This window comes from Caloenas nicobarica, chromosome 1, assembly GCF_036013445.1.
Source record: "Caloenas nicobarica isolate bCalNic1 chromosome 1, bCalNic1.hap1, whole genome shotgun sequence".
Classification (NCBI taxonomy): domain Eukaryota; kingdom Metazoa; phylum Chordata; class Aves; order Columbiformes; family Columbidae; genus Caloenas; species Caloenas nicobarica.
This window is the reverse complement of record NC_088245.1, coordinates 115,871,778-115,922,668: the sequence shown is the minus strand read 5'-3', so window position 1 is coordinate 115,922,668 and position 50,891 is coordinate 115,871,778. Positions and strand designations below refer to the sequence as shown.

The 50,891-nt window shown below is 38.8% G+C and overlaps 1 protein-coding gene across 4 annotated transcripts; it reads left to right on the top strand.

The window, feature by feature from the left end:
- Positions 1-3,481: 3,481 nt before the first annotated feature.
- RPGR (retinitis pigmentosa GTPase regulator) lies at positions 3,482-47,068 on the top strand. 4 transcript variants are annotated; one of them, XM_065652710.1, is made up of 14 exons: positions 3,482-3,636; positions 6,074-6,199; positions 12,529-12,621; positions 15,185-15,247; positions 16,818-16,976; positions 18,505-18,654; positions 30,002-30,160; positions 37,386-37,541; positions 38,087-38,211; positions 39,334-39,516; positions 40,407-40,572; positions 41,913-42,019; positions 43,475-43,540; positions 44,559-47,068. In XM_065652710.1, the coding sequence occupies exons 1-14, from the start codon at positions 3,561-3,563 to the stop codon at positions 46,944-46,946; spliced, it is 4,017 nt and encodes a 1,338-aa protein (XP_065508782.1). In that variant the 5' UTR covers positions 3,482-3,560; the 3' UTR covers positions 46,947-47,068. The 4 variants fall into 4 exon arrangements, with proteins under 4 accessions (XP_065508782.1, XP_065508792.1, XP_065508808.1 ...); XM_065652720.1 differs by lacking the exon at positions 15,185-15,247; XM_065652736.1 differs by lacking the exons at positions 3,482-3,636; positions 6,074-6,199 and adding an exon at positions 7,541-7,931.
- The last annotated feature ends 3,823 nt before the right edge of the window (positions 47,069-50,891 follow it).

Here is a 50,891-nt window from a genome sequence, read left to right as displayed (position 1 = left end):
CACCAGCGGGGCAGCTCCCCTGGGGAGGGGAGCAGGACGGTGTGGGCTCCCCAGCCCCAGCAGGGCCTGGGCAGGGACTGATGGCCCCACACTGAGCCAAAATGAGGGGCCTGGGCCCATGGGTGTGGGGCTGGGCAGGGCCACACAGCTTATTCACGCCCTCAGGGCTCTGACAAGAACAGAGAAGGAAGGGCTACCTTAAAAATATATATTTTCCTGAGCCTTTTTTGGACCAAGTTTCCTATGGTAGCACTAAACAGCCACCAGTGAGGCCTAGGAAACTAAACATTGCAGCCTGCATACCTCCTTATGTTAAATTGCTTCCTGTATCATCTGATGTTGGTCAATTGCTATAGTGATTTCATTTAAATTTCTACCCTCAAATATAATCGTCAGATAGTATTTTATGCCACCTGCACTGTAGGTGGTTCTGAAATATGACCATTACTTTTTTATTTCCTCCTCTGTGTCAGGAGAGGCGTACTTGTGTAAATCAAGGTGATAGCATATCTGTCAGAAAACGCTATATGTTGAAATTGCAATGTGATGATCATATAACTAAAACACGTAGGAAAAAGGTTTGGTTTCCTCAGAAAGAGAGATAGACTGCCATGAAAAAGTCGTGGAGGGCGATAGCTCTTGGTGAGACTTGTTCAAGACCTCTTGGTCCAAAACAACCCTGAGATGTTTGGAAAACATAGCCGTTGCCAGGGGAAATGTCAGGCAGAAGCAAAACCCAACAGAAATGAATGGGAAGGGAATGAAAGAGCCAGAAAAGCTGCACATAGAGAAGAAAGCCAGCCCATTGTTTCCCTCTCGGTTGCCCTTCTCTGGCAAATGACTCCCATGGCTTTCAAGTCCTGCCCCTGAGGACTCAGCATGTGTCACTAGTGGTACTCAGGAGAAAAGATGGCGGAGGAAGGAAAGGTGGTCAAGGTGCCAAGGCCCCAATCTCATCCTGCAGTCCCCCAGGGAGAGGACAGTGCCAGTGCCCCTTTATCAGGTCTCCTCTGTACAGGGACTGCCCGAACCCAGCTCCCATATGGACTGAGTCCCTCATAAGCTCCTGTGAGTGCGCAGCAGCACCAGGTGTGAGAGAAGAGTCAGACCAGTGTTGGCATGGCTGTTGGTACGACAAACTTCTCATACTTTCGGGATGCCAGCAGCATCTTTCAGTGCAGAGCCCTAGAGCCACCCCCCGTTCCTGCTAGCTGCCCCCAGGCTGCCAGGGCTCAGTGCGCCACCATGTCACAACAGCATAAAATGCTTCAATGTTGAAATCAGGATTGAATTGGTTTGGCATATTTCCATATTCCAGGGCTTGGTACTGAAAATGGAGTAATAGCAGTACAGGGGCTGAGACACACTGGCGAGGAGAAAATAATGTAGGGTAAGAGAAAAATAGATTAGGATAAAGGAATGGTATTGATATAGTTGTCTAATGTGAACATAGGCCTCTTTCCTGTCTGAGCTGGCAGGAGGCTGACGCTTGACACCTCCTTTCTTGAGGGGAAGCAGAAGTCAGAGTAGGTAAAGGAAAGAAAAGCATTTAAACAGCAGTGGCCGTGGCATAGTACAGCAAGAGTGCCCATGCTGCTTCCTTTCAGCCTGAAAGAAACACTTTGGGAGGTCAACATCCTTCCACAGCTCAACGATTCCCCAGCCTCCTGCCCCAAGGCAGGACCTGATCTTGGTGCCTCTTTTTTTCAGATCGGGACTTCAGCAGCTGAGGCACCTCCAGGCGGAGCAGCTCCCAACCTGCTGCACCCCACCATGCCCACAGCTGCATCTTCCTGCGACATGTGTCTGCTTGGACAACTGGGACAATGCGGCATAACTGGACCTCTGCCAGCACAACTTCTGCTTTGTTTGCCTGCAGTGGTCATCCAAAGCCAAGATCAAACGCCCACTCTCTAAATAGCCTCTCCCATCCATCTTGAGCTCAGTGGTGGGCAATGAAGACTTCCAGAAGCTCAGCATCTGGCCACTTGCAGATTCTGCTGCTGGTAACTCTGTCCTTTCCCCATCATTCCTCATTCAAAGGCCTCCTTACCAGGTCAGCCATCCTACCAGCAGAAATACATTTGTCCCACTTTGTGAGATGGCTCCAATCTCACCCAACCAGATGTTGATCCTCAAATAGGATCCCACAGTTGTAGAAACGAAAACTCTGCTGTGGATGCCTTTTTCCCATGAACCGTCCTGATTGTTTCATAACCCATTTATACTCTTGGCAACCACAGCACCTGGTTACTACAACCTCAGGCATCACTTTGTGGAACAATGTTTGTTCAGTTCTATTTTGAACAGCTTCTGCTGGATATCCCCTTGCTCCAGGCTTAGGAGAAGTAGTTAGGGCAGAAAGCATCAGAGGGATATTGGGGTTCAAAGAGACTAAATCCCTGCCACACGAAGGGGCAAAAATCACAAACACCTTCTGCTCCCTCTCAAAAATGTGGCCATCCTTCTTTGTGTGTACTTACACAGATACCTCAGCTTACACACCAACAACTGTATTCATTAAACTCTGCATAAAACAAGGCTTAAATTGGTTGTCCAGGCTGTCAGCTGCACCCTCTGTTGCAGCAAGTACATCATCCTGAAGGCAAGATCTTTTACTTTCAGTGAGGGATGACCTGGCATATCTGAAATGCACAGGTACACCAGAAAAATAGAAATCCACAACCAACCACAGGTGGTTTTTTTGGGAGGAGGGGGAAGGAAAAGCTCCAGTGGGAGTTTGGCACTGCATATTAAATATGGTTAAAAGGCTACAAGACCCTGGACATATTCCAGTGGGGTCTGCACAGCTGCCGTCACCTACGTGTCCCCGGCTGGGTGGATGATTGAACGTCTTCTCATGCACCCAAGCATAAGACTTTACATGGACACTGCGTGAAGGAGAGGCTATCAGAGAAAACTTGTCTTTTAGGACAGCAGAACCCCATTGGTGACAGAATAAATATTCTGAGCTCTGTTCTGCCAGCTGAGGCAGGGCAGCCCCTCCAACCACTCAGCAAGGCAGGCAGACGGATCAGGAGCCTGGCCCGGCTAAGCAGGCACCTCCAGGCAGAGCACCGGTGCTGAGACGGCTGCTCCGGGAGCTGGAGGCACGGACGGGCTACAGAGGAGGGGACAGGGAGGATACTCAGGCATGTGGAGACAGGGCAAGGAACGCAAAGCTCTGCAGGAGTCTCGACTCACAAGGGGTTCCCAAGGGAGGTGACTCCTCCCTCCCTCCCCGGCCCGTGAGCCCTCCCGGCGCCCCGTGGCCGCCCAGCGCTCCCCGTGCGCGCCGCAGCACGCACCAACCGCCGCGGCCGCGGGCCGACGCCAACATGGCGCGGCGGGAGGAGGAGGCGCCCGCTGACCGCCCCGCCGCCCGCCCCACCTCCGGCCGGCAGGGGGCGCTCCCTCCCGCGCCGCCGGCCACCTCCCCGGCCGGGCCCGCTGCCGGCGGCGGCGCAGCCGGCGGGAGCGGGGCCGCGCTGCGCTGCTCTCTATGGCCGTTGCCCGTGGCAGGGCCTGTGTTTACTTCCGGCCGCCCGGCGCCGCCGTGCATGGGGCGCGGGGGCGGCCGCCCGCCGCCAGCTGCCATGGCCGACCCCCCAGAGGAGGACGAGCTGCCGGTGCCCGGTGAGTGGTGCCGGCTCCTCACAAGGGGGCGGGGTTGCGCGTCCGGGCGGGGGGAACCTCGGCCGCCTGTGGCGGTCCCTGCCCGCTTCTCCCACCGCGGTGACGCTGGGCGCCACTACCGGCGCCCCAACGGCCGCCTCCCTGCCCCGGCGCGCGGGCGCGGCCTCTGGTCGCGCCGCTCTGCGCTTGGCGGCCGCCCCCGGCTCCCCCCGGGCTGCCGGTGCGGCTGCCCCGCGGCGCCGGGCTGCGGGCCGCCCGCTCGGCCCGTGTCTTCCGGCGTCTGGGGAGAAACACGTCCGCTGACGTCAGATACTGGACGGGGGGAACCGCGCTGTCGTCACCGGCGTGGTGTGGTGCTGCGGTGTTGAGCAGGCGGTTTTTCTCAGTTAATAAATGAGGTTTGGTCCGTGGTTTGACCTACAGTAATTTTTAAACATTTGCTCGGTGCTGAGACAGCAAAAGCCTCATTTATGTTCTGTGAGATTTAATTTTATAGAATCATAGAACAGAATCATAGAAACCATTTTATTTGGAAGAGCCCCTGAGGATCATCGAGTCCAACCATTGCCTAACTCTAGCATTAAACCACGGCCCTAAGAACCTCATTTAAACGCCTTTTAAACACCTGCAGGGATGGTGACTCCACCGCTTCCCTGGCCAGCCGGTTCTAATGCCTGACAACCCTTTCTGTGAAGAAATTTTTCCTAATATCCAATCTGAACCTCCCCTGGCGCAACCTGAGGCCATTTCCTCTTGTCCTGTCACTTATGAATTGGCAGGATTTACTTCTCAAACTGACATCTTCAGTTTCAGTTGTGAAGTGAATGAAATACAAACGACGTTTGTGAATCAAATTATCTGCTTTTTGTATACACTGACTAATAATATATCTATATTTTCATGCTAACACTTCCAAAAGGAAAATAAATGAACCAGAGCTCTGCTTTGGCACAAGTGCTAAAGAGATCACTTAAGCATCTTCAAATACACAGCATGGCTGTCTGGCCGGAAGTTAAAACTCAAAGAATTTTCAGATTCCTTTTAGGATGTCTATGGTTGTAGATGTGTCTACAAAAGATGAGGAAGAACTCAACCCTTTCTTTAAAAGGTGTGAATTTGTCAGCACAAGGCTTGTTTTTAGTAAAAGTGAAACATATCTAGAGAGGTCGTAAATACAATTTTATACGTCTGCTGAACCCGATGCATAAAATAACGTGTCATTTGCAAATATGGGAAACTTTAGCATTAAAGAATAATTTCAAAATTAATATCAAATTTACAGTTTAAGAGAGAGCTTTGGGGTTGGGAGCTGGGGTGCAGACTATTGAGATTGTTTTCACTGAAAGCAAATACATGAAGGTGTTCCAATGTTATTATTAAACTATGTAATTTTACAGATGCAATCAACTGTTACTATATTTGTGTTGTCGTAGCTTACAATGTAACAAAAAGTCTGCAAGGAAAAGGTTTGCTTTTCTCTTTGCTTTCTTTACCAAAAAAAAATTATTCTATGCTGAAGGCTTAAGGTTTTACATTTTAAAGTAGGATGTCTAATTGTGCTTTGCCACATCATGTGCATGTCTCGTGGCAAATTAATTTGTACGTTCATTTATTTTCCTGTAAAATTAATATTATTTGTGTCAAGCGACATGCTTGACCAAAAGGTGAATGTATAGTTAACATTCTATGTTTTAAAATAACATTGCTGACCCCTTTGAAAGTGGTAAGAATTGAGAAAAACAGACAGATTACAAGGGCAGAAGAGCTGTCTGGACTTTATTTTGGGGTGGTTTTGTTTGGGTTTTTTACATCATAGTCTTATGATCAAAGACAGTTGTGCCAACCCATGTTTTGAAGGCTGGGAGTTTTGATTTTAGGGGGCCATTTTTAGAGCACATGTATCTTTTCAAATGGGTGAGGAAGAGTGGTTGGTTTGGAGGCTGTCAGCTCTTTACAGCGTGTGTGTCTGTCTCTAATCCAATTTGGAAAACCTTTTTGAATTCAATATAAATGTGAGATCTCTTTGTCTCCACTTGATTTCAGGATGAGCTTTTTGGTTTACTTTCTGCGGGCAGTTATTTTAAGTTCTTTATTCTTTCTTTTACACACCAAGCAGTTTTTCTTAGAGGGCAGTGATAAAGTACACTAGTGTACTCCAAAATGAATTATTGTGTCCTCAGAACACAATATGCCAGCAAAAATACCTGTTCTATTAGGAAATTCATGCAGGCCAAGAAAATTTGGGAAGACTAAAATGTGAGCCTAAAATGAAGTAGTCTTGGTGAAACAGAATAGAAGAAAATGCTTCAGCTTTTTTTTTTTTAGACAAAAAGATACGAAACTTAAGTGGTCAATTGAATTAATAGGAAATGACTATTTCAAAATGTATGAGGCAAAATTTGTTTTCACTGAAAAGAACATTGTTTTTGCATTTTAGAATCAGGTGCTGTTTTCACATTCGGAAAAAGCAGATTTGCAGAAGATATTCCTAGCAAGTTCTGGTTCAAAAATGACAAGCCCGTACTGATATCGTGTGGAGATGAACATACTGCTATTGTTACAGGTCAGTAGCGGAAATGGAGTGTCTGATAAAAGGTCATATTTTGGACAGCTTGGAAAGTTAAAATTCTTATTTGAATCCTGAGATAATATATCAAATGAGGTTGTGGAGAGGAGAGAGAACTGTTCTGTGGGAACTATCAGGTGCCTTTGAAGTTAGTGTGAGGTCTCTGAAGGTTTTCACAAGATACACCCAAGAACTGTCATGAGGGAATCTCTGAAATGAAGATTTGAATGACTATTAACTATCAACTGAAAATAACTCTTGAAAGAGCAACTCAAAAAAACTTCAGAAAATCCTGCTAAAATCAGAAATAAATTACAAAAACATTCAAAGAAGCTCAGATGCAATACAATGAGCAGTATTAATGTTTACTTTCATTTCTTTGAAATGACGGAAACAATACCATTGAAGAATTTGTTCAATTTATTTTATGTGGAAGAGACTACTCTTTTGTTGACGAGCAAGTGTGTCAGTTGTATTGACATTCAACTGCTGATAGGTAATAAGATTTTGTTATGAAATTTATATGCATATTTCCAGGACTTTTTTAATTGGAATATATTTATTCTTCATCAGTGGCCAGCTGGTCATTACTCATTAAATAATTTCTTGAGGGTTTCTTGCTATGGCCCCAGGCAGAGTTAAGATGCTGGATTTTTCTAATGAATTCTCCCAGGCATGATAAAAAAAGAGTACAGAATTCATGGACTGCAGAACATCTTGAAATGGAATTATACAATTAATTTTTCAAGCCTAACTTCTTAGAAGATGAATTATCCATGAATATTTTATTTTGAACAAAACTTGACACTTTTTCTTGGATTAAACCAGTTCTATGAAATTGCCTGTTGCATAAAATTAATCAGAGTGTAACCTGGGGCACTGTGAAGTTTTCCTTTTGATTTTTTTTTCATATATCCTTTCATATGCCCACGCCCAGTTTGAAATAACACTAATATAAATCTCAGTTTAGACTGATCAGTTTAAATTGCCTCCTTGAGTTCTCCCAGTCTGTGCCAGCACTGTTGCCCTAATAAGCAACAGTCCCCTAATTCCTGCGTCACTGTAATAGTGGCCACTTAGACAAAGCTTTTGAAGAAGTCAACTGGCCTAGGTTTGCCTGCAACAGCATTTCCCTACGGTCTCCCCTTCTCCCTGCCATTTTCATGTATGCAGCATGTTAGAAAAATGTCTCAGTAGCTGGCCTTTGCTGTTGGTAGTGTGCAGACATGTCACTAGGGAAACTTCTAGACAATCAGATCTTTATTTGCTCAGAGCTTTTGGGGAAAAGGAACTGTAGAAGCATGATTACAAAATTTCTGTGGTACCAAAGGTTTTTTTGGGACATTGTGAAGAAGAGGCAAAAGTGAGGATAAAATGCTGATCAACGATGAGCAAAGGTAGAGAAACTACAAGAGTCTTACCAAAAAAGTGAAGAAACAGAAAGCCTTTGTCCCTTATTTGTTCTTCACGCCTGTGCATGCCCATGTGCACCTCGCATTTCTGCTGTTAGATGGAGCTGGATGATTCAGTGGAATTACAGCCCTTGGTGAATGACATTGAACTGCAGTAACACCCAGAATAAAAGCTCCAGAAGTGCATGCCGATAATGAGTTTACTGAGAAGGGTACAGCCTTTGTGGGAAACCAAGAGTGTCTTGAAATCCGTTTCATCCTGACCTGGAAGAGATAAAAGACAAACATCACTAAGGAAGAAAAAGTATCTCAAGCAGGTGTGTGTTCATGCATGCTTCATTTTACTTTCAGTCTTCATTTACAGATCACAAAACTCCCCTCTCTTTTTTTTCCCCACCCCCTGGAAGAGGTAGTGTGACCTATGTAGGAGACAGTGGGAATATGAGGTAGATTCAAATCTAATAGAAATATATCTGTTTTTACAGTGACATGTCTCAACAGTCATAAGTAAAGCAATCACCCAGACTGATACAATACATTCCTTAAAGCTGGTTTTAGCCAGGAGAGACAGCTTCATCTAGCACTGAATCTTGACTGAGTGCATATGAAGAAAATGTACAGGAACTAATATTTAGCATTCAAACAAAATATTCAGAAATTTTCAAATACTTCTTTTATCTAATCCAGCATCTATATTCCCGTATGACTTTTTAAAAGAAAAGTGTAACGTAAATCTAAAACACTGTTCTTTAAATTTCTAGTTCAGGAGATAGAGTCCAAAATTTTATTTACATACTGTATGTTGGAATAGAAAGGACAAGTGTTACTTGCTGACTTTGAGTTGGCTTGCTGAGCTAGTTGGAGAAACATTTCCTTCTCCAGTTTTAGAGTTTGGGATTGAAATTTATGTTTCTTTATTCATTTGCTCTCTGCCTTTGGTACAATCTGAATTTAAATGTTCAGGCAGGAATTTTTAAGCAGTTGTCTTTAGTTCCTCAATGCAGTCATGAGCAGTATATCTTCCAGCATCACTTGTAATATGATTAATAATGTTTTTTGCCCCATTTCTATATTTTTCGGCCCAAGGATACTGACAATTCACTCCCTGCATCTTCTTTAACTGCAGACTTAGGAAAGCAATTTATTCATCCTTTTGGGAGCAGATGTGAACTAAGTGATGTTACACACATTTTTAAGAATCTCCTCCCAATACCTTTCTATTGATTTTCTTTTCTACAAGCTCTTAGAGTTAACAGCAGTGTTAATGTTTGCTTATCTTGACTGGAGTATCCTAAGCAGCTTGCCCACGTTTGATCAAAGGACTAATCCTGTTCACAAGGCAGAAAATGGCGATGATGGAAGACACATTTTGTGAATTCAGAGCTCTGAAGAGAATTGAAGCCCCCAGTGCAAGAGGGTAGAAGGAAAGAAAGAAGTACCAAATGTAAAAGTAGGAGTGAAAAGAGGTGCATATGGAACCACAACAAGATAGTATACTCATAATTTTGAGTTTTGTAAGGCATTAAACATTAAACAACTTACACCAAAGAGACCTTGGAATCTCTCCAGGTTTGGACACCAGATTCCTTATATTCTCTCTGCCTACCAGCAGCCCATTGGAACATGGCACATCTTTTGCATCAGCTGCAGGGGGAGAATGAGAAAGATTAGAACATGTTTGTGTTGGTCTTTGATACAGGTAGGAGCAAGCAACATACTGCGCTGTTTTTCTTTGTGTGATGCTAAATGTCTGAAGCGTGACTATTCTTATTGCTCAATAAAGCTTTTATTTTGAGAATATTGTGACTTGCCTAACAAAACTGATGTAATTCCCATTTTCATGAGATGTATTTGAATTGTATATGAATTTTAAATGAAGTACTAAGAGTTTATTTACAAAATAGCACAAATGAAAAAAAAACCAACAAAAAAAATGGTGCCTGCCAAATGGTACTCTGTCCAATATATTACTTTTTATGTTTTCTTCAGATATATCTTCTCAAAAGAATCTTGTAATAAATACTCGAAGACTGTACATTGTCTCCCCATTTTATTTCCCTCCCGTGCTAATAAAACTTAGAAAGCAAGAGGAAGAATACATAAAACATACCTTTAAACATAGGTGATAGGAATACTTGCCTTTCCTCTATTATCATGAAGCATGTTGAGGATTTCAGCTGGTATTTTCCAGCTGCTGAATGGATACCTTTAGTGGCGCTTCATGATCCAGGGGAGCGCATGACAAATGGGGTTCCTGGGAACCACAGTTGTAATAGCAGCTACTCAGATGAGAAATGTACTGGTTAGAAGACACTATTCCTGAAGTCTTTCACAAAACCTCTGTTCCTGAAGATGTAAGCATCTTGTGGTTTCCCTAATGGCCCTCAATTAATGTTGGTGAATCATCTGTTGGTGATCAGCAATGCATACATACTTTGGAGAAATACTCCAGTCTTGCATCAGGATGAAGGTGGAGACTGGTGGTGGAAGAAGGATTTCATCACCACAACTGTCTGGCTAGTCCCTTTCTTTATATCCTGTTGTCTCCATTCTGCTGCCCAGAGTCATAATCTTACTGTGCTGGACCTGTCATCTACCAGCCAGTCCAGATGGCCCCAGTCTCTCTATGTCAGCACCAAAGCGGAAGCAAAAAACCAAGAGCAATCTGAGTTTGCAAAGTTTTGAAATATGATTCTTGCCTGTTTGTCTGCCGTTGAATTAGTTCTCACTTCAGTGCACCTGTGGTGATGACTGGAGATATCTTAGTATGCAATTATGAAAATAGGGCCTCTTGCATGCAAAATTCTGTCTTGTTTCCCGGCCAGCTTAGATTGCATCATGTCTGTTCCAAAACCTGATTTGCTGTACAGACCCAGAAAAGTTGATTCATTACAGGCATTTGTTTAGGTTCCTCTGTAGTGCCTATTAGTTTTCTTTTGCTGTCTGAGTTACCTGCTTCCCAGTTTTTTTATTTTCTGTTACACCACTAAGTGTTGAAAGCCTGAAATTATAAAAGGCTGTTACTCAGTTGTAATAATGTAAAAAAATCATCTATTAAACTCCCTGATTTACAAAGCAATGCCTGAGAATTTAAAGACTGGTGTAAGAAGCAGCAGATTATGGGATGAAAAGCATGACCTGTTGGAATTTTGAATGGATAAAAGAGAATATGCTTAAATTGAATTACAGAAGCTTGGCATCTTATTACCACAGGAGTACTACTGTCTTATAAAGGTAGTTAAAAAGTATAAACCAAGGATACAAGGAAGCATATACCGATATAGGATGCCATTTGCTAAGAAAAATTCTTTCTGTTAAGATGTGTTTTCCTCTCAGTGACAGACAGCTCTACATGGGTTTTGACGTGATTTCATTATCAAAATTGGGATGGTGATATAAATGCTATTAGTAAAATACCATGGGCATAGACTTGACCACAGACTTTCTTCCCTTCCAGTTTTCTTGGAAAGACATAATATTGAAATTTAGCCCCATGCTCCAAAAATTGTCAAATCTAACTATTTGATTGGGACTTTAGATACTAGTTATTTTTAGTTGGTGGTGGTAATTTTGTTTGTTTGTTTTTTAAACTATGTGGTTATAGTTAAGAAATTTTTTTTTTTAACAGAGTAAGTTTTTTTGTTATATTTTAAACATTTCAGTGTCATATTTCAGAGTCTCTGTAAGTCACATTCAGAACCTTCACTGGGAATTTACACTAGTGAAGTACAAATAGGTGTAATATTTTGGTATTATGTGGAATTGCTGTTATGTGTTGCGATCATGTGATAATTGTTGATGGCTTGGGTGACAAAGTTTATTTATGTGACAGCCTTGTGATGGAGTCTAACTCAAAAAGCTCTGCAGACCTTCATCAAAAGCAAACAAACTCATTTTAGCAGTTGTAAAAGGGTTTTCTTTTGACAAATCAGTTTCTATTGTTTTGCAAAGATTTCTGTTGGAACACGGGTTTTATCTTTGGGTGTGAAATGAAAAATGAAATTCAATATAAAGAAATGAAATTAATTGAGTTCATTTTAAGGTATTGTCGGTATTCAGTTTTGGCTGGCTAATTTGCACGCGTGATGACAGAAGTTTCATCTGTTCATATACCATCGTCTTAAAAAAAACACTGTTTATTTGGAATTAAAACATTTCATCGATTGTAGTGGTCAAACCTGCATGTTTAGTGACCCATAATACCTGTTTCTGAAATACGATTCTAGCATTGCTCCTGTTGAAGATTTGCAATCTAATGTTTGCATTTAGGTTTACAAAACTCCCTGGCCGCATGGTGTTTTTGCGTAAAGACACCTTCCTTATATGCAGAATAACAAATTAATACAATTTGTGAACGCATTTGAAAATTTATCAGAAACTATGTTCTGTAGAAGTGTGAATTTGTAAATCATTTTAAGACATTTAGCAGTAAAAGAAGTAGCCTCCCCCCCCCCAACAGTAAAATAATCTGAATATTACAAATGTGTGTTTGTATCAATTATATACCTGCATTATTCATTCCTGTCTTTGAGGTAAAAGATGTGGGTACTCAGTTAAATGTGTTGTTATTTTATAAGTGGGCCTATAGATACCATGGTTTCTGAACTGCAAAGTCTGTCCAAGAGCACATTTTATTTTCTGAAGAGCACTTTATTTGTGCTGTAATTAAAGGAGAGGATGCTTGTTCTGCTTTTTGTCCCTTCTTCTGGCTGGAGGTTTCTTGCTTAAACAATGCAATTGCTACTTTTATACTGAAAAAACATGAGGACGTTAATTATTGTTTACACTTTAGTGTTGAATTGCCTAATCTTAAACCTTACATTAAAACAGAAGTAATAAATAACATAGTGTGTGAATGACCATCTTGTCTTGTATGAGGTATTCAAACTGTTCTGACTGTGCATTTTTTTTCAGGGAATGGTAAACTATACATGTTCGGCAGTAACAACTGGGGCCAATTAGGACTAGGATCAAAGAACACTGTCAGCAAACCAACATGTGTTAAAGGTTTGTTTAATTTTTCTTTTTTTTTTTTTTGTCTTTTTGAAAGGACACCCTTGTGAAAAGGTACTTTATAAGATGCAGTTCCGAAAGAACTGATTCCACCTTCCTTACTCATCACATGTAGCATATTACTGCACAAGCTCATAAAGGTGGCTTGAAAGGATCCCTGATAGATTTTCCATCAGTTCCAGATTCTGGGTCCTTTTGCATCTGAAGATTACTTCAGATATAGAGTCCCGTCTTTTTTGAGGGCTCTCATTTTGTGTAATATTTGCCTTTTCTGACAAACCACATAATCATTGTGACTGCAAAGACATTAATCAGATGCTTGGTCTTTGCAGTGTTGTTTATGCGTTAGAAATCAGTGTTCCAATAGCATTTTGTAACGTTTGTATCACCTTCATCTTAGCACCTTTATAAAAGAACAAATCTATCAGGAACTTTCTACGAGTACTGCTGTGTTTTTAGCAAGTATAACATGTGCCCAAGGGGGCATAAATGTTAATGTATTTGTATGAAGCAGTAAAATAAATGCCCGTATTCTTTCATGCATTGCAAAATATGTTTTCATGGTACTGTTATGTTCTTGATCTTTCCTAGCTGGTTTTATCTTGTCAAACAAAACTAAGTCAATACCTTTTTCCCTATCTCCTTACTTATGTCAAGTCAAATCTATCCCATTAACACATTTCTTTCCACCATTAAATGTTTATCCTCATCCTTTCTGCCAGCAGATCGATCTGTTAGCTTACTGTTAAAAACAAATTATTCTGCTCGTTCAAACTCTTTTCTTCCTGATTTAGTTTATTCTGCTGTCCTTTATCTGCTCCTCTCTTTCACTTCAGAGGGCGAATGTAGCTACTCTCAGATTCACATCTTCTATCAGCCATGCGGGAAATTGATTCTTATCTGGCTTAAATGGATTGGATGTCAAGTTTTGGTTTTACTGTCAAATTGCAATGGAGAGTAAAAGATGAAGAGAAGATGACAGCAATTCAAACCAGACCTGGCATCCATTGAAAAAAATCACAGGGTGGGGTATCTTTCTTCTCCTGGCAGTAGGCAGCAGGAGAAAGTCACGGAGTTTTTCTCACTAGCTTTCTGTCATCACTTGGCTTTGGGAATGGGGTTGCAAGGACACATTTCAGTTTCTGCTTAGGGCCAAATGGATGTGGCTGCATGTTTTATGAGAAAATAGCTTCTGGGACTTGACTAGAGACTCATGACATTGGTTATGAAAAATTGTCGTCAGTGTTTCAATTTAGCTTGGCTCATCAAATACAATTGATTAGCCTAAGTGAGAGGAAGGTTAGAGAGCACAGGCTTCTGAAGAGCTGATTAAGATCATCTCTGAAGTTGGAGATGGAGTTTTAGGATATAAACCAGCAAATTAACATTGCAGAAGAAACCAATGTTGGAAGGGTTATGATTCCACCCTGGTGGTGGTGGTAGATGTCGGATAGGGGAGGCAGGAACCTGAATTTGGACAATTTATGTTTGTGTCTGTGTGAGAGACCAGAGACAGTTCATGCTTAACTAGATAAATTTATTTGGTGACTTGGTAGAAGGGACTTTAATCTGAATGTTATGGAGCTGATTAAAGTTGATTTGGAAGGACTGAAAAAGGGTTTATGAAAGGGATGGTGGTGGTTTGCTTTGTCAGGGACTGGTGCAGTGCAAAAGCAATTAAAGAGATATTATGTAAAAATGCTGTTTTAAGAGCATTGTATAGGGCCCAAGGACATGGCTGAGAGAAGATAAATTGTTGGCAACGATCAGTAATTGGAGAGAGGATGGAAAAGTAATTGAGATTTTTTCCTCTGTTTCTGAAACGGAGTGGACGTGCCATGGGAGAAAAGGCACCTCATATTCTCTCTTTCCCACCAAAATAGCTCTTGACTCCTCTCGCACACATTCCCAGCCTTCCACAGTGACCAGACTACAGAGAAGTACACGCAATGGGTGGGTGGTAAGCGAGCTGAAATTGAGACAGGATGGTATATGCAAAAAATTTTAGGCACTAGTCCAGATAGCACTGTCCTTAGGAATTTAGTTTAGTGATCAATAAGAGGGCAGTGCAGAGAAGTCTAGCAAAAAAAAAGGTAGCTGTGCCTAGCAAAGAAAGGTAGGAATGATAAGACAAAAGAATGGTATGATTTTAAAGATTTGAGATAGTGGGAAAAGCATAAGAGGGAGTTAAGAATAGTACTTCTAAAGAAAACTGAAGACAGCTTTAGGCATGCATTTTGTCCTACAACTTGATATATTCCTTGAGGCACATCCCATAAATGGTAAATTCTGGGGAGTGTGGCATTGGGATGAAGTAGCCATCATCCAGTTAACCTGAGTGTCAGCTGTAAGTTTGTAAAGTATGTATCTGTTTTCTTGTCTTGGGAAATCTTGATTTAACAAGTCATGTGCTAGGTTCAAATGGGCAACGAATTTTGTTGTCATGATTTTGCTAAAAACACAAATCAGAGCTCCCTCTAGAGCATAGAACATTTTGTTGTTGCACCAGCTATCAGCTTGTTTATAACTTTTACCCCCCTTTGGCTTTAATTCATAGCTTTAAAACCAGAAAAAACAAAACTTGCTGTTTGTGGAAGAAACCACACTTTAGTTTACACAGGTATGTGACCTATATTATATATGTATTGAAGATAGATTTTTTTCCTTTTGCTTTCATGCAAAATTACATTAGGAACCCCAGAAGTGCTGAGGAAGGAAAAATAAATGAAAATGACCTGGGGTTAAAACCTGGGGTTTTGATAGCTGGTTATTTGAATGCCTGATTTATTCTGAGCCAATGCATTTACAAAATAATCTTATGTAAGAATTTTCTGGCAATAGACAGATGAAAAAAAATCTTGCTGGCGTTTGAGGTGTGGTTAACAATTATCAGTATTTCATTTAAGCCCTGTAAAGGTATATTAATATTTTTTATATATCTGTACTCAAATTTACCTTTAACAAGTAATTTATCTTTATTAGTGTGAAGTTATATGTTTGAGTAAATATAGTAGAACTGAATGTTTTCAAGTCTTTAAATTTTGTTGCATTTTGGTTAGACAAGGTAGTCTGCTATTTCAATGACAAGTTGCTTTATTAAGCTATAAATAAACAAACTGTAAATTTAAACTAAAAATAAATGTTTAGAGAGACAGTATACAGAGAATTGATGCAAATTCTTGTCATGCTTCTGAAATTTATGTAACGGAGTAGCCATCTTTGTGGTTGCAATCCTTTAGCTTGCAGTAATGTTCTAAAGAGGATTGTTTGATTATTAGGAGGTTTATATATGTGGAGACCCTAAGCACTGTAAATAAGACTATTAGAATAAAACAGAACATTTTAATAACAGTTGAGTAATCAAGACTGCACAGGGTAAATATTAGTCACTTTTAGTGTACATGCTGGCTAGATAATTTGTGGCCATTTATAAATTGTGTGTCAGTTGCTTATCAGATTTGTGCCTGGATTTGGGTTATTAATGGCCCTTATCTTTTTCATCATAGATGAGCACTTTAGATGGGAAACGTACTAAAATTAAAAATATAAATCTTAAAATTCTCTTAAGTCGAAGATATCAATCATCAGCTTTAACTTCAATTTTAAGATTCTGAAACGAAACAAAGACCTAGTTAATTAAATAAAAAGTGATTTAAATATGAAAATGAGTATAATATTTCTAATAAAAACATAAGCAAAAATATATTTCATTCACAGTGCTCAAAACTATCAAGTTATGCAGCTCTTCAATTTACTTACTAATACAACTTTAGTTTTCTTGCCTGTGACATCATTCACCATTTTTCTCCTGCTTTATCTTAAAATATACATTATTTGGGGAAGGAGGTGCTTCTTCCTTCTACGGCTACTAGTGGTAATTTTCTCAGAACTTTTGCAGAACTTCAAATTATATTTACTTTTTAGAAGGGTCTCCAGAATGGTGGGAAACATGTTTAAGTACATGTAAGGCCTTTAGAGAGTTCCGATCCAAGTGTGTGCAGGAAAACCTCCTCGCTCCCCACAACAGAAACTGCTAATGTCAACTCAAGGATATTGCAGGGCAGTAGATCCCAACTTTTCGGTAATGTTTTGCCATTGAAAATTAAATGACTTGCTCCCATTTCTCTGACTTTTTACCACTGATGAGAATGTCTTCATTCTGTGTATTACATGTGCTTTTCTGTGTGCAGAAAAAGGAAATGTGTATGCTGCTGGAGGTAACAGTGAAGGTCAGTTGGGATTAGGTGACACAGAGGAAAGGAGCACATTTCATTTAATTAGTTTTTTTACCAACCAGCACAAGATCAAACAGCTAGCAGCTGGATCATATACGTCAGCAGCAGTAACTGGTAAGAACAACCACTATTAAAATCTATTTATGCATGTCCAGCCTGGTGTCCCAGGGAAACATTTATTCCAGCATTCTGTCTGCATATGTGCTTGTATTTTCTATGTCTGTATGTCTTCTTTCACTGGTAACCATAGTCATTTTTTGATGGCCGATTGCCTGTTTCAACACAGTCTGGCAAGGGGTGGCAGTCTCATTAACTGCCTACAATTTTTGTGAGAGTAGACCTTTTCCGTGAGCAATGGCCTGCAACAGGAGCTCAACCTGTACTGGTTTAGTAGGAATCCTTACAAAGGAGAGATTTTATGGATACCCTAAAAATGGGAAACATTCTCAGTTCGTTTCCAGGGAAGCCAGCTACAAAACATGAATCTTGTGAAAACGAAGTTTCTCTAATTCCACTTCTTACAGCAACTATTTTGGTCTGCTGGCACAGGCTACGCTGCTATGTCATTACTAATTCTGAGAGAGGCCCAGCCTATGACCTGTTTCTCCAGTGGCAAAATTATGCAGTTGCGACATGTTGAAGACCATAGTTACGATGCTTTCATTGGACCAGCCATTGGATCGGTGATCCTTTATTACCCTATAATGTGATTTCTGAGGTTTGCTATAAAGCAGCTGTTTTTGTACATGTTTAGGATAAGTTATTGAGGCTGTCATTTCAGAATGTGACAGGGAGCATAAGTGTGGATGAGAGAGATGCTAGCCTGCTCATTTAGTTTGTATTTTTTTAGGTGACAATTGCTAACATTCTCCTGAGATTTGTAAGTCAACTTTGAATTATTTTAGTTCCCAACAGCATCTCAGTAGCACTGTAGATGGTATGTTGTTTGGTTTTTTTTTCATTTGCAACTTATTCTCCCTACCAAGAAATATGCCAAGAGAAGACCTCATCTCTTCTAGAAAAATCTAGAGATTTTTCATGTTGTTGGCTACCTTTTTTTGCTTTTTACTGCTGTCATTGGTCTTTGTGTCAACAGAGGCTGGTCTTAATAAACCAGGGACAGCTATTGTGATAGTTTAAGGAAAACAAAATGAAGCTGGGCAATATAATCACCTGTGAAGAGAGAACTGAAAGATAATGCAAGAATAAGTGGGATGTGTACCAAGGTCAGGACAGAGAATAAATTTGGAAGAATAAGAAAGTAGTGACTTGCTAGTAGAAATGAGAAGATGCCTTAAATTCTCTATAATATTTTCATACTGACCCCTGGCAACTGAATTGCCCTATACACTCAGTCTTCCTTTTTTTGAAGGAGTTGTTTTTCATAGTGTTTTTCCTGTTGCTGTTTATGGTCTAACATCAGTTGATGACTAAATGTTCTGTGTCACTTGTGAAAAGCTAAAGGGATACCCTCTCACTTCAGACTGTTTTGTTGTATTGTGCCAAATACCATTTTATGTCCCTGAGATCATGACATTTAGTAGTATCATACACAGAGTATATGAAGTGCTCTTAAATGGTTAGGCTAACTTTTTATTAGATTTGGTTTTAAATCTGTTAACTATCCATGTCTTCATTTTAGAGGATGGGCAGCTTTTTGTGTGGGGTGACAATTCGGAAGGTCAGATTGGCTTGGCTGATGAAGCTTGTGTCAGTGTCCCTTGTCAAGTGGATGTTGGAAAACCTGTTTCCTCTGTATCCTGTGGATATTATCACTCTGCCTTGATAACAGGTAAGAGAATGGGAATAGCAGTTAGTGGAGACAAGTCAGTGGTTCTCATATTGTTGGCTTTGTAAAGGTAGCTTATCAGGCCTTCATTACTTTTGAAACTAGATATGCTATAGATGTTAAAAACAGACACATGGCAGAAAGTCGTCTGTGTAGTTTTGTGTCACATTGGGAGATTCTACCAGAGACAAATTCCCTAAAATGTGGTCCTAATTAATTTATTTGGGAAACTTGTAGGTAATCTACTATATTATTGTGAGATAATACTGTGAGAAAGAAATCCAGTTAATTTTCTGTATTTGCATGTTGTTGTGCAAAAGTATGTTAGAAAGAATGACTATCTTGCTGCACTTTATATTCATGACAAATGAAAATGTATTATGACAAATGTTGTGGATTTTTTTGTTTCAATAATCTAACTTTTCTTGAGATTATTCATTTTTCGTGATGATCAAATAATCATCTTCTCTAGAAAGATAAATATTGAATAGACTTCTTATGTTTTGAGGAAAAATTAATCTCATTTGCTAGCAGTGTAAGATCGTTGTCAAAGTATGATGTTGTGTCTTTAATTTTAAATTTTGGAGTCAGTTAAACAGGCAGTATACAATATGAGGAGAATCATATGCTACAGTGAGTCAGCACCTGATCTCCAAAGCAGCCCACCCTCTGTTCCTTTCCACCACTCTCTTCCCACCTCTCTGTGGCTTTCCAAAGTGATGATGCCGCTCATTCTTTAATAATGCCAATATGGGTGAATTTATCAGTCAGTACTGGTGGTATTCTGTGTGAGCAGCCATGAAATTCCTCTCAGCCATATAGATTTACTTTATTAAGGTTTACAGTTCCCTTCAGAGTAATTAAAGATTTCAAATGATCAATACTTTTGATTGTAAAGCTTTTTATGGGTACCTAGGAACTATTCAACTACTTTTCTCAGGTTACTTGATAAATATTGCTTTTTCACATATGAAATCTATATAGCCCTCTGAGAATATGCTGTTAACAGAATGAGAGCTTCCTATGGTGGACAAATACTAATTAGGTGTTATGCTGGTAGTGTGCAACTTTAGTACAGATGCTTCATTACAGTAAATGAATTAAGTACCTCTGACTGATGAGGAGCTCAGCACCTGTTAGGAAATCTCCAGCCTCCTGAACTTGAGATAAATGGAAAAAACCCAAACCAAAACCAACAACAAAAAACTCCCAAACATATCCTTACATAAAGGATATAGTAAGAAGGTGTGTATTTCTGCCTTAGAGCCAAGAGCTGACGCTCTGACAAGACTGCAGTGGGATGTGACAAAAGCTCTCGTTAGAAGAAGGACGGAGGACAAGCATCTAAGAGAAAGGAGAGCAGGGTCTGTGCCAGGTGCTCTAAGGAAGTGGAAACTTTTCACGGAGAGGGATGAGAAAAAAAGGATTAGGGTAGCAGCTGGGTAAGAGAAATGGAGGCTCTTAAAATATTAATAAGAAGATGAACTGGTTGTCATCTTTGGAAACGGGGAGTTGTTGAACCCATTACTGTTTAAACAGCCTGGGTGTGATATGGAAAATCTTAATTTTCAGCCTTAGGATCTGCAAATCCTACACAAATTTGGCTTCAGTTTGTCTTGCTGAAACTACTGATACGTGGATGGCCTCTTCTTTGGTGAAAGGAGAAATATTTTTCTATTATTTTCCTTTGCGCCCTTGCTGACAGTTTTGTTTGATGGATACTTAAACTATCATAGAAATTTAGTGTTGGACATCCAGTGCTTTTACTGAATTGATCTTCTGTTGCACTAATGTCAGTGTATATCCAGACAGTGTTTAAAAACAAAGCTTATGAATTTAATCTATGTGTGCCATAGTCACACATTATTTTAGTTGTGAAGTTAGCCATTAAGTTATGAATTTGGAAGTTCTTCAAGCCAAGTCCGTTTGAGTACAAATGTACTTACCTTATTTTTCTTAAAGCCTTGTTAGGAAGGAAGTCAAGGCACTACGCTGTTACAAGATTTTGCTTAAAAAAGGTGATTCTTTTAGCATTATTAGGACTCTTTTTTCATGTATGGAAACCACTTGCCTGTAGGACTTGCTGGACTGGCTCAGAACAGGGGTTCACGTCCTCAGTATTCTACCCCTGAGGGGTGGTAGAACACAGCAAATTAGCTGTGTTCTACAGGGGCAGGAATTAGCAGGGCTTATTTGGAGGGTTTTAAACTAGATTCGAAGGGGGATGGGGTTGTAGCTGGGCTTGCATCAGTGGGGCAGCACGCTGGAATCGATAAAGACCGGGAGGCCCCTCATACCCCTAGGGTGAAATCGTTGTACTCGGCTCGCTTCCTGAAGTGCCTGTACACCAATGTGCACAGCATGGGGAATAAGCAGGAGGAGTTAGAAACCTGTGTTCAGTCAGGAGATTATGATCTGGTGGCAATTACAGAGACATGGTGGGACAGCTCACTTGACTGGAGTGTGGTCATGGATGGCTGTGTCCTTTTCAGGAAAGACAGGCCAGCCAAGCGTGGTGGTGGAGTTGCTCTTTACGTGAGAGAGCAACTACAATGTATAGAGTACTGTCCAGGTGTGGTTGAGGGACGAGTGAGAGTCTATGGGTGAGAATTAAGGGGCAGGCTGGCAGGGGTGACACTGTTGTGAGTGTCCATTACAGGCCACCAGATCAGGGTGAGGAAGTTGATGAGGCCTTCTACGGGCAGCTGAGAGTGGCTTCACAGTCACAGGCCCTGGTTGTCGTGGGGGATTTTAACTACCCCGATGTTTGCGGGAAGGACTGCTCAGCCAGCCATCCACAGTCCAGGAGGTTCCTCCAGTGCATTGACAATAACTTTCTGATGCAAATGGTGGAAGAACTGACTAGGAGAGGTGCGCTGCTGGATCTCGTCCTCGCTAACAAGGAGGGTCTTGTTGAAGCAGTAAAGGCTGAGGGCTGCCTTGGCTGCAGTGACCATGAGATGGCGGAGTTCAGACTCTCATGTGGCGGGAGCAGAATATCAAGCAGAACTGCAACCCTGGACTTCAGCAGGGCCGACTTTGGCCTGTTCAAACAATTGCTGGGGGAAATCCCGTGGGCAAGGCTGCTTGAAGGTAAAGGGGCCCAAGATAGTTGGTTAACATTCAGGGACTGCTTCTACCAAGCTCAAGATCAGTGCATCCCGACACGTAGGAAGTCAAGGAGGGGAGCCAGGAGACCTGCGTGGTTAAACAGGGAACTGCTGGGCAAACTCAAGTGGAAGAGGAGAGTTTACAGATCATGGAAGGAGGGGCTGGCCACTTGGGAAGAATATAAGGCTGTTGTTAAAGAATGTAGGGAGGCAACTAGGAAAGCTAAGGCCTCCTTAGAGTTAAACGTGGCAAGAGGGGTCAAGGACAACAGAAAGAGCTTCTTCAAATATATGGCAGATAAAACTAACACCAGAGGCAATGTAGGCCCACTGATGAATGGGGTGGGTGCCCTGGTGACAGAAGATACAGAGAAGGCAGAGTTACTGAATGCCTTCTTTGCCCCTGTTTACTCTGCCGGAGGCTGTCCTGAGGAGCCCCGTACCCCTGAGGCCCCAGAGGAAGGCAGGGCAATGGAGGAGTTTGCCTCAGTTGATGAGGACTGGGTTAGGGACCAGTTAAGCAATCTGGACATCCATAAATCCATGGGTCCAGATGGGATGCACCCACGGGTGCTGAGGGAGCTGGCTGAAGTCATTGCTGGACCGCTCTCCATCATCTTTGCCAAGTCTTGGGAAACGGGAGAGGTGCCTGAGGACTGGAGGAAAGCAAATGTCACTCCAGTCTTCAAAAAGGGCAAGAAGAAGGACCCGGGCAACTATAGACCGGTCAGCCTCACCTCCATGCCTGGGAAAGTGATGGAACACCTTATCCTTGGTGCCATCTTAAGACATATCAAGGATAAGAGGGTCATCAGGGGCAGTCAACATGGCTTCACCAAGGGGAAGTCGTGCTTGACCAACCTCATAGCCTTTTATGAAGACATAACGAGGTGGATAGATGATGGCAGAGCGGTGGATGTGGTCTACCTTGACTTCAGCAAAGCATTTGACACCGTCTCCCACAGCATCCTCACGGCAAAACTGAGGAAGTGTGGACTGGACGATCGGTTAGTGAGGTGGACCGCGAACTGGCTGAAGGAAAGAAGCCAGAGAGTCGTGGTCAATGGGGCGGAGTCTGGTTGGAGGCCTGTATCTAGTGGAGTGCCTCAAGGGTCAGTACTGGGACCAGTATTATTCAATACATTCATCAACGACTTGGATGAGGGAATTGAGTGTACTATCAGCAGGTTTGCTGATGACACCAAGCTGGGAGGAGTGGCTGACACGCCAGAAGGCTGTACTGCCATCCAGCAAGATCTGGACAGGCTGGAGAGTTGGGCAGGGAAAAATGTAATGAAATATAACAAGGGAAAATGTAGAGTCTTAGATCTGGGCAGGAACAACCCCAGGTTCCAGTATAGCTTGGGGAATGACCCATTAGAGAGCAGTGTAGGGGAAAGGGACCTGGGGGTCCTGGTGGACAGCAGGATGACCATGAGCCAGCACTGTGCCCTTGTGGCCAAGAAGGCCAATGGCATCCTGGGGTGTATTAGGAGTGGTTAGTAGGTCGAGAGAGGTTCTCCTTCCCCTCTACTCTGCCCTGGTGAGACCTCATCTGGAATATTGTGTCCAGTTCTGGGCCCCTCAGTTCAAGAAGGACAGGGAACTGCTGGAGAGAGTCCAGCGCAGGGCCACGAAGATGATGAAGGGAGTGGAGCATCTCCCTTATGAGGAAAGGCTGAGGGAGCTGGGTCTCTTTAGCTTGGAAAAGAGGAGTCTGAGGGGTGACCTCATTAATGTTTATAAATATATAAAGGGTGAGTGTCACGAGGATGGAGCCAGGCTCTTCTCGGTGACAACCAACAGTAAGACAAGGGGTAATGGGTTCAAGCTGGAACGCAAGAGGTTCCACTTAAATTTGAGAAGAAACTTCTTCTCAGTGAGGGTGACGGAACACTGGAACAGGCTGCCCAGGGAGGTTGTGGAGTCTTCTTCTCTGGAGACATTCAAAACCCGCCTGGACGCCTTCCTGTGTAACCTCATCTAGGTGTTCCTGCTCTGGCAGGGGGATTGGACTAGATGATCTTCTGAGGTCCCTTCCAATCCCTAACATTCTGTGATTCTGTGAAATTAGATAATTACATAGCATTTGGAATATCCGCATTACAGGAGTAGGGGTTTTTTTCCCTCAAATCACCAGTTAGTCATTGAATTATGCCTTGAAGTATATTTGAAAGTTTGTCTAGCAGAGGGAATTTTCCATGTATTTTTATTGTATGTATGTTTTGTATGTTTTATGTTGTGTACTAGAATTTAGGGTGATTAGTGTTATTTTTTATACTTTTTTTTTTTGAGGAAATATCTGGAAAGTTGTTACAGAACCACCGTTTAATTTCCAGAAATGAAATTTGAACTGTTCAGGTGAGCGTGTAATCTGTATTAATTCCCTCAACATCAATAAAGTATACCAGAGGAACTTTTTTAGATTGTGGTTGTTGTTACTGTGGAAGAAATGGGAGAAATGCTGTTAGTAGAAAGCTTTCAACACCTGTAACCTATCAGTTATTAGAATACTATAGAATTACTACATTTTGACTTTTTAAACATGACTCATATATCAAAAAGCACTGTCTTTAATACAAAGGCATAGTTGCAGGATGTAGAACTTGACACATGTTGCTGTGTGGAAGTGATGAGCATGGTACCATACGGTTCCCTTTCTTAATACATTTATGTTTGACATAGCTGTATACTGGCTGAGCAAACTGCGAGGATCACAGGCATATCTGGGTTAAAACTAAAAGGTTAATGAGGATACTCAAATACATAGTCTGGTCACAGAGTGCCCTCTCCAGGGCAGGATATTCATTCATAAGAGACCACTGAGAAAAAAGATGGTGAAGTATGGATTCCAGCCTTTTTTTTTAAAAACAAAACAAAAAACAAAACTAAAGTTGTTATTTCTTTGACACAGAATTTTTAATAGGCATTTTTCTTTTAGGTGTTTAACTACTGTAAAGCCAAGGGCAATGTCAATGAAAAGTAGAGTGGAATCCTGACACAAACCTTTAGTAGATGAAAGCATTTTTAATGGAAATTGTACGGAATTCAGTTATCCAAATTTGTACTTTGGTTCTACAAGCCTCCTCTATTCTCAAAATTTCTCAAATATAGTAGTTCCAAAAAGATTATTTGATACCTTTCATACTTTTGCTTTTTAGAATGTCGTCTTTGCAGAAAATAATTCAAGTACTAGATATGTCAGTTACCTGTGTTGTACCATGTACACGTGGGCCCCACTGATGTCAAAAGTAGTTGTAAAATAGAAGAACAGAATGTATCTTGAATTATTTTTAATAAAAAACGCTTTTGGAACTATTTTTAATTAAAAAATGCTTCTGAAATTTAGACTATGTCCAAGCACAGGCGATGGCTAGCTCATTTCCATCAGCGAATCAGGAAGCTAGTCTGGTTACTTCGTGTTTGAAAGATGATTGTTTGCTCCCTTTTCCTATTGCTTTGCATTCTTCAAAGACTTCCACTGAAAAGAAGTTTTTAGTTTGTGGTTTCCAGCCCTCTTTACAACTTTTTCGCAGTGTCTGTTTCCTTTCTTTTTGCGGACTTGGGACATCAGGTCCCCATGTTAGAGGTATGTCTTAGACAAAGCAACAGAGAAAGAGCTGGAAGTGTGTAGCGGTGATTTTGAGTCCAAATACAGATCTTTATTTGACTAGCCATTCACCACACTCACTCAAGAGGGGACAACTTTTCAGAAAGCATTAGCTTGGCAAGCATATTTAGCTCATTTGGCCACTGCAAGAGATGGAGAGCAGGAAGAGCCAATGTGTCAAACCACCCTGGTGTTTACAGCAAAATTACATTCATGGAACCAGAAAGGAATTAGATATAGAATCATAGAATAGTTTGGGTTGGAAGGGACCTTCAAAGGTTATCTAGTCCAAGCCCCCTGCAGTAAGCAGGGACATCTTCAACTAGATCAGGTTGCTTTGTTTGAGACATACTTCTAACATTTTTTGTCCTTAAAATGCAGATGTACTGCACACATACTGTACTCAGAATGTATCTAGGTTTGAGTGGATTCTTTTTATGTTTGATAGCTATTCTTCATAGTTTTTAGACTACTATTTGCTTTAAAGGGATGTGTAATATATTCAAAAATTGCTTTAATATATGGGTTTATCTTTGTTAGCTGGATTATTAAGTTGAAAAAATGTAATATACTTGATTAGTTTGGGAAGTCAGTGGAAGCTTGGCCATTTGAATCTCTAATCCTATTAATTAGGTTGTGATTGGATTAATATTTGCAGTGCAGTAGTGTTTAAAAAGAAGTACTTGTCTCTTCAAAGCAAACTGCATAAGTAGTTAACTCCCAAGTGCTTTTGGGGGTTTATCAGCTTGTTTCTAGAAATATATGGCAGATCCAAGAGTATTAAAACAATACTTACCTTCCAAAAAATACAAGGTTCTTTCTGTTGTTGGTTTTTTCCTTTCTTTTGCTTTACAATCTATAATAAAACTTCTTTTTGTCAATGGCATGTTTTGGTTACTAAAAGCCTCAGGTTGCAATTGATTTATTTCTTGTTAATTTGGCTACTGTTTCAGAACAGAAATTTGATGCTGCTGCAAACAACTGCGACGTATGGGCCTATTTAGAGTATTTCTGCACGTAGGCATAAGAATAAAGATCAGAATTAAAACAGAAGATGAAACTGAACAGAGAAGCCTAAACACAGTCCATAGTTTAGAAATGAAATGAAATTATATGTACCTTTCTGCAGCTGAGATCATTTACTGTTTCTTAAAAAACACGAACAGGTTGAAATGACTGCAAAACACATCTTAGAAATGTAGAAGGATGCAACCAAGGTATTTCTGCACAGATAGATGCAGGTAAATGAAGTGTTATAGTACTATTGGTGTAGTTTGTGCGTGCAGGGAAGAAAATGTCAGAATGACAGAAAAAATAAGGACAGCTGGGAGGATGGGGTTACACCTCTGTACACTGCTGTTGGGGAAATACAGCTGCTGTCCTGTTGGTTGTCTTGCTGAAGTGAATGTGAACCCTGAACCCTGTGAAACCCTGCAGGACACTTGACATTGAGTAAGACTGTAACATTGTCATTCCCTGATTGCAGTTAGAGCATTCAGTAAAGATAGTAAGTGCAGTTGCTAGCCTTAGTTGCCCAGGAGCATGGTACTTGTAGAATCTGTGTTGTTGTGAGAGGCAGAAGTGATCTTGGAAAATACAGAAACCACATAAACAAGTCCAGGGTTTCTTTGACTAAGGCAGAGGTTAAATTTCTTATGCCTTAGAAGACATATAGATAAATATTGTGCCATCATAGTTAGGTTTGAAATATTTGGTGGAAATGCTGGGTTGCAACTTTATGTTGAAGCTTAGGACCTTTTTTCCATCTAAAGCAGGAATTCAACTTTTATGAAAAAAGGTGCTTTTTGTGGTTTTTGCTCTTTGAGTATGTCATACTTTTTTTTTTCAGAATTTTCAAGTTCATTGATAAATTTATGCTTTTTTTTGTTCAAAATGAACTTTACCGTAAAATAAGATACATACTTCAGATTCTGCCTATAGTTAAAATTAATTGAAAACCTGTCCTCATGCTTCCTTTGAAGAAAATAGATAATAATTAGACCTTTGTTTTTTTACTTATTGTGGACTTTCAATACCAAAGGTAACATACATCACAGATGAGCATGACTGCTCCAGAATTGCTTCCTCTGAGAGGATGGGAGGAGAAGCACTGCTTTATCAAAAGAGATAGTAGTTTAAGGGTTTTCAGAATGAGTCAAAGCCCTTCTGATGGAGGATCCTGGCAAGAACAGTTTGTGCTGCTCTGTTCTATGCACCCACTGCTGTACTTACTCTTTAGCACCAAGTAAGCAAAAGCCAAGCGCCACAAAGAAAATGTGTGTGTATATATATATATATATATTTTTCTGGCAAAAGAGTTTTCCAGGAAAAACATCTTGAATCTAGTTTATATATTTGATTTAGCAGATAACTTAAATGAAACTGTATTACTAACGAGATGTCTTGTAGTTATACAAAATGAAGGTGCGGTTTTGCAACCTGAAATTCTTGTTCAGTTTTTATTCATGCAAAAGAGAATTTTAAATTAGTATATTGCCAGAGCAAAGCTCTGGAAGATTCAATTAAAATGGCACAGTTCTTACTGACACCATGACTTTTTCATTATCAGAATTAAAAATTCAAAAAAATAAAATTCCTTTCCTGTCTTGGCTTGGTATGCCCAAGTTTTAATAAACTTGTTTTGAATCATGTCTTTCAACTTTTATTAAGTTAGTTTTAATAATTTCACTAACGTCATTTGCTTTTTAGAATGCATATGTAGCTTCATTGTTTTCTACTTTAGATTTTTATTCATAGGTTTACTTTTAGCTCTTCCGGCTTTCCTGTTTCTGTGTAGGCTTATTTTTTTGGTCTTTGCCATTGTCCTTATATTCCCAAATTTAAGTTGTGGCTGATAAAGAGCAAGGAGAAGGCAACAAATGTAGCAGCTATGCAAATGGGAGAATATTCACAAAGGTTAACAGAAAACTAGTAATAAGCTTGTTTTCTTATGCTCTGCCTATGTTCAGTGGAGGAATGGACTTCTCTAATAGTTCATCTTGAACACCCAAATAAGGCTTCAGCTTTCAAACTTCCTTTGAGCTCACCTGTTTTCATTGTCTATGGGCATTTCTAAGTTTGACCCAACTTTCATGTTGGCAAGGAATTCATCACTTTTGAAAAAGAATCTCTCAGATACTTGTGCATCATACAATAATAATGCCTCTAAATGCTGTAAAAGTAAGTTTGTGAACACAAAATGTAGCCCTCTGAAAGTAAAAGTACATTTTGTACTGCAGTACAAATCTGCATGTTTCCAAAAATATTGTAGATGGGTGCTTCTCATGACTGAGCTTTAATAATGGAGAATGCAGCTGGGGTTTGTGATTACGTTGATTATGTAACTGTAGCTCTCTCTTTGAATTCTCTTTAGCAGACAGCTCCTACGCTAGCTTAAACATTTCTTTATCTTGGACTAGCCGCCAGAGAGAGCTTTGTTTATCCTTGTGCTTTGATACAGCCAAACTTTTTCTTACATAACAGTGTATGATGATTTTTTTTTTTAAGTAATTTCAGATTCAGATTGTAGGTCACCATTTGCTATGAGGACACTGCTCCACAGGTAGTCGTTCCAGGAGTGGAGACCGCTCAGCTATTAGCTTGAAACTTTCCTGGCAGTTTTCTACCTAAACCTCGCTCTGACTTATTAGAATAGTTGGGGGCCCCTTAGGACAGAAAATCAGAAATGTAGATGTGGTTAAATTGTAAAAAAAAAAAGATGTGGATAAATGTAAAATGTAGATAAATGTAAAAGAAGTAGATAAACTTAGATAAATTGTAAATATAGTAGAGGAAGCTACATTTTAAGTGTTCCATTTTTAGCTATGGTAGAAGGATATATAGAATGCTGCCTTGAATGGTAACTCGGACTTGTGTAACAGTTAAAAAGCAAAGGAAGTGATTGGAAAAGAAAAAAACAAAGGAAACTTGAAAGAAAATTACTTAACCTGAATTTGGGATTGAACAGTTTTTGAACAGGATTCTTAAAAAGTCTGTGTGAATGAGAGGGGTCTTCTTGTATGATTATGTAGCAGATCAGGAAGAAGTTACAGGAAGAGATCTGTAAAGACCTCTCAGTATTTTTTTAACTTAATTTTGGTGGAGTTCTTGCTATGGAACTACTGCGGTATTCCTGTTGTTGGATATATAGCTCTCTTCTTGCTGTCCGGTCCACACAGAGTTTCATGTCACTTACTCGCTTTTTTCTTTTTTTCTCTATATCTTACAAGAAGGAAGTGTGGGTTTTCCATCAAAATTCCATGCAAAACGATTTTCTATTTTAATTGAGATTCTTACAAGCAACTTCAGTTGACATAAAAACTGATTAGAGAGGGAATTATAATCTCTCAGAAGCATGATGTATATGGCTTTGTTTTTCCCTTGACTAGATTCCTTGCAGGCTAAATCCTGCAGTTCTTATCCTGGAGAAGGGCTAAAGTTTAGCTCCTTCTTGTCCCATCAAAGCAGGCTGCTTTGTGTAGCTGTTTGGACATTATACAGATACGTTCAGTTATCCCGTAGTGTTCCTACACTTTTCTGTCTTACTGATTTGTGCCTGCAGCAGTCTTGGCAACCCAGCCTTGCTTCTGAGTACATGCTGGAAATCCTGCTCGGTTCTGTATTTTGACAGGAGATGGTGAGCTCTATACTTTTGGAGAACCTGAGAATGGGAAACTGGGATTATTGCCTGAACAGCTGAAGAACAATAGAGTCCCACAGCCTGTACCGGGAATTATGGAAAAGGTTAATAAGGTTGCTTGTGGTGGAGAACACACAGTGGTGCTAACAGGTATGCGATTTAACTGGCTTTTTTTACAGCCCTATAACTTAATCTGTAAACTCAATTTACTTTGAAGAATTGACATTCCACTGAAATGAAAGGTGCTGTAGTGATCCTAACTGGAAGACCATATAGCTTTATAGCTTGATGTTCATATTTGGGCTGCATATGTGCCTTTGCTACAGGATGAACTTCACCAGCTGGTTGTAACCAAGAAGCTTCCAGGAAGCTCCTGCTTGGTCCCAGTGGTTACACCACCTGCATGTCCTCGCCTTTATCTCAGACTTCAGCAGCAAGTTCCCATGTGAATGTCCTTTTTATTTGATGGTATAAATAACAAATAGAGTTGTTTTGCCTGTAAGAAAATCCTATAAGAGCTCAAATGTCCAAAATGGGATAACCTTCCATGGATGTGATCTGTGTAGCTTTCTGTGCTTGGCTGGAGGCCTGTTCAATTTCACACAGCTCAGGATTCCCAGCATCTGAAGGGATGAAAGATTACTGATACTATCTTCTTTTTCTTTATAGTGTTAGCTCCAATAAGTAGCACTTTAAGAGGTACTTTACAGAGTCTGAGCACCTTTCTTACTGGGATTGTAACAAGCCAGCGCCTCCTAGTCCAACACAGATGACGGATGTTTCTTTCCTCTGACGAGCTTGAAAGTGCTGTTGGTGTGTGGAGGGAATTTTAGAGGAAAGTTCCCAATCTATAGTAAATGTAAATGGCCCTGAATATTTAGGAAGTCACTTTTGAAGTAACTGTCTGTTAATAGTGATGGAGATGCGCAATCTACTGGGTGCCTAAATGGATTAAATATCTCTTCTCTGATACAGAATTTGCCAGTGACTTTAAGCAGAATCTTTAACATACGTATAAAACTAGTACAGATACAGACATTCAGCATATCGTTCAAGTTGTAACATCAGCAAATAAAACTGTTGTATATTAGCTCACAGGGTTGCATGTATAGTACTTGGAAAGTGAAATATGGTGTATATTACTCTACTATTAAATAATTGTGTGCCAATGGTAAGTTAATTTTTCAAAGAGATGTATGCAAAGCATTGCTGGCTATTTACTTCCACAAGTTGTATCCTGAAGTATAATAGTGTAGAAGCAGGAAAGGGAAATTTGACTTTGTCCCCAGACAATTTTAATTCCACAGCTGTATAATGTGCCTGTAATTAATCTCCTATCAAAATGCAAAAGCTATGAAAGTCAGTAGGATGTATAGATATCAGTCTTTAACTCTGCATTTTGAAAATGCTGAAGTCATCTCTTGTCAATCTGGTGGAGTGCCTTCAACATTATGTAACCAAAATTTCTAAAACATAAACTGAAAATACAACTGAGGGAGATTGTAATATGATGTGGTATTGTACTGAAAGCCACTGGAGAGAGTAAACGTGGAAGTGATGTTCTGGGAAAGGTTATGTGTAATGATGAGTCAAGCTGCAAGATTCTGGGTGGGTTAAAACTTCTTTGGGAAAACTATGAAGAGGAAATAATAGTAGCCAATCCAGGAAATAATGCAAACATTTGTTCAAATTTCAGTGCCTTTGTCTGTCTTCTTCCACCAACATGCAGTCTTAGCCTGACAGTATTCTATATAATAAAATAAATGTATTTACATGAAATCAGATTATCATTACTAGGAAAAAAATTACCATAAATTGGGGGCCAGCTAATGTATAAATCATAGCATTATTTCACAGGTTATAAAGTGAAGTTCTGCAGAAAGAATTCGATTACCATTATTGATTATTTTTTAACCATAAATCTCAAGCCAGCCAATAGATGTTTTGTTTTTCATTATTTCATGCGATAAAATTTCATTAGAACAAATGACTGTTGCAGAGACTTGGTAGGAAGATGTAGACCTGGATGACATCATCATTATAGTGAAATCTGTACAAGAGCTAGAACAAAGAGGCAAAATATAAATTGCAACAAACAAATACAGTGAAGAAAACACATAGTAGGCTTAGCTGGCAGTTGATGGTCAAAATGCTGAGTGCCAGAAGATCTAGTTGAGTTAAGAGAAGAGGAGAACAATATCCTCCAACAAAATACATTTTCCTAAAGATTAACAGTTGTTGTGGTAAGAGTGAAAGGTCAGATAGATGTTTTTTAATGTGATTCAGCTATTATTAAATAAGCTACAGCTGTGAACTTCTGCCTAAGACACTTTGAACAAAAGAGTAAACGATAATGGAAATACTGTCTCAAGTGAAAGATACTTTGTCAGAAGTGTTGATATAAAGATTTTTGTCTGACTCTAAACAAAATTTGGGGAAAAATGGGAAAAGAGATAGATTTGGATGCTGTAATAATTTAAAAAGTGAGTGTAGCGTACATACATTATAGGCTTTGTACCAGAGACAACCTGAAATCACTACTGAAGTGTGTATTTCATCTTGAGATCAAGTGGTATGACCACAAATTGAGAATTCTGATGAGGGATATATTTTTAAAGTGGAACAGTAACATTTATACCTCTTTTTAGCTCATTTTCCTAAACTAAGAAAGCAATACAATTTTGAGGAAATTCTGAATTTCGTGTATCATCTTGCATGAGAATGAGTCCTGCTTGGCTTTAGTAACGCAATAGATACTGATGCAGTTTTTGTCTTTTCAGGGTCTTTCCAGCTTTTCAGGGTGTGTCATTTCAGTCTCAAAAAATAAGAAGTGAGTGTCTGACTATCGTATATTCTTATTTCATCCATCTCATTTAACATAGGAATAGGATTGGAGAAAATGTCATGTGGAGAAACTGTTGTACATCTTGGCTCATTTCTTGTCATCAGTTCCACTTAGGGTTTATCAAGTTAGAAGAAAGCATAATCCAGTTATTTTACTCAGTACGAGGCAAATTTCTTCCTGACTCTCATACAGAATTAGTCTATTCCAAAGGACTTCATTTGATTTCTGTTTTATGACTGTCTTATCTATTCTGTTGGCAATTTTGTATGGTAAGAACCACTCTTATCTGGGTTATTAAATCAAACTACTCTTTGGAATCTCTCCAGGAAGTATCAGAGTAAATGGTAGAAAGTATATAGTAAAAAAATAATGCTTTTTTTTTCTCTTAAACTCCAAAAAGGGAAACTCTTAAACTCTTTTTTTTTTTTTCCCTCAGAGAACAAAAAATTAAACAGTTGAGAGCAATGATTAGGAAAAAAAAATTAAAGATACAAGGTTTTAGAAATGTTGGATATGGTATTGGAAACCATCTTCTTTATAAGTCTTATTGTCACTTCTGCCTTCAATATTTGCAGTTGTTCTACAGAACAAGCAAAAGCTTTCTCTTGCTGTAGCAGCACAAACATGTTCATTTCATGACAGTCCATCAGCCCGTTCAAGAAGATCATATCCTCATCCCAGGTGACTTCTCTCAGAGATGAAAAAAAATGCATCCACTACCGACAATACTTGCAAATGCTTCCTTCTGAGAATGGAAGCTGTTGGCATTGTCACCTTCAAAAGAGAGCAGCACTCCCAATTTGTGTACTTTTTCAATAAAGTTTATAAAAGTAGAACAGCAATAATTTATGGATCTAGAAATTGAAGAAGAAACAGATGATTGGGAGTGACCTTAGTATCTTCCATTTTTTCAGATGATGACAGATCCTCTGGGGATAATCCTTTCTATAAAACGATATATTACCTCTTTTTATTCTCTGAAGGAAGGGAAAGCAAAGGTACCTCTTCAAAGGAAAAAGCAGTCCTTTGAGAACAGATCATTTGACATAGCAATGCAGCACATTAGTGTGTTAGCATGTAAAATGTTGGATTTTTCATCTTCCGTCTCAAGGTCTTTTAAAAAGAAAAGAAAGTCAAGATTCCATTTTGACAGAGGATGAAAAGGATGAAGAAGCTCTACCTTTTCATGACAGAACTGACTGTTCAAACCATATAGGATTATCTTCATTTTTCAAACCATTCCTAAGTCTGTATACTATTTATACTGAAATCCAGAAATCCAATTACTAGCTCTCATGAAACGAGTATTGTGTCAACAGCTGATTTTTACAGAAACACAGTAAGAGTGAATAGCCCATTGGAATAATAGTAATAGTAGTAATAATAATTTCATGGGAATGAATCTATGTGGAGAGGTACAAGCATAACTATCTGTTTCTTTTTTTTTTGGATAGATTTTTAACTTTGTCTATAACCTTAAATACATAGCAAGGAATGCATGAATTTTGAAAACACGTTTGGAGCTCACTCAGTTCTTTCAGCAAATAGTGTGTGGGAAAGCTGTATAGATTTTTGCCTAGGACTATTTTGTTTATACTGACAATGGCCACAGAGATCAAAGAACTGTTATGTACTCCAGAAGATGCCTGCAAAGGTGGAAGATGCACAGTTACAGGGAAATATCCCTGTTCTTCCAAAAAGGAAAATGCAGGGGGTCAAGGAGAAGCAGTTCCAGCACTGAAGTGCTGGAGGTCACTTGGAACAGTGGAGCCATTGGCTTCTGTGCAAGCTCTGAAACCATTTCTCTTCATCCTTCAAGGGCCCTTCTCACAGGCTGCTGCTGTAGTAACTGCAGGTCCTTCCCGCAGGCAGGGCCAGGACCTGTGTTCAGTTTCTTCTGGGTGCTGTTGCTATGGCTGAGCCTTCCCTGTGATTCACTGGCACTCTGCAGGCAGCACCACATCCCCCATGCGGCTGTGGCCGTATGTGTTTCCTCTCCCCTTGTACCACTCTGGTGCTGCCTTGGCTGTTCCACAGGAGACTATATCAGCAAACCCCCCAAAACCTGGCTTAACCGAGCTGAGCTGCCTCACCGCAAAGCCAGGTGGGCAGCAGAGACAGTGCAAGTGGGAACTGAAGAGAGAATGGGGGAGCAAGGTCTGTCCTTTTGCTGGCAGCATGTTTCATTTGTCTCATCCAATCATATCCTTACGGGGACTGAAGACAGTAAAAATGAGGCTGTATCCACCTTTGGATGTGTGCTGTCAGCAAATTCATTTGCAAATTCAAGCTCAGAATGATGAAATTCACCTCTGTCATTTTATCGCCAAGTCTATGAGGTTGCTGTGCCAGACACTTCTCTTCCCATGTATTTATAAAGACAAATTGGAGGAAATACCTAATTTCTGCTAAATGAGATTATTACTAAGGTTTGGCCTCACTTCTGCACTAGAGCAGCGAATCGTTTAAGAAAGGTGCAAGGTTTTTCTCTTCCTGTGCCTTGATAATTGACCAATAAGTGCATTTTGGAAGGAGCAAAATTGAGATGACCCTGGTCTATAGGGACACTAGAAAAAAACGTTCTTACAGCAGCACTCTAATCTGGTTTTGGATTGGCCTGTTCTCCTCGTTGTCACTAGAAACTGGGAAAAGAAAATAATTTCCTGTACATTTAAAGTTTTCATTTGAGAGCATCTCCCTCTAAACGCAAATGCGTTTTGTGAAACGCATTTGTGAAACTTGTTTTATGAAAAAGGCATTGCATGTTTTAAGCTAGAATTAAAGATAATATGAAAAAAGTCCAACTTCACTCAGAATAATTATTTTAATCAAGTAAAGCCATATGGTTTGAAAATTACTAGATTTGCCAGTCTCCAAAGAAATGTTAAGACAGATGCAGTACTTTTACATGGGATTTATGGAATAAGGTGTTTACTAAAATGAAGATGAGACTTGGCTTTGCTTAGAGAAAGCTCCTGTCTTTCAGGAGTAGTTCTTTGATTCTTATGCAGAAAGTCCAGATGTTGCAGAAAAATTCTTATTTCGTGTTTTACTTCTTAAAAGATCCTGAGAACGTGTTGATTTCTTGCACTGAAATTTCCAGCAGAGGGAGCTTTACTATTACCTTTAGTAAAAAGCCCCAGCTTTACTGCATATTTTTCATCTACAATCTGAAAAAGTGTGAGACCATTGGGTTTTTTTGGGGGTTGGTTTTTTTTTAATGCTGTGGATTCATTACATCTTAATATGTAGCAATTTACAAGGGGCAGAAAGGGCACAGCCTTTCCTAGAAAGAGCTTTTCCATACACAGTGTTACAGTATTTGATCATGGTCCCTTTGAAATTAGAAGGTTCAATTTAAGTTGGTAAACGTACTATGGTAGTAATATGGAATCTGGTCTGTTCTCTGCTTTCTCTTTCCCTGATAGTAGTGAAGGGTTAGTTTGGAGGAATGATAACATAATTTGTTTTTAATAATTCTCCAGTTTGTGGCTGCTTTTGTGGCACTGAAACTTACTTTGCTATTCCAGTGACCTTGTTCCCTTGACACAAAGAAGTGCACAAAAAGCAAAGATTCTGCATTGAGTGTTGTTCCACACAATCAGCTGTGGATACCCATTCCTCTCTTGCTTTGGAAGGTGGTGAGATTTTTGACTTGATGACATGCTCATGACAATGATGTAAGGATATATTGCTCCCAAGTCTCAGTTCTTTTTCTTGACACAGAATATTCTTTGTCCTTCTCAAATCTTTCACAGGTTTTCATAATAATTTTTGAAGTTTTAATTAGTCCTTCTCTAGCTTTTCCTTTGTTGCCCACATGCAGAAAAAAAAGGGGCAGGGAATAAAATTCCAGAAAAACTTCACCTTTTCTCAAAAAAACTTAGTCTTTTTCAAGCTTGATCTCATCAAGGTTTCCAGGCTTCACAGTCTTCCCCTGTTGTGATGGAGTGACAGGGATGGACACAACAAGAATCTTTATCACTTTGGAGAAGCTCTCATTCTTTTTCCTGGCACAGACAATCCATTAAATGGACAAAATATAAATGTGGAAAGATGTTTATTCTGTCACAAGGTAACACAGTTATAGCGTTCTCTGTATTTAATGTAGGGCTGATTTGGTAGCTGAACAGAATACTGAAGCCTGTTCTATTATTGTTCCAGTCTCTTCTTAGACACAAATTAGTATTGGTTTAAAGAGGTCTAGTCTATTAAAATTAGGGTCATGTGGTGTACCTGCAGGTAATCAGAAATTAGGGTGAGTCTATTCTGCTTGAAAATGCACACATATGTAAACACTGTGGTCTCAAATTAATTGCAGTATGTAAACTCCCATAAAGGTTTTGTTAGCTGATTTTTTGTGTACATGTGATCAGTGGATTGTTTTGCAGTTATGTTAGAAAATATATTGCATATTGAACCATTCAAAATTATTTTCTGTATATATTTTGGTGCTTCATTGCCTGTTTTTTACTTTTAAAGTTTTGTTCTTAACTGATAAATTTAATTAATTACTTCGTACATTTTCAGAGACAGATGTATATACTTTTGGACTTGGACAATATGGGCAGCTGGGACATGGTACTTTCATTTTTGAAACTTCAGTACCAAAGTCTGTGAAACACTTGAGAAGGCATAAAATACGTAACATTACATGTGGGGAAAATCATACTGCTGTAGTTGCAGGTATGTAAGTGAAAAAATCTGAAATTCATTTCTAGTGACTCTCTATTATCATGTAAAAGCTTTCTTTGTAAAAAGAGCAGTAGAAGAAGACATATGCAGACTTACTAGTTCTAAAGGTTAAGTGAGCTAGTGAGAAAGACAGATTCGATACTAGGAAAGTCTGATTCACAGCCATGCATGCTTCTGTACATGGTGTCTCCTGGGGAATTGTTACCTCATAATTATGCCTTGCTAACAAGTATTGTTGTTTAGAAGCCTTTGTGTTGCTATACAATTTCAATCTTAGTGTTTTGTTGGCATTTTTTGTTCTTTTTTTCCAGAATTGTCTAGACTAACTAATCTCCAACAATATTTTGTCTGAAAATATATATATATATTTGGATTGTATTAATCTGTTGAAAATCTGAAAAGAATCGTTCAGGTTTTGCTTTTGCAAGAGAAATATTCCTTACTTGCATGGCCTGTTACTTTTTTTTGTAATGATTTTGCCCTGGTTTTATACTGAATCTTTGTTATTAATAACATTCTTTTTTTTCTGTATACAGAGAATGGCCTCATGTTTACTTTTGGAGATGGGCGACATGGCAAATTAGGACTTGGAGAAGAGAATTTTACAAATCAGTTTGATCCCACTTTATGTTATAATTTCCTGAGGTTCACAGTCCTTTTGGTAAAACTTCTGTTCACGCTTCTCAGATATCAAAACGTGTATATTTTTATGAAGCACGTTATTAATGAGAGTTGAAATCTCATTATAGAATTATTTTTTTCTACAACATTTAGTTGGTAGACAACACATATTGAAAGAAAAAGTGAATTATATTTCACACTGCTCATTTAGTTTAGAATGTTCTTGGCTTGGATTACACACACAGACTGCTTTTTAGGGTTTTATTCAGTAGTGTTGTGCTATAGTGTTTTGGTCTATAGAGTTGGTAATAGCCTATAAAACTAAATATTTGTTGCTCTTAGATTGATGGCAGTAGGAGGGTAACAAATATCTGTTCTGAAAACACCAGAGCGACATCTTTTTAATTTTAATGATTGTTTGTACAATGGCTCATTTATTAAATCTTGAGAAAATTTGAGGAATTGCTTTCTTGAATCCAAATGGGATGAGAAAGGAGAAATACTCTTTTCCTTTAAGGGCATCGTTTTCATCTATTTCCTGAGGTGTTTAAGAAATAAATATCACAGAATTGCTGGCATCAAAAACTCAAATATAACTCAGGATTGAGCAAAATTTGGGGCAAAGGTCTGTGGCTCACTTCTGTTTGTTTACTGGACTTAGAGTTTAGGGAAGTTTTATCAGAAGTGGTAAGGGACTTAAGCTTTTTAGGAATTTAAGCCTCTGATCTTTATGTAATTATACTTTGCCTATTGAAGGGAGTAGGATTTTGTGATAAAATATCTAGATTTGGATCGCTGAAGTTACCAGTATTGCTCACATTTGACTTGCCTCAAAATAATTAGCTCAAATCTCTTCAAAATTAGTGGAAATACCTTTGCGTTCTTCTGTATCAATAATTTGACAGACCTATCTTGTGTTCTGTTCAATACAGATATGTTATATTTAAGTAAGAAGAAAATATAGACCGCTAGTCATTAATAATTGTAATTATGTACTTTTATCTTCCTAAATGCAGTAGGACCTAAATTGGAAGCAATTTAACATCTCTTACTTTTATTATGTTTTTCTAATAATCTAAATCCCTAAAGATGATTTTAAGAAAATGAGATCCTGGTGCTGATACTTGCAGATGAAATAAGCAGACCTTTTTTGGTGCTGTAGGTTGCTTGTGGTGGTTGTCACATGCTAGTTTTTGCTGCTCCAAGACCTGAAGGATCTGAAGAATTACTCTTAGAAGATTTAAATGAGAGCCGTTTGACTGCTACTATCTCTGAAATTAGTGGGGACTCACTACTGACAAACACCTTACAACTAACATCAGCACGAATGCGGCGTCGAGAGAGGGTAAATTCAGAGCTGTTTAGAGGTGCCATACTTGTTTCAGGAAACAAAACCCACTTTTTAAACTAAAATCACAGCATAAACCCAGCACATAAAAATATCTCCCTAAAATATGTGTTTAATTTTAATGTATAAAAAGAAGAATGATAGCTGTCCTGGTCCCAAAAAAAGGTAAAAGATATGTATTGGTCAGATTTTACTTGTTTATTTCCATGAAAAAGACTCAAATTGCTTTTGTAATTTTTTTTACTCTAAAATGTAACCCTCTTCCTTTTAAAAAATATTTTAGAAGTATTAAAAAAATAACAAGAACCTGACTCTTTTTGGTGTTCCCTCTGAGTCCTTGAATAGAATAAACAAGTTCATAGTTTATATAATATCAAAGGGGAAAGTTTCACAGTCAGCTTAAAATGATCCTAAGAGCCTGCAGCTACTTAAAATTGAAGTTTCTTCTCTATCTCCACTAAACATTCCATGTGATTTCTTTAGCAGCACAATGAGTTGGATCGTTTCACTTACCTGTTTGAAAACTAACGCTACCACAAAACCACATTTATCTTGTAAAAATATATTGAAGCTGTGGATGGAGTAACTCAGTGTTATTTGGGAAACTATTATTTTCATTTTAAATAAAAATCAAAATTCTTTTTATCCTTTTTCTATATTTTAGGCCTGCTTGAGATTATTGTGTAGAAACGACCTAAAATATCCCACTATATCTCTACACTTTTTATAAATAATTAAAATGTTCAAGAATTTTTTAATGCTTTGCATACAAAGTTACAACACTGGATCATTAACTGAAGGAAAATACAAGTGTTAAGTATGAGGGGTTGCTTATACTTTATTCTTTTACTGTTATTCTCAATTATTTTTCTTTTAATCTTCTGAAGGAAAGGTCACCAGAACAGTTTATTCGAATGGCACGAAGTCTGCCTCCACTGGGAGAAAGCTGCTTAAATTCTTCATTGCCTGTGACCAGCAGCACTAGCCCACTCTATTTTTCTGCAATGAGTCTTCCTAAAGCTGGACCTATGAAGGACAGAGACCATGGAAAAGGTGAAGCGTCCCCCCATCTTGTTGCTGGTTTTGAGAATTACGTAGTTTGGCTCTCATAATTCATGAAAAAATGCTCAGTTTGAACATCAAAGAAGGTGTAAGTTCAGTCTTATCTCAAGAGCTTCTGGCAGAATACAGACATGAAAGTTGAGAAATGCATACAAGAAGTTGCCTCACACTTGGTTCATGTTTGGAAAATGTGCTTAAAGGTGTAGAGGAGGGTTGAGTGAAAGAAAAACAACTTCTGAATTGTACCTGAGGTTCCTCAAGCCTGTAGAAATATGACTTCACAAAAATACTGTAAGATTAGTAACCACTTTCCCTGTTTTCACAAAAAAAGAAAAAAGAAAAAAAGTACTACAGGAAAAATATTGTTAGGAACAGTCATAAAGACTCAGGAAGGCCTACAGGAGACCTTGGATAAGAAAAGACGTCTACTAATTCTTATAGAAGCTTTCCTCACTTGGAAATGCAAAAGTACTTTTCACTCTCTGTTATCTAAGATAATAAGGATTTGCAGTATTCTGGCTAATGCAAAAGCTTGGTTAACAGTGGCACTGGTACAGTGCTGGACTTTAGCACAGATTCTCTAGAGCAGTTTTGGACTTCATACTGGTTCCTGAGCATGTGAGATTTCCTGGGAAGAGCAATGCTGAAGAGTGCAGAATGCAGAGCTTCTGTGTAAAAATTAGCTCGGACTTACTGGACAGTGAAATCCAATTTGAATGTAATTAATTCAGTTAGAATTAGGCTACCAGCATGTCCACTAGCATTTTTCGTTCCAGGAAAGCAATGCAGTGAGATTTGAAATGCCTTTAGACACTTCTGAGGCCTAAAACCTCAGGTTTTGTGCCGTAATAAACTGATCATACACCCGATTAATTTGATGTGAACCTGAAAATTATGTAAGTACATTTTTATGATGCTACATTGGAGTTAAACTCACTATCTCTTTATCCATTACACAGATAATGTGCAATAGATTATAGATAATATGACTACAGCTAATTTAGTCTAATTGGTACACTATTATTAAAAAGATTATGCAAAAGAAGCTTTGTCCCATGTAATATTTATGCTTTGAAAGCCTGCAAAACTAGTCAGAGATCTACAGCCCACAGAGGCCAGATTGCTAAGTTACCTCTAATGTTAATACTGACGAAACAGAGGTGGAAGCATTTCTGCTGTGCTTTATGCTGGGGGAATGAGGAATCTCAGGACTTCAGTCCTGTGTCAATAAAATAGAGATAATCTGTATTTTACAAGAGTGGGATGTTCTGTTTGCTATATATTACTTGTTTCTATGGTATTTGCTTACTTGCCCTTATTTTACCTTGAAGAAAAGAATCCTCAAAAAGATAAATCTGGTGAAGGCTCTGCTGAAGAAGATTCAGATAATGAAAATAATGACAGAAATCTTGGAGATACAACTGACATCCTAAATATGGTAATATATTCCACTAATGAATCCGTGATTCAATTGTTTTTTATGCAGGGGAAGAATAAAGCAGCTAAATAATATTTCAAGTTCCAGTACAGAACTCCTGGTTAGCCTGAAATGTAATATGTGGCATCAAGTACTGACATACTGTTACATGAGTGTGCATTTCGTATCATCATTGTCCAATGCTTAAGTTTATTTTCATTTTCCAAGTAATGTTGTAATATGAGACTGAAGCAGCCCCAAGTAGTGCAGCCCTTCCCCACACTTTAGCTCTGGATATCAGAAAGAAGAAGGATGCTGGATACCACACGGTGATCTTGATCTCTGACTTTCCTCATCTTGATGATTTCCAAGAGAAAACTGCAGGAAATGAAGCAGAGAGCTGTCTTCTCCTGTTCCTGGAAGAGCTTTTTTAGTACAGGTGGATCATATTAAAGGGAAGACCAAAGTGCAGACATTTTGATTATGTAGTGATCCCCAAGCATGTTCCTACATATTTCTTTTATTTTAAAAATACGTTCACCTTATCACTTGTGCATCTTTCCAAAACATTTTGTTCTCTCAGCAGATAGGGCATGTCCTGGCCTTAATGCAGTGCACTGGAAGAAGTGTTGGTTTTTTGTCTTTTTTTAAACTTCAATGGAATGGAAACAAATGAGCCTCTGGACTCAGCTCAGGATATGTTGTCAGTTATGCTGGAGAAATTGCACATTTAACAGGAATTAGTACTTGTTGGTACTTACTAACGTACTTAGTAATTTAACAATCTGTTGGTCCATACCATTTATTTAACAGTTATAAAACTTCGTTTTAATTTACAGTAAGAAAATTATTTTCCGATATGATGCACAACATGGCCTTCATTAATTTACTGAGGCATTATTTACAACATACTGCACACTTTTTGTGCTAGACTTCCTTCTCCTTTTTGGTTTTGTACCCATTCTGAATCAATTGTAAAACGTTTATCAGAATGAAACAGCAAATTTGAAAAAAGCCTCTCAGAAAAACTTGACAAAAATACAAAGAAAAATTCCAAGGAAAATTTCTGCTATGTATTATTTCTTTCAATGAGTTCTTTCAAGGCTGTGGTATCAAACTGGTTGTTAAGTTGAACGTTGTGATGACAAGGGAGTAAGGTATTTGTAGCCACAATTTCGCAGTGAGTGGAAGGTGGATCTATAATGTGCTTGTGGGCTGTAAGAGAGGGCATGTAACTCTCAGTCTCTACAGACAGTTTAGGTGTTGACATCTGAGCTGATTACCACTCTATAAGCAGTAAATGAGGGAGTGGAAATGAAATAGGTGAGGTGAGTGATCATACATATTTGTCTCAACCCGACTGTGCAATAAGACTAAAATGTTCCTATAATAGCTGTGTTTAGTAGAACTGGGCTTTGATGCTGCTTTCCCTATTAGTTATATATATTTTTTTAATAGAGATCTCATTTTTTGCAGACACATGCAATGAGATTGAATCCCAGTGACCAGTCCTTAAAATTATCACCACTCCAAAAACAAAAGGTACTGTAGCTAATTTTATATGTATACTTATACTGATGTTGAAAAGATCTAGAATTTTTGTATTATCCTTGTACTTTATTGTTTTGCTTGCAGTTTTAAAAAAGCTAGGCAAATTTTGTAGGCCTCCTCTTGCTAATTTTCTGAATATACATGATGTAAAATTCTAAGCAGCTGACTGAAGTCAGGGAGAATTTGTGCAAGCACATAGAACTCCTCATATCCAGCGTAGTTTGAGTTGGGAATATATAATATTTCAGCAGTTTCGGGAGCAATGGACTATCATATACACTTTGTAACTTAATCTGATACTATACATTTGTACTGGTTTGTTGATATTAAAATATTTTAATTGACTTCTGGGACACAATGTAAGTAAGGATTTTATTTACAGATATTCACCATCTAGGAGAGCAATAACAGTGGCTTTAATTATGAGATTAAAATACTTATGTATTATCTTTCTATTGCACTCCTAAAGTGATCCCAGCATTTCAGCATATGGTATAGTTCATTATAATTTTATTTTATATTTTAAAAATTAATCTGTAGAGTTTGTTAAACAAGTGTAAAATTTAAAGCAGAAGACAACAGATATTTGAACTTATTAGAAATAACGGTGAGTGCATCAGAAGATTTCCCAAGGGGAAAGGTGGAGGAAAGTGCAAGAGAACTGTAGTTCTTTTCTTCTGTTTGCACAGCCACACACATTGCATATGCTCTGGTTTATGGGACATGATGCTGGCTGCACAGTTTTATTGTGCTCACTTTGAGTGCTTGGATAGTGAAAAAGGTGTAGTAGTACATTTACCATCAACAGAACGTTACATTCTTCTAATATGTGCACTTGTGAATCCATTGCATGCGAAATACTCTACCTTTTGTGCTATCTTTTCGTTCCCTCACACAAATTGTTTCTTTTCTTGTTCAGATGTTTTTGTAACCTTTTTTTCTTTTGCTGTCATTTGTCCTTAACGCTTTCCTTCTTTCTTTTTAATTTTCTGCTTCTCATGTGGAATAGAAGAACAATAAAAATGTGAAACTGAAAAGAGATGGTAAGGGTGGGCTGAAAAACAAGGATTCTGATTTTGTGAAGGAGGGCTCAAAATCAGACTTTGGCTCTTTACAAAAGCAGTCTTCACTTTCAGAGTTACCAGAACAAGATTTAGAAAAAAGTAGTGCCTTTGTAGGGAAGCCTGTGGCCAAAAAAAGTACAACGAAAGGTAAATCTGAGCATTCACAAAGTGCTAGTACTTTGAAAAGTGGTGTTCAACAAATTGCTAGGGACAAATGCAGATTAGTGAAAAGGGAAAAAGAACATGTGGAAAATCCAGAATTTGTCAAAGAGGATGTAACTTTTAATCTTTCCACTGAAAAACAAATTCTGACTGAAAAAACAAACTCTTCCAAAAAAAAGTCAAAAGCTGTTAAATCTAAGGAACCCCTTAAAATAGATGTGCTTCCTTCTGCATCCAGGGATCAGCCCCAGACTGATTCATTAATTGTACAAAAATACAATCCTGTTAAAAAGCAAGGTAGTCAAGATGCAATAGAAAGTCAAAACAAAATAAAGGATGTTGTTGAAAAATCTGATAAATGTGAAAGAATATGCATCAGAGGAGACGAAGGCAGTAAAGAGCAGAAAGGGTTTAAAAGAAAAGATCAGTTTTTGAAACAAATAGCTGTAACTATGTCGTCATCTTCAACTGAGGAAAGTAGTAATGATCTTGCAAAATACATATTTAAGAGTAGGGGAAAAGAAGAGGACTACTATAAAGGCAGAGAGATCCAGAAGGCAATGAAAACAGTAGAAAACGTAAAAGATATGGACTTAGAAAAAGAAGACAGGGAACCTGAGGGGATGCAAGCTACAAAAACTAAGAAAGAATATGTTGGAGAGTCTGATATAAAAAGCCCAAATGAAGAAGAAACAAACACTGAAGCTAAATCTGATGAAGACAGAGAGTTAGAAATTAAGAATGAGGAGGAATCTAACCAAGAGCAGGAGAGTGAAGTCAGTGAAAAGGGTGAAAGTGGAAAAGAAAAACTACATGAAACAGTTGACAGTGAAGGTGAGCTAGGGGAGGAAGAAGAAGAGAGTGAGGTTAAAAAAGACAGAGATGAAGTTTCAGTAGAAAGAGATGAAGGCAAAGAGGAAAAAGATAATGAAGAAAATGCAAGAGAGGAATCACAGGCTGAAAGCAACACTGAGAATGAGGGTGCAGAAGAGGTCGAAGAGATTAATCAGGAAGAAGGCAAAGAGCAAGGAGATGAGGAAGACAGGGTGATGGAGGAAGAAAAAAAGCTGAGTGAGGGAGAAAAGGAGGATACAGAGGAGGAAGAGGAATATGCAAAAGAGGAAAACACTGAAAAAGAAAAGGAGGAGCAAGTTAAAAGTGAGGAAAGAGATGAGTGTGATGAAGGAGGTGAAGACACAGAGGGGGAGGAAGAAAAAGAGGTAGAGGCAGAAGAGGAAGGAAATGATGAGAAGGAAAATGAAGGAGAAAGCAAAGAAAAGGAGAATGACAAAGACGAAGAGGGTGAAGAGGAGGAGTTAGAAGAATCATTGACAGGGAGGGAAAAAGAAGAGGTATCTGAAGAAGAACAGGAGGAGGAAGATGCAAATAGGAAGACTACGGAGGTGGAAGAAGAAGGAGAAGAGGAGGAGGATGAAGTGGAAGAGAAAAGAGAAGATGAGGAGGAGGAGGAAGAGGAAGAGGGAGAAGCAGATGGGGAGGAGGGGGAAGAAGATAAAAACAAGGAAGAAGAGGAGTGGGAAAATGAAGAAGAGCAAGGGGAAGAAGAAGATGAAGAAAAGGGAGCAGGGGTAGAAGAAGATGAGGGAGTAGGGGAGGAAGAAGAAGAGGGAGTTGAAGAAGATGAGGGAGAAGAGGGACTAGAAGAAGAAGAGGGAGAAGAAGAAGAGGAAGAGGGAGGGGAGGAAGAAGAAGGGGAAGAGGGAGAGAAGGAACAAGAAAGGGAAGAGGGAGAGGAGGAACAAGAAGGGGAAGAGGGAGAGGACGAACAAGAAGGGGAAGAGGGAGGAGAGGAAGAGGGAGGAGAGGAAGAGGGAGGAGAGGAAGAGGGAGAGGAGGAACAAGAAGGGAAAGAGGGAGAGGAGGAAGAAGGAGAAGAGGAGGAAGAGGATGTGGGAGAGGAGGAAGAAGAGGATGAGGGAGAGGAGGAAGAAGTAGTGGAAGAGGAAAAAACAAAAGGTAAAAAAAAAAATTATAGTAATAAACTTCCTCAAAAGCAAAGCAAAACCAGGAAGCCAGAGAAGACAGAAAGTGCTGCTTTCCCAAACAGCTCTAAACAAAGAATGAAGTCCAAACAGCATGTAGCAAATGGTTTGCATAATTCAGAACAATTTTGGAACAATGTGCTAACTTATTATTTAACACTCAAGTAGCATAGGCTGCTGGAGATGCATTTTAAGCCTATTCAGGAAACTTTGATACTATGGCAGATTGATTTTTATCACTTAATTTTTTTTTTAATGTAGTCAAAATATAATATTACACGTATGCTGAAAGTGCCAATTTATTGAAAAAGACTCTAGAAAAGGTTTAGATTTGGGAAGCTTCTATGAGAGCAGTCATATAAATCGTTGATACAGTCATTTGCACAATCATGTTTATCACATAATGACACAGATGTTTAAAAATAATTGCTGAGGAGGCAAAATGTGTTCGCCTCTTAATTAAATTATAATGTCATGATGACAACATGAGTGATACATTGTAACAGTGTGATCTGCTTTGCCTTTGGATCAGATTTCTTAAAGTAATATATCAGTTTTAGTTGCAGGATAGCTTACTTGTTAATGTGCCTTCTATGAAAGGAGTGTCAGTAAATTATCAAAGATAGATATTTTTAAATTCATTCCCCCTACTTTTCTTCTGTTCATATATTGGTAAAACATTTGAGTACTCAGCATAAATTAAAGAAATTTGTTGCCAAATTTACGTGAGTCAGTAGATATGAGGTAAATGGCAATACAAGCCTGAGTAAATGGTGGCCTTGGCTTTTTTGAAGGCCTTAACGTTGACCTGTTTTGGTGTCAGCACACAATTATGTGCAAAAAGACAAATACAAGCCTCAGAATCTGGCCAAGATTACATTAGAGTCAGAATGCATCTGTTGAGGGATAATTTTTGGCTATCACATTTGGCAAGTAGAAATAATTAAGAATTTGAAAATATACACCTGTAAAACATTATTTACTTGTGTATACTGTGCAACAAACAAAAGATTCAATATCTGCCTACAAAAGACTACATTAAATTACTTATCTAAGGTTCTCAAGGAGGGGAATATGCTTGTTGTAGCATGAAGTATATATATATTTTCAGGATCCAAGCCTAAGCTTCTCCTCATTGGAGGAGATTTGTATTTTTCCCTCCTAAAAATTAAATCTGTGATCTCCAAAAAGAGGGTGTTGTAATAAACCAAGAAGTCAAATGGAATAGTAGAGAAGATGGCATGAAAGCCTGAATTCTTTTTGAGAAAGACAAAGTATGTTAGTACTTCTGGAGTTTCCTTAAAGTACGCAAACGAATGTTGCAGATTATTTTTGTGACTTCATAAGATATTGCATTACCGTTTCAACTGTTAGTGGTTGAACTGGCAAAAGAAGGGATAGGGACTTGTCATACAGTGTTATTACTTAAATACTGTGGGTGGTTGGAGAAATTTTTGTAAACAGATCTCAGTATTGCCATTCTCTAGAAAAATAGCTATTTAAGTCCTATTTGAAAATGAGGGCAGGAGAAGAAAGGAGTCAAAATGAATAAATGTAATTCAATAAAGGTGTTAATAGAATAAATAATGTTAATAGAATCAATACTTATGTTGAGATTATGAAACATTTTTAATGTTGTTTTGTAAGATACTGGCATTAAACTATCTTTGACACAATGTCTCCAGAATTTATTTTCTAAGAAGACTATGGTAGACTAATAGTTTGCCAGTAGATTCTAGTTCAGCTCGATCCTTCTTACCTCAGTCACCCCTTCCATACACCACATTTGAACGTGCCATATGCCCTAACCATAACAAAAAGTTAGTCCAGTGACTGTATTTCGGCCCTGCAAAATTTGTTTCAAGCCTTGGGATTTTCTGGAATACATTGTCTTGACATCAGCGTGTGTAAGTCTTTGCGAAAGGGTAAGTATCCTCATATTCTGATAGAGTGGAATCTTTTAACAGTTAAATGGACTTCCTAAGAAAGCAGCTCTCTCTAACAACGGAGTCCTCTGTTATTTAGCAGAAGTGCTGCATTATCACTGAACTGCTGTGAAAATATTTGTTTTTGAAACTCAGTGGAGCTAAGCTGTGTTATTTTGCCTTTCTTAGGAAAGATTAGGATGTTACTGTGATTACATTTAGAGCAATATTGAAAAGTATTTTTATAGGCCTAAAACCATGTTTCTTGGATATAACATCCACTTATTCGGCATTCTGAAATTCAGCTCTGGAAGAAAACTGTGCTCTAAAAAAAAAAAATCTGTCATTTCTTATAAAAATATTTGCTAGAGAGAGGGGGGAAAAAGTGAGAGCACTTTGAAGCAAGTGATTTCCAGTTCCACATAGGAATGGCTCTTCATTTACTGTTTGGCTGATGCTTTTAATGTAAATCCTTAGGCAAATGGGGACCATTTGTTGTTCCTCTCTTAACATGCGCTGATAGCATAAGGCTTCCCAGGAGAGTAAAGGAAGCCAAGTTACGGGCATCTCCTCTGCTTTGTTTTGTCTGGATGAAGATTCATTGAATTGACAACTGGTTTTATATTATTTTGTGGATCATTCCTGTGGTAGGGGAAAGGCAGAGCATTACTCCAGCACTTCTAGGGTTTTCCACAGAATCATTACATAAATTGTACACTGTGCCAATGTTTCTGGGCTTTGGGGGGACTTTTGGAACTCCATTAGTGTAACGAGTGGAATTTTATTTAGTTTGACTCATACTGGTTTATAAAGTTTGGTACTTGTGGTTTTGTGGAAATTCAGTATGTCCTCAGTATTTATTATGGGATACAAAAAGATTTACGTGCATTACTTAAGCAACATGGCAGAAGTACTGGACTAGTCTTTAGCAGAGAAAAAAAAAATCCTTCAATACAGAGAGAAACAACAGGCAACTGCTCAGACCAAAGGTCTGTCCAGTATTTTTTTTCTAGCAGTGGCTATTGGTGAATGTGCAGCAAAAAACCAAAACCAAACAAACAAATAAAAACACTAACAAACAAAACAACCAGCAAACAAAACCCACAAGAATAGAGCAAACATATAGTGTTACTTCTCCTGTGTAATTATTCAGTATACCAATATATTCAGTATATTCAATAACCTGTGGTTCAGAAGATGTATTTGTTGTATTTAATAGCCACTTTTTTCCATGAATTGCTTTCAGTCAGTTTTTAACCCATTTTATCATCCAGTATGTGTTTTGGCAAACAATTCTTAGATTACAAGTTGTTTGAAGAAGTAACTCCTTTTTTTGTCTTGAATCTGTCTTTTGGTACCTTCATTTGACATCTGAATATTCTCGTATTAGAAAAAAGGGCATTTATTCCCTCTTCTTGATTTTTTCCTCATGATTGTCACAATGAAAAACTGTTCAGCTATGTGGTTTAAATCAAATCAAGATTGAGCTGCTTTACTGATTTATTAATAACAGTTAACTAGCAATCAACCAACTACACGTTCAAGATCAAGAACTGCCATACAGCATTGTTAAATACAGTGTTATTAAATACTCTAAAACATATGGTAGTGATTAGAGGCAGAGCACCTTTGTTAAAGCAAACTGAATTGTTTCTTAGTGCATATAGGCTGGATTTATGAACTGTGTACTCACCTGAACTTCTGTGTATTGTCTTTAATTTTATAATGAATATTATAGGAAGCAGAATCATGCTTAGAAATAACAGCATCTTCAGCCAGAAGAATGTTGTCAGATCTGTAAAAAAGACAAAAAAAGGGCAACAAAATGTAAAAGGGCAAATAATTCTCAACTCATTTCTAAACGTACAATTCCAATAATGGACAGTGTTTAGTACTGTGGCATTCGATGAGCAACTGAGCAAATATTTTGCTTGCACAAATGGCCAACCTATAGTTTTGTCCTCAATTAAGTTCTGAGTATGTTCGTGATCTGAAGTCACTCATTGAATTGTAACATTTTTGTACACTTATTCATATTTTAATGGAGAGAAGAGAGGTTTGCTTTTGCATATTGAAAGGATTTTTGAGAGATAGCTTTGGTGTCAGAAAATCGCATTGCTGAGAGCTACAGAAGCTTTATTTTTCTATTCCAAAAAAAAAAAAAAAAGGCAAGTACACTTAATCGCTG

Coding starts and splice junctions, on each gene's coding strand:
- RPGR (XM_065652710.1), top strand. CDS start 3,561: ATGGGGCGCGGGGGCGGCCGCCCGCCGCCAGCTGCCATGGCCGACCCC. Junction 15,248..16,817: donor CCACACTTTAGTTTACACAG/GTATGTGACCTA, acceptor TTCTGTGTGCAG/AAAAAGGAAATGTGTATGCT. Junction 37,542..38,086: donor TCATACTGCTGTAGTTGCAG/GTATGTAAGTGA, acceptor TTCTGTATACAG/AGAATGGCCTCATGTTTACT.